The sequence below is a fragment of the Artibeus jamaicensis genome, unplaced genomic scaffold (assembly GCF_021234435.1).
Source record: "Artibeus jamaicensis isolate MK-2021 breed Jamaican fruit bat unplaced genomic scaffold, CSHL_Jam_final contig_1016, whole genome shotgun sequence".
In the NCBI taxonomy this organism is placed as follows: Eukaryota; Metazoa; Chordata; class Mammalia; order Chiroptera; family Phyllostomidae; genus Artibeus; species Artibeus jamaicensis.
Window position 1 is genome coordinate 1,555,478 of NW_026521195.1, and position 72,089 is coordinate 1,627,566.

Sequence of the window (72,089 nt, forward strand, 5' to 3'; positions counted from 1 at the left end):
CGGGTGGTACTAGCAGAGCCCAGCACAGGTGCAGGTGAAGGGAGGGATGAGAAGAGAGGATGGTTGAGTTTCTAAGCAGGTGCTGGGCGTGTGCCTGGCTTTGTGGGCACTTCCAGCCGCAGTGTGAGTGTGCTCTGCCAGCCATTTCATGGAGAGAGTCCAGTTCAGGGGGCACAGGACCTCCCCCAGGGCCGCAGCCCAGATTCACACCCTCGTGGGCATTGCTGTGAAAGACTATATGGACATTTCAAGTACTTTGAGTTATTTTTGGTGGCTGGACTGTGTTTTATGAAATGGGGTGCCATCCTCATCATCTCAAGACCAGAGAAGATTTCTCAGTCACTCTTGTGTCCCCAGATTCTAGGTCACTCTGGAGCACCCCCACCCCGTGCTTTCAGAACTCTGTCTGGAGATACTGCTGCCATCGCACGAGGGGCCTCAGCTCTCTCCTGCCCCAGGAGGGCCTCTTTGAGGGCCTGCAGATTTAATTTTCACATGGAATTTTCCATCTCCGCTCTGCAGCTTGGCTCCTCTGAGTATTGAATTCTCTCCAGTTCAATTCAACTAAAAACTTGATTGCAGTGCCTCTTCCCTTTTCTTCCGAGCCAAATGGCCGCTAAGAGAACCATCGCACGGAGAAGATTTTGCTGAAGGTAGGGGGGGTGGAGGTGGTTGGGGACGTCAGGTCAAAGGCAGCCGACACCACACAGCTTAATACTGGCCACCACGGCTCAGAAGTTGGTCAGCTACCCCCGCAGCCGAGAATTTCTCCTGACTATATTTCTACTCCAGCCCTCTCACCAGAGGTAGAGTCTGTTCTTCCTTATCTTTCTCTTGAACACATATGCGTGGAGACACACGCACACCCTTCAGAAACAGAGACCCACAGGAGTGAAGCACGGCTGCTCGGAGTGAGTCGTGCCCACGTGGGTCTCTGTCATTCTGTCGGATCCTCTGTGCTTTATCATGCCTCTCTGATGAATATTTATTTCTTTGCAGGAAAAGGAGAAAAAAGGAAGCCTTATTTTTAGTTTAGAAAGAAATAATGTAAAAGGTTCTCCTCTCCAGGGACCTGAGCCGGGAACACTCTTACCTCGCTGTTCACGGCGGCCCTCCTAACCTCAAAGCAGCCCTCGTTTTAATCTCCTGTCTTTTAACGTTTGAGCAGAGTCCTCTAGTGGGGGGTCTGCTAAAAGAATTCGGGAATGGATTTTTATATGTGAAAGCGCACCTAGTTCTAGCACAGAGTCACGCCCGATCGGCTGGTAATTGCTGCAGACTTCAGAGAAGGCACGACTTCCCCACACCGGAAGATGAAGGACTTGCCAAGCGTGAAGCCGGTTTCCGCACTGATTAGTGTGGAGAAGTGCCAGCCCCCGGGGAGATGCTCAGTAGAAAGTGACTGCACTGGTTGGTCCCTGTTGGGCTGTTAAGGTCTGATGCTTGAGTCACATGCCCTGGTCACTCCACAGGGGGGGCAACAGATGCCTGGACTAGGGACCAGAAGTTCAGGGGGACCTGGAGCAAACATCTCAGCCTCCTTTGCAGCAAAGGACCCAGGCCTTTCTTGCATGTTTCCTATGACTTGGTTTCTAGCACGTACCTCATGCTTGGTTCTGCCTTTGAAACCTGTTCTTCCCTTTTAGGTTCTGGGTGTGAATTCTCACCCAGAACTGGGGAGGCAACGCTGGCCAACTGGACAGACACCCAGGGGGCAGAGACACTGTGGGTCACCGTTGGCCCCATGGCCACACAAATGGGGGGTCCAACCCCCGAGAGCCCGGTTGTACTCACGTGTGAAATCACAATGTGACTACTGTGGACACTGTGGCCACACATATAATAAAAAGTGGATGGCACTTAGCATCATTCAATGAGGTTTCCCTCAAGGACTTGGATACAAAATTAAATGTTCAGTTTTTCTGACTTTGGACTGATTTGATGTGTCTGTCGCCCAGCCCTGGGTGTGGCCAGATACACACGCTGAAGTCCTGCCTGCTGGTTTCTGCCGTCACCAGCTGTGCAGACCCCAGTGGGGGACCGGTGCTCAGCACTGCTCGTCTTTCCACGTTGACCATGGGGCATTGAGAACACCAAGGGACATTTGAAGCATATTGTGCTGGGGTCTAGGAATAAAAGGATTTTTCTCCCTCTTTTTCTTGCAAGATGAAATTTAATAAGAAATGCCATTGATTCTTTGTGTAAAGTAAAAAATGATTTTAATTATTATAAAATGAAAGTGTAACCTCCCACGTCTTCCAGCCATTGAATTATCTGCTCATAGGCAAAGCCACATAGAAAGTCTTATCCTAGTCAGCAAGTATCATGGTGAGAATATTATTATTTCTTAATGCACTGGTCTGGGCATTAGTTAATTTTGTCAGAAAATCATTATGAGAAAAATATCTTCTTTATAACATCAGGCCGGCTATTACACAATGTGCTTTATTGTCCGCCTTTTCTTAGCCATGCTGGGAAGGCCTCCAAACATTTTTGTTTTCAAGTATAAATTGTGATATGTGAACTGTATATACTATGGTGATATGCTGTATGTATATTTACTTTTAATACTTTTCTCTGGTAGCAGCAGTGTTTTTAAAGTTCATTCAACCAAACCAGCTTCAAATCTCAGCTGGGAAAACAACTTCAAGACAGAGTAGGGGCTGGATTGCCTCGAGGGGTCCCTGGTGACCACCAGACAGCATGCGTTCTCCCAGAAACACCGTGGAAATACTCCAGGTCAAGGCATCTGCACTGGCACACCGGGGAGGTTTTCGCTGCATCCTTCATTACTGTTTGGCTTCCCACATTGTCGGCTGTGGTGTTCCTTCTCTGGGCACAGAATGAAACATTAGAGAAGTTCACTTACAATGACTCAGTTGGTCCTGTTGTAGAAAGAGTAACAGGTTATTACCTGAATGAATAGTAGACTAAGAAAAGGCTTGCAGACGTCTTTCAGGATACACGGCCCCTCCCCGTCCTCAGTCAGTGCGCACCTGCCTCCTGTACAGGTGACAGCATGCACGCCGGAAGCTGGGACCCACACGACTGTAGGCCTCAAGCCCAGTTCTTTGGGATGCTGTGCTGTGCCAACCAGTGATTTTTCAAAGGTAGCAGGGAATTTCACAGCAATATTATTTCAACCTTCAGTGTGGAGACCAGGCTCAGTGTCAGATTTGTTTTAGGCGTGGTATACATTTTCACTCATTTGCATCCCTCCCCACTAAGACATGGAATAACATCCAAAGCACTGAGGGCTGATGTGTCTGGTGTGCATAGATGGAACTGCGTAGGTAAACGTCCCTGAAGTGTGTGGACTGTATGAATCACAAAAAACACTCTATATCAGTACAATATGGGCATTTTTCTACATTTCATGGATGCCGGCACTTAGCTGAGAGGTTAAATGCCCATTAAAGCACCTTTGCCTGGGCTGTAATGGCTTTGGGTTGAGCCCACGTAAGGTTCCCACGTGAATGTTCCCAAAGCTCTGCCAACTTCAGCACGGTGCCCACTCAGCACAGCGCAAGGTCTGCACAGGCTGGTCCGGAATGGGGTCTTACTGCCTGTCACCTGGCAGGCTTCGCCAATAGAAACACATCCTTTATGGGGAGTGCACATGAATTCTATAGCAGCTGAACTGCAGGATGAGAAGAGGCAGAGCGCTTTGAACAAGGACAAGCAACAGAAAGCGCAGGGGACACAGAGGGTTACGATGAGTAGAAGGAGGAACAGGTGGGCCCGGTGACAGTGAATCTGGCAAGGCTCAGTCTTTACCTGTGGAAGGATGGAAATGGCATCAACATAAATGGAAGAAAGAGGCTGCCTGCGAAGAGACCAAGGCCCTGGGGGTGGATGCAGGAATGAGGACTTGCTTATCCACAGGGAACCTTTCTGAACAGGAGGAAGGGGTCATGTGCAGGGAAGAGGGCCCAGGGCCTGGGGCCACGCAGCTTCTCCCATGGGTGGGGGCCCTGAGTATGGCCCAGGGAATAGATTTTGACCAGTGTGGAGGAGACTGCCTGTCCTAACTGATCTTTCTGAAGACACATCGGATTTTAGGGGCTCCCATTCTTTTACACAAATACTCTGTGCAGCACGGACTGACCTGAGCTGAAGTCATTGTCCACGGGGAGAAGCCAATAGCACCTGGTGCGAACACAATGCCTCCAGAGACAAGCTCAAGTGTCTCCTATGAAGAAAAATGTGTTCTGAGTGCCGTGATGAAGGACCACAGGCATTGAAGGTGGCTGTGATTCATGGTTGCCTTTGCCATTTTACTTCAGAAGACTTTTCACGCCTCCACACTTGATGTTTCTGTGCTCAGGAAACAAGTTTCATAAAAAAATGTATCTGCGAAACATAAATAAAAAATCCCACCCTGACATGGATCAGAGAAGGGGTCTAAAAACTGTGAGTCACACCACTAGGAGGCAAGCTGCATCCACTTCCTGAGCAGGAAGGTCTCCGGACCACCAAAGGTTGAGGCACCAGAGAAAACACTGTATTCTTCCCCCAGTCACACAGGAATGCACCTCTATTTTTGCTTCAAATTAGATCTGTTCCCAGGAACAACGGCACAAATCCCATTGATTTTTCTAAGGAACAACTGCCCATTGACTCACTAAAAAGCAATGCTCCAGGCTCACATTGCACCTCTGGCCATCGAACACCAGGCTCCTGAAAGGCACACCTGGGCCCAGTCCTCTCACCTGTGTGCCTGGTGAACTGTTAGGGAGAGAGGAATGGGCTCAATGGCAAGCAAATACCATGGAGAATGCTTGCAGGGAACTGGACCCCAGTGGGTGGGAGTTCAGGTGATAACCGTGGTGCTAAGTCATTTCTTCTCTGCATTTCAGCGACTCTCAAGGTCCTTTGAAGTAGCAGACAGGACTCAGCCCTCCAAGGGTGGCTGGCAGGGTGGGGTGTGGGGGTGGGGGGGACAGGGACTGGCAGGCTGGGCTCTGAAGGGAGTCTGGGTCCCCACCTCCTCTGTGGAAATGATCATACATCCACTCAAGCAAAGACTGAGTTTCTAATTAAAGAAAGTTTTATATTCTTTTTCCAAATGGAGAAGCTTGAGTGGATCAAAAGCATTAGATGCAGGGCAAGTACTGTTCAGGCACAGAGAGAAGGGTGCAAGAGGGTCCTTTCTCAGGAGCCACTGGAATAGTGGGGGATTGGAACCCTGGGGATTGAATTTGTGGGGATTGGATCCATGGGGAGTTATAACCATGGAGGATTTGTAAGTGTGGGCGATTGGGACTGTGGGGATTGGGACCCACCCCACCAATCTTTTGATGCTGTTTCTGTACGTGCTGACTCTAATATGTAGCTGGTGGATGAACAGCATGTTTGCCCAAGAATCCCAGGAACTAACTTCAGAAGACACAGACTCTGATCTTCAGGCCTCCCAGCTCCGGGAGATTCGCTGACCTCCAGCCATGGAGCCGGGATGACGTGGAGCCAGGTGACTACACCAGGATGACGCACACCTCACCGTCACCTGCCTTATTGGAATGCATGGTGCTCGTGGGCACGTAGAGAACGTTGCAACTCCCTCCTCTGATCTCTCTGTCCTGTCCCCTCTCCCTCCTTTTAAAACCGCTGCCTCCACTGAGAGGGGGAGACGGGCTTTGTGACATGAGTTCCCCATCTTCCAGAAGGTGGGCTCTGACATGTGAGTCCCCCCTTTTCCCGAGGAGATAGGCTTTATGAAAAGAGTCCCCCATCTTCCAGGAAGCCAGCACCTGCAAATAAACCACTTTCCTTTCCATCAGCACCTGCCTCTCGAGCACTAGTTTTCCAAGCAGCAGGCAGCCAGGCCTGCGTTCGGCTGCTCTGGGACCCCCACAGGGTCTCCCTCAGTAGGAGGCAGGCCTGTGGGGGGCTCTGGAGAAAGGAGGACCTCTAACCTCTGAGGGCATGGTGTGAGAGTCCAGGCAGGGGGTATGGTTCAATCCCCATAAGATCTCTGGGGCATGGGTGCTACGTTCAGCACAGTCTGTGGGCGAGGGCCTGCTCCTCTGCCGGTACTAACTGGGCACACGCAAGGCTAGGCAGTAAGATAACTTTATTTTCTAAAAACTTGGGGTGTGTCTTATTCTCCCCAAGATGCAATGAGGATTTCAAAATAGCTTCTTTGTGCAAGAGCCGGATGAAAGCAGCAGTTTGCCAGAATTTGAAATTTTCTCACAGCAGCGAGCAGCAAGCACGCACCCGGCCTTTTGTGGATGCGAAGGTATCTTTAAAACAGCGCTGGAGTGTTCTCTAAGCAGCATTAGAAGAAGAAAAAGAATTGGAGCCAAAAGTGACCTAATATCCTGAGACCGATTCTTCCTTCTTCATGCTCCATGGTTAGCATCTTCCACTGTTTACATTCTTGAAAAATAATGACCCCGCTGAAAAAAACAAACTTCATGGAAGTGCCCTGTCTCACCTCTGAGAGCTCCCACCAGTGTCTTGGAAATAATGTTTTTTGCTTGTTTGGTTTGTTTTGTTTTGTGTCCCGGGGGGCTGAGAGATAGGAAGGCAGAGAGGAGACAGAACAGCAGGCTCCCTCGCTGCCTGGCTGGATGCTGGGGACCAAAGGGGTTCAAATCCAGAAGCCATGGATTCATCCTTTCTTCAGATCCTTATCAAAAAACTCCATGAATGGCCTGCTTCATCTGAACTTGCTCAGTTACATTCTGAAAAAGAAGGCCCCACTTAAGTGGTTTTAATCAGTTTTTTGTTAAAAAGCATAAATAATGTAAATAGTTACTCTCTTGGATTTCAGTTTTGATTACTGTCGGTAGGAAGGCGTCCGGTGCTTTAATGGCTGCCTGTGAGTGTCCAGTGAGCACTATGGGACTGCTTTAAAAAGTTTCTGGTCTGTCACACCCCAGGACCCACGGAAAGCCACCTCATCCTCGTAATGGTGAGCCGAGGTGTTTTAATCTACACTGGCCTCAGGAGGGGGAGTGGAAGAACCTAGGTGTCTATTCTCTTTTATTCTTTGACCTTGAAGAGTACCCCACCCCTGTGTGAAAATTCCTGCTTCCTGTGGATGCTTGAAGTACTGGCCATGGGCATCGGGCTGTGAAGGCGGCAGCCCACTGTCTCATGTGAGGGACAGCCAGCTCTCCAGTTGCTCATCTGAGCTCTTCCCTGATGACTCTGCACCAGACATGGGTCAGAGCATCAGAATCAAGCTTTCTAACTCCAATTTGGAGCAGGTTCTTGAAGGTGCAAGCTACAGCATTCTAAACAGATGAACAACCATCCAAGGATGTCCTGGCACCCTGTACCTGCCACCTGCCCACCACAGTGGCCTTGGTCTTTCTCCATCTAAAACACTCAACTCCAGAGACATGCCCAGAGCCCAGCCATATCTCCTGCTACACGATCCCTTTCCAGATACCTGTGCATACATCCTGGAAGTAAATACGTTCTCAACTTGCAAGAGTGAAGTTCAGAAAGCCATAGCTAGGCAACCAGTCTGCCTTTCACTGTCTCAGGCATCCAGGAATCTGGTGGACGTCAGGTAGGGGCAGTGTGCTGAGTCCTGTGGTCCCCCGGTCTTCCAGAGATCAAAGGCATCTCTCTCAAAGGTGCACACATACTACTTCTCTGAAGATGGAGCCAGAGACATTTCCCAAAGACAGCAGAGCTTATGAGAAAGGAAGGGAGATAAATTTCTCTCTTTTCTCAAAAAGCACCAACAAGCCATGTTTTTCTTGCTCGCCTTCCGCTGTTGGACATCCGTAGCTCATTAGTTGTCCACACCTGTCATTCAGGTCAATTAACCGAAAGAATTAAAGTACATCTTAAAGATAAAAACACCTTTTTTCTCCCTTATTTTTTTAAACCAGCATCATACTAAGCTGCTTTCAACTACAAAGTTGTATCGTATTGTTTAACAATCTTTGCCTTGATTGTATCACTATAACCTTGATTTCCTTAGAATCACTAGCTAGTGTGTTCTGAGACGGAATAAAAGGCAGCTGGGAGCTTCGCTCCCTCCCCCTCCCGTCTCTCTGTACTTCCCGAATTTTCCCCAGACCACCTCCCAGGACCCTCTCAGTCCTCATCTCCTGACATAGTCACAATGCTGTCTTCAGCCCAAACCAGAGACCACGGCAGAGAACAATGACACTATATTCAATGTGACTTACAGATTCAGTCCTAAACATTAGGACCCTCCCTTGCATGGTCTCCCAGAGAGAGGCACTTGTGGCCCACCTGACTCTCCTCCCATTTCCTTATTATATTGCTTCACCTTTTGTTTGAAGTGCTAGCACTTCTGGAACTTCTGAAGCACGTTTTGCTAGTGCTTTCATTGGCTACTAAATACTAGAATTGTTCATTTTATTGCTGAGATTAAAATCAAGCAAAGCTTCATCTGGGAAAGTGTTAAATCCAGCGTGGTCAAATCAGATTTTCCTGTTTTCAGAGTCTTTTAAAAGTAGCATCTGCAGGATCTCCTGATAATGTCAGAAGGACTGGTTAGTCTTGGAAGTGGGCATAAGCATGGGATTGTAAGACTGTCAATCATGGATCCTGTTTTTAAAAAATATGCACTATATGTGTGGATACACACATGTAGTATACATACATGCATGCTTATATGCACACACATATACCATGTATAATATAGTGTACTATTTTATAGATGTCCATTTCACATATACTGCTTATCTCCATGGGTAAAAACAAAGTAATTCCTCTATACCCAGACCTTTCACGTGTGAACCTCCCTGGCTCAGCTCTCTGGGCCCTGAGTTACTCTTTAGCCTGAAGGCAAATGTGGGGACACTGAGTCTTGAATGCCCAGGAAAATCACACCCCCTACCTGGGCCAGAGCAGATACCAGAGGCCTTGACACCAGCTTCCAGGTGGTTTGGAGCTTCTCCTGTGGGTTCTAGGGGGTAAGGGCGACTTTTGGGGGAGAAGACACAGGGTCGACCTCTGTCCTAGCAGCAGTGTGGAGGCCAGCATGGGCTCCCTAAGAGCTCGGTGCCCAGACACCCACTGGTTCTGCCCTTACTACATGTGAGACCCTGCAGCAACCCAACAGGTCTCCAGTAGCTTACAGATTGGGGTCCTACTGACTTGGGGTCACCTGCTTTGCTTCTTCAATGTGCCAAAGTGCACTGTCCTGAGATGGTATAATAGTGACAGTTCCCAAAGCATTTGTGCACAGAAGTCTACATTGTTGAGTATCTCATAAGACTGGTATTCACTCAGTCACTCAGTCATCAATCCATTACTTGTTGATTCATTCCAGAGCTACTCATTGAGCACAATTTTATGACAAACCCTCTGATAAGGCACTGGGGGTGTAAGGGAACACACGCATTTGGTAAGTAGAACAGAAACACAGAAAGGTTGAGAAGAAGCCCGCTGGCTGTTACTCACCTCTTGAAAAACTACATCATAAGGTCTTTGGGAAGGAAATAAATTACTAAGAAGTATTAGAAGTATTAGTTAAGATTGAACTTGTGATAAAGGGATAGAGAAGCTGATGGGGTCAAACCATGAGATCAAGGACTCAGGGGAATGCTGGCCTTGGAAGCAATAGAGACACTTACTTGGGACAGTCACTGAGCCCATGAAAATGCAGTGGTGTTTAGAGGGAGAAGGGCAAGGTATATGCAGGTGATCGAGCATTTTTCTCATGAAGGAAAAGGTCGAAATCTCTTTGTTCACTGAGAACACGGGGCTCCCTGCACTGGAAAATAAGACAAGTCATCATCCTCAGCTCAGGCAAAGACTGTTTGAGAATATTTTTATTTTAATTCAAATTTTTGAGAGCTATAAGACAATTTTAAGGAAAAAATTGTGCTTTAGGAACTTAATAATTTTCCTTTTTTCTACCTAAATCTCATTTGTCTTGTAGCCATAGATGCAATAGCAACATTTAAAACTAGACATGATTGCCAGTTTAGACAAACCATCAATGAATCCTCATTTAGAGAGTTTTCTAAATTAATATATATTTAGAGAGCAAGGTAGGTTAATGGATATCTTCTACTGAAATGTGAGGGAACACAGGGACACTTTTTTTGAAGTTCTTTTCTGATGTGCCTATAACTGGCCTAGTGCCAGCTCAAGCAACCAGCTCAACCAGCTCAAGTGTAGCATCTCTGAGTAGAGACAGAAAGGACTTTGCATGAATAGTAACTTACCAAAATGTTTACCTGAGCACCTTTGATTTCCAAGGCACTGTGCTCATTCTTGAGGAGGTGAAAAAAACTATGACATTTGTCCTCAAGAGGAACGGGTCCCCCCATAAGCCTGAGGTTGAGGAATGACCCACTTGATATGGTATAAAAAGATGACCTCCAAAATGTTTTAGTAGAATAGGAGAAAAATAAGCCACATGACCCAGATGTTAAGGATATTAAACACTTCAAGACGTGAGCCAGTGTCCACGTGAAATTGCCAACTTGTTGAGCAGCTTTGGGAGTGCTTAAGAACTTGGCTAGTGCAAGTTCATAGAGGTTAGGTTCTTCCCTCCCCTTCCATCCTCTACCCCGCTCTCTCTCCCCATCTCCCCCTTCCTTCTCTACATATCAAGAGGACAGAGATTGGAGGACTTGATTAATATGTTGCCATGTGCCTGACTTTGTGTTTGGATGGAGAAGGTTCTCGAGGGCTGCTGCTTTTTTGAAGCAGCTGGCCAGGGACTGGGGTGGTGGGCCTGTCCTTTAGAAATTAGATGTTTGGTGACAGGAAAGACCATGCCCTTTGGGGTGAGAGAGATCTAAATTAGAAGTCTAGCTCTTTGGTTTACGAGTGGTGTCACGCTGGGAAGGTCTCTCATTGTGAAGCAGAGAGGACGGCCCTTGTGGGAAGCGGAAGGAGAGTCCTCCCCACACAGCGAGAGCTCAGTGTGCTGGTTTTTCCCTGTCCCCTGCTGCAGCCACTGGCCCCTCTCGCTGTTCAGCACTTGAACTGTGTGTGGCTGGTATCACCCATTAAAATAATGATGTTTGAATATACTGGGTTCAGTTATACATATTATTGAAACTCATTTCTCCTCATTCTCTTTTCATGTGGATACTAGAGAATTACAAGCATTAACTGTGTGGTTCTTATTGCGTGTTTATTGAGTCACACTATTTTAGACATGCTCCTTGTTTGAAAGGGGCTGATGATGGGTGAGCTGTGAGGATGAGGACAGACTGGGGAATAAGCTGAGAGAATGTTCTGGAGGAGCCGACGCAGAAAGAAGGTTGCAGAGAAAGAATGGGCCGAGACGGTGGGGAGCCAGACATATGGGGCAATTGCAGAAAAATGCCAACATGTAACTCCATTGACTGCGGGTGACAGAAAGGCAGGACTCCGTGTTTGGAGAGAGCAGGCTGTTTTCTGCCCTCACTGAGACAGGGGGACAGAGCAAGCGGTGTGTTTTCAACATGTGGGGCTCAGAGGTGTATTTGTAAATACATAAATAAAGTTGTAGTGTTCTCAAATTTGCAATGAGCAGTCAACAAGTCCTAGAGACCTGATGTACAATACAGTGAATGTCGACAACAATATCATGTTATAGGCATCAAACTTGTTAAGAAACTAGAGCATATTTATTCCAACCATCAAAAATAAGTAATACTCATGGGACCCGATAAAGGCGCTAAGTATCACTGTGATGATGGTGATACTACAATATGTAAATGTATCTAATTACATTGCACACCTTAAATGTACACTGTATGTCAAATATACTGCAATAAAAACGTAAGATTCCTGACTAGGCTGGATCTGGTTTCCCTTGAGAATGGGCAAGTTAGCAGAAGGTAGGACCCACCAGACAGGACTGGAGGGGGTGGTGGGAGCATCCCTCACACAGGTGCCTGGGGCCGCCCCTGAAACCCCAGCGGTGGGTTTCTGTGGAGCTTCCCTCTTTGCCACCACCACCACCTCGTGAAGCCTTCGTCAGCTTGGGGAAGAGGCCAAGTGCAGTTTTCTCTCTCGGCTGCACAGTAAAACACTTTTTAGGGGCTCTACAGAACTGCAAAAAAAATGGATTATAGAAAAATGTAGTGAAAATATCTAATTATGGTGAAATTTAAAAAGTCCAACCTGAAGTCCAGAGGGAGAGGGAAACAGAGGAGAGGAAAGGGTGCGTTGTTGATGGAATGCAGTTCAGTTAAGAAGCTCAGCCGGAATGTTTACTTCCATGGCTTTTAACATTTTATTGCCATTTTTTTCTTCTTGCAGCTTGAAGTCAGCCTTGTTCTTGCAAGAGCAGATGGAGGCTGTGCCTCGCTGAGCTCTCATTGCTGCTCACGTGGAACCCACTCAGACTCTCGCTCGGAAGCCGGGCCCACCTCCCGCCTCATTGCTCTCGGCCGGGGTCTGCCCTGTGAATGAGGTGATTGCATGCCTCTCCTCACCTCTGTTGTGTGGCTCTGCTGCAGCAGCCTTCCCACTTGTATTTTTCTGGGCTTGAATTTAGGTGTGAGGCTGTGTCTGTGACAACACCCTGTAATCTAAGAGCAGCACCCGGAATAGAACTGAAAGACACATTTCAGTGCAGCCCAGCAGTCCCAGAAGTCATCAAAGTGCATAGTGACAGAGCATGTGTGGGCACTGGGAGAGGGGATGGGATGCAGGGGAAACACAGACAGGCTGGTTATTTCCAGGAGAATTAAGCTCTGTTTGTCCACTAGCAGACCACTGTTTGTCCAGAGAACTAGGTGGCTCTGGTTTGCTTGCTCTCTGCCAGTTTGCTGACTTTCTGTAGGATCATCTGGGTTAAGCATCATGACCTTGTGATGACTTCACCAGCTTCTCTGTGTAGAAGATGGTGAGTTAGGACTGGAGTTTCAGCTTCTCGGAGATGACCCAGCTGTCCCGCCGACCATGTGTGGCATTAATTTTCTGTGACTGTGGACAGATATGAACACTGCCAAACCTTGGCTGCAACAGTGTGGGCTCAGGAAGCAAAAAACACTAGGTGGAAGTCACACTGGGGCCACTGGCTGGCACTCATCCTGAGAGCTCCTTAGTGTCTCTCAACAGGCTGTCTTCAAATATAACATCAGACCTACACTCCTGGGATATTGTGAGCATGGAATGAAAATGCCTTTGCGAAGCACAATGCCCAGGGCTTCGTAGAGAAGCCACCTGGTGAATCCCAGGTGATTTTCCTTAACTCGTTGCTCTACTCATCATTGGTCACATCCTCGGTGTAGTCGCATGCCATTAGGGATTGGTGCGCACCATTTGCAAGCTTCATGTGTGAAAAAAGACTTTTCAGTGAAGAGTAAATGTGTTACTTTGAATTTATTCATACACTATTCTAACCAAGAGAGCTACTTGGACTAAGTAAGAATGTGTGTACCAGCTTCGGAGTAACCTCGTAAACTAGGCAATGAAGTCAGCTGGACCTCCAGGCCCATTCAAGGACCTGCTGCCTCTAGGTCCCAGAGTCTCCTCAGTCCTTTGAGCCTTGAACACAGTGGTGGAATGGAGAAAATGATTGGGGCCAATCCCTTGGCTCATCTCATTGAAAGGAACTGAGGGTAACAACAATGTGTCTCTCAACAGACTCCATGCCACTTACACGCAGTTGAATTTTTGGCAAGGAACTTATTGTTCTAATTTGTCACTTTAGAACAGGATAATAGTTACTGTCTCACAGTCAATTTGAGAATTATTGATAATACTTGTACAATGTGTAGCATAATGCTTATGTAGTCTTCTTTCAATGGACATGAACTATTATTAATATTCTTCTTATTGCTGTTATTTTTGTTATTATTACGTTTTTAATTCCAAGGCTCCTGAATCTACCCTTACCTTTGTGATCCTGGTTTTTTACCCTTCCTCTCAATTCTGTTTGTGCTTGATAGTCTGCTAAAGATTCCCTTGTCCCATTACATTAGCCAGAACCATTCTTCTCCCAGTTACTCTAACCAGATGTGGGGCTGTAATTGGGGAGCAAACCCCAATGTGACCCTGCTTTCCTGCGATGCTGCCAATGTCATCTAACAGCTTCTGGACTGATTTGAGAAACATCTTTAAAATGTTCTCAAAGGCAATTTTCCTGTGATTCTTTCATTTGTTTTTATTTAGTCTTCCATTCTGAGACACTTAAACAGAAGGAAAAGAAGTACTGGGGCTAGAAAGCAGAGTCATGAAACATTCTAGAGAAATTCACTGGGGTGATCGCTTTCCAATCTGGAAAAATTGACTTGCAAACATACTTCTAGGACATGTACTTATTGTCTGCTTTCTCCTGCTTCTCACACAGAGCCTTATTTAATAAAATAACTCTTCATCCACTAAGCCAGAGCTTACTTTCAAATCAGCTGTGGGTTTAATAAGAATTATTGAGTTGTTTTGCCACAGACAGATTTCAAGTTGTACGTGGCCTCTGTTGTGTTTTTGCTTGAATTTATCTCGGGCATTTTTGTGTCGCCATTTCCCACTATAGAAAAAGTACTGTCAATCAAGGCCTAGTCGAGAGGTTGGTAATGCTTCTGAGAACACCAGGGATGGCAGTGTTCAGTGATTTTCTTGTTTTATCCTTTTCTCTCCTTAGAACTATTACATTTTGAATTACTTATGCAAGTAAATCGTGAAAACTTCCTTTTACTTAGCTGAAAATGTGTTTAGTTAGCATGTTAAGTCCATTTACTTTTTCACTAGAAATACAAATCCCAGAGGTGTAGCTGAAGCTCTCCAGTGGGCCTGGGTGCAAGAGCCGAGGAAATACTCAGTCTGAAAACATAAACATGACTTCTCGGGGGGCATTACATTATCTACATTATTACATTCTTTGGTACTTCAGTGCTGAGACCCTATTCCTGACTGTGTAGAACTGAAACACATAGTCCGATCTTTATACTGATCTATGAACAAAGTATTTTCATGTTGTATTCAGTGACTTCATTGCATAGCAGTTTCTGTGAGGTATGACCCAGACTTATTTGTTATGCTGCATCATTACTGAAACATCTCTGAGGGATGACTTTTTGTTTTTATTTAGTAGTGCATTTTAATTTTGAAAATCATGTGACTGGTTCTTAATTGCAGAGATACAGCTTGATAAATGACCAGTGGATGGAGAAGCAAAAAACAGACATGTATGTTTACATAACTGTAACAGAAACACCACTTAACTTCTTTCTATGCCTCATGTCTACTTCTTTATGCAATATTTTTTTAAAGTTTTATTGAATTTATTAGAATGACACTGGACAATAAAATTCTATAGGTTTCAGGTGTACAATTCTGTAATACATCATCTATTAGGAAGGTAGGTCTCACGGTAAATGTTCTGGCACATAAATGAAACAAGCACACCATACAGACTCAAGGAAGCTCCGGGAGGCATTGAGTGTCTGTTATCTTGATTGTGGAGATGGTGTCCGGGCATTTGCACGTATCCAAATTCATCAAATTGTACACATTAAGTATGTGCAGTTCTTTGTATATTAATTAGGTTGTGAACTATAGAGAGAACTCCTCTCCATCTCAGAAAAATTTTCTCCTACAATGTTTCCTCTTACCTGTAAGCTTTTGCTTTTGTATTTAAGTCTTTAATATAGCTAAAGTCTACTTTTATATCTATCATTAAGGTAGAAACCCACTTTTATTTTTCTCCATTCAATAAGCCAGTTTTCTGAACATTATCTCAAACTACTCATATCTTTTCCACTTAATTATGGTGACATTTTAATCAAATGATAAATTTTTGTATACAAATCCTTCTACATTTGGTATCTCTGTCCAGACCCACTGGCCTATAGACTCTTCTTAAGGGCCAATAAACATTGGTATTTTCCCAGGCTTTGTAATACATCTTAATATTTAGAAGTGGAAGCCCTTCCACTTTGTTCCTTATTTGCAATTGAGTTGGAGAGTCTCCAGTAACATGATGTTCTATTTAAAGGCAGCCCCTTTCCTTGCATATCTTTATACATACAGATAGTAGCATTATATTTGCACATATTTTAACCAAATTCAGGTCACACTGTAAATTATTTTGAGCCTATTTCTCTCACTGATCATTTCTCTATTTCATTTGGTATTCTTGCACATGACTTCTAATCATTCTCTTGAATTTCATCATAGTTTATATGTACCATATTTTAAAAACCAATTTCTTATTGGCAGCCATTTAGATTGTTTCCAATTTTTCACTATTATAAATTATGCTGCAAGGAACAGCATTGCACATGCATCTTTTTAAACATCTGTGATTGATTCCTTAGGACAAACTGCTAGAAATAAAACTCCTTCATCAAAATGCGTGCGGTTATTTTATTTTATTATTTTTTGAGGTTTTCTCTTCCTGCTGCCTAATTTTCCCTCCAGGCGGTTTGTACTAAGTAGACTTTTATGGCAAGGCTATGGGAGTGCCCTTGTGCTCCACAATACTGGGAATAAATGCAATACTTATAAGAATTTCCATGTATGTAAAAAAAGTAGTGTAACTGTTGCTCGTAGATGTTCAAGATTTTAAGTATATTTATTGGACATGTAAATTTATGTGTGCATAAATTTATGCACCCTTCCTCAGAGACACCCATTTTTTCTTATTTTTAAGGGCTTTTATTCGTAATGTTTAAGGGGTGCTGAGATGCTGAGATCACATGGAACCCTATGTTGCTAATGTGTTTTCTAGTTTGTTCCTGGAGCAGTGTGTTCCTGGGAGTTCACTTCCAGTCACTCACATTCCAGATCTTGACTTCCTGCCTTCACTTCCTGCCTTTCACTTTGCCACTGAACCCTCTGGGGCCCATGCACATGGCGCCTTGGTGAATGACCCAACAATTAGTGCTGGAAGGAGCAAATCTTTATTTACAACATTGCAACCTTGCGGGGGAGGGGGCCGGGCTCAGAGCACCTCAGCTTGGACCTCTCCTTTCCCATGGGACCCAGCACTTCCCATGCTCCCCACCAGACTGCAAGCCAAAAGCATCCCCCAAATTCTCCATGTCCTTATCTCTACAGGAACTGAAATGCTTTTCATCAGCCTCCGTGTAATAGTGAAGAAAAGCATGTACCTGTATTACTCCGAAACACAGGGAAATCATGGGGAAATCGCGGTGAAACTCAGGACAGGCATGGGTCTTTAAAAGTCAAAGTACAATCCAGTTGCAGCAGGACAGGAGGTGGCAAGGAAGTCCTTTGCAGCTCTGGGGTCAGCTACACCAGGCCCGATCACTGCAGCAGCGTCTCCCTCCTTATTAGTCCAGGCCACACGGCCTCTCTCCTCACTATAAACCACTTGTAGCTGCTTGCCTACCTTTCCCTTCTCACTTCTCGCTCTCATTTAAATGACCTGCATTTAAATTCTGCCTCCTCCCACAATGAGCTGCATCACCAAAGTAACGCTCGTCTCCCTTGCCCCAGGAGCAAGCACAGCTTTTTAAGGTCACTATTAGGCTAGCCAAGGTGTCATAGTAAAGCAAAGTACCTCTCAATAGCCTGTCTCCTTTTCTCCATCTCCTAAGCCAGGTCTGTGAGGTCAACTTCAGGGACTCTCATTCCCCGCCCCCCCCTCACTCTCTAGCTATTTACTTTCGGGGTTCTCACTTCCAGTCCTGGTGTGACCACAAGGAAAAGGAAAGGGTTTTTTTTTTTTTTTTGGATTCTTCCTCTTGGAAAGCTGTTTTCTTCTTTAGTCCCTTCTAACCCCCAACACCGCGGGCCGCAGCTATTTCTAACGCTTCTCTCTCTGCACAGTCTGTCTCACAGCTCTCGCTTCCAGCGCCCTGAGCCTTCTCCTTTTAGGTCGTTATTTCCGTGCTTGCTCGAGAGCGGGAATCCCACCTGCACCGGCTTGGCCTCACACCTGGTGGGGGGGGGGCTCCTCGTAACCCATGGCTTTCGTCCAGCGGGTGTAGCTGGGTTGAGATGGGGCCGTTGCACCCAGGACCCTGGGTGGCAGTCGCCGCACAGGTGAAATGCGAGGGACACGCCAGACATGAGAGGACTGCTGAGCTGCGACCTTGGAGCAACTTCCGACCACCCAGTGGTTTGGGAAGCTGCCAGCTTCCAGTGCAGAGCATGAGACACCCCGTGAGACCCACGGGCCTGGCCTGGTGGCCTTGGACAGCAGGTCCCAGCCTGGGAAACTTTGTAAATCTCCGCGGCCCATCCCTGTCCGTCGTTTTGCTACTTTGAGCTCAGTATGCGTCTTTATAGGTGGGGTTTTCCTCTCTAAAAGGAAAATGGATTTATTGCATTACTTAGGATTATAAATAAAATGTAAAAACATTAAATATTAGAAGTTAAAACAATCTCCATCCAGATATTGACATTTTAATAAACTTCTCAGATGTTTTCCCTCCCAACATACGGCACTATATTATTATATGTGATGATTTTTAATCGTTTTTTTCCCCTCTCAACTAAATCTTCAGGATGTCTCCATGTGGACAAATAAATCTGTATCATCATCACTGATGGATGGAGGTTTTTCTTTTGGGTGGATGTGCTATAATTTATGACCATAATTTATTTCCATTGATGGAGAGTAGTTTCCAGTATTCACAATCATAGCACAGCTTCAGTAAACTTTTTTTCCATATGTATCTATGCATGTGTGTTCAATCACTGCTCCTGTGGAGAAAAATTCCCTAAAGTGACTTGACTAGGTCAAAAGCTACACACACACGCGTGTGAGGCTCTGTGTAATGTATATGTGTGTATAAGAATATATATGTGTGTATTGTATATTGCGTGTATTATATATATAATTTTTGATATTTGCTGTGAATTGGCTTCCAGAAAGACATACACATTTATGCTTATTATGCTTACTAGAATTCTTTTAAGAAAGTACAACCCGAACTTTGTTGTATAATTGCCTCTTATAAAACAAATATATTGTCACAAAGCTACCTTAAAATATGTGCCCAGCAACTCAACCCAAAATCACTAAAGACTTCAAACCCATGAGTTTGAAATCATTTCCTGTGTCGGAGATGCCTTCAGCAGCGTGACAGGATACAGCAAAAGAAATTAGGTCCGGGTTTTTTTTTTGAATAAGTTTCTAGATCCTTAAAGAAGCTCTTAGCTTCTTTAAATGTTTAGGCACAGGGATTTGTCTCCACATTAATATATAACATTCCCTTGAATTCTGTTCACTAGGATGTTCCCTCTCAACCTGGCACCTTCTCATTGGCATGTGTGTAGAAATTACGCCAACAAAAGACTGAAATTCAGGCAAAGTGGCAGAAAAAACGCCCAGGGGCACTGGTTTTTCTTGCTACAATCATGTGCCTTATTTTCCCTTATTCATTCAGGGCTTTGTTTGCTATGTGCCAAATACAAAGAATATTCCTTACCTGTCAGGAAGAAGGGCATTCTGGACATGGCGCCATGTAAAATCACATCTTGTGGAATCAACACTAATTAACAGAATCTTTTAGTTTTTAAGCCACTTGATTAGTGGAAGGGTTTAAAGGTCTGAGAACTGCAGATGAGCAACCCTGTCACAGTTCCTGGAGGTAAACGGTCCAATTAGTGAGCCAACATTTGGCTGCCACGGTTAAGGATGCTGCTGACCTTTGCTGGTACCATCATTTCCCACCCCTTCCTGACTTTGCAAAACACCTTTTCTCCTGCTGCCTTGAGCTGTGTGCTGAGCATCTGCTATATCTGCTTCTCTTTGTGGTCTTACCCTTTTTTAAGTGAAGCAAGTCAAGAGAATTTAGCCTTTTTTTGTGCCCTGGTTGGTAAAGGTGAAGGAAGAGGGAGTGTGAGTGCAGGAGCGAGAAGGCAGGAAAGAATCAGCCTCTGTGAAATGTTACTTAAAATGCTGCAGAGTTGGGATCTGTGGAAGAGTCCTTAAATCAGCCATAATGAAAATGAAAATATTATAGATTCTGGATTTTTTTCTATTGTTTTTCTGTGATGCAGCTGTTTAAAGACAATGATTGCTCATTAGTTGATGACAACTTAATATGTTAAACAGATACTTTGTGTCAAAATAAAAATGGAAGGATTGATCAGCTGTTATATAAATGGAAATGAATAATAGATCTCAAACAGACTTCAACCTCAAAAACTTTCCCTGCCAATTGTTGGGTCAGTTCTATGTCCTGCCTAAAGGTCAGGCTGCGCAGAGAGGCAGGGATGAGGCTCCTTAGTGCTCAGCATGGTGTCTGTGCAGGCCAGTCGGCCTGTCTTCCCTTCCTCAGAGTGTGCACTCTCTGATATCTGGCATCTTCTACTCACTGGCAGCAGGACACTTGTGCAGGTGGCGAACATGTTCTTGGGGCGTATCCCTGCTTCTCATACCATTCTGCTTTTTTACATTTTGCATAATCACTTCAGCAGCTGATGAAAGTCCCAGCTCTTCTTGCATAAGTATATGAATATGCAAAACATTTGTACAAAATTGCTGGGGATTCAAAGACCCCCACAGCTCATTCATAAACCCCCACATAAGACTTCTGGTTGCAGAGTGAGTGCAATTTCTGGAAGGAAATAACATGCTATGTATACCTGTTTTAGCTCACTTTGGCTGACAGGCACATGTCAGCTTCAGGATTAATAAAATGTATTCTCCCTCAACTCTCCACATTGATAAAGTTAATGATATATTTTCTATTCCAGTAAAATATTCTCAGGGATCTCTGGGGTATACAGTGGGTGCGAATAATGTCAGTTACTGAGTCAATTTGTCCTCCCTCCCTAATTTCCTCCTTCAAAATGAGGTTGCTGCAGAAACTCAGGCACTAACATCCTGTTTCAATTTCTGAAGTTCTAAGGTTCTGCTATCAGGCTAATCTCCATACGATTCTGATTGGATGCAGACATTTTGCAATTTATTTTTTTCATTTATTTAAGTCAACAAATAGTTATGAGCAGCTCTTCCATTCCGTTCTGATACTAAGTACAGGGGATAGAAGAGTACCCAGGAGAGAAATAGTTCTCATCTTCTGGAAGGTTGGCATCTGTAATGACCACTGGTTTGAGATTTGTAGGATCAAAAAATGACTTTTTTATTGGCTTATTGACCAATGGTCCATTCTGACTTTGAGAATACAAGTCTTTAGCAGGAATTCTTTACTTTATCATGACAGGTTGCAAGCATCCTTCTAATCTAGACATTGCACTGATCCTACATGAATCTATGCCTTGTAGTAATAGCACCCTGATGATATGTGCTGATTGACTAGAAATAAACCATTTACTCCCCTGGCACTTTCATTTGACCCAACAACTCAGCATAATGGTCAGTTTCTAAGATTTAATTCTGTATTATCGTCAGAGCTGAGGGCATGAAAAAAAAAAGAAATAGAACTGGCTTAGAAATCAGCAGAACTGGCTTTGAGGCTGGTGCAATGATCTTACCTTATACCAGAGTCAATGTAATGAAAAGGTGATATGATGTGGTAACTTGGGAAAACATTGCTGGGTGTTCCTAGCCGTGGCTCTGGGTATTTAACTGAAATCAGGAAACTTCTGGGTTCTGGTCCTATATGGAAGGTGCCTGGAAGCCATTTTCTCAATATTCACAATAAGAAAAAAGCTGAACAAACTGAAAGTTAACATCTTCTTTTAGCTCCATGACAGAATCGAGGTCACAGAGAAAACTGTTGCCCAGAAACTAGGAGGCAGATCGGAGGATTCAGAAAATCACTGCCTATAGGGAGGATGTGCTGGAAGCAGAGATCCCAGGTAGAACCAGAATGGGCAGGAATAATGGGCTGGAAGATCAGTGTGGACCAGGTTTAGAGCTGAAATCTCCAAAGTTTCCCAGTCTTGGGCCTTCCATTTCCACGAGTTTACCAGCCTTACAGCAGGTTCTTGCAACACTGATCAGAAAAAGATGCCCCGAAGCTTAGGCAGGAGCTGTGGGAAAGCAGCCATTTTTAAATCCACTCAGACCTTCTGTTCTCTTTAACATGGGCAGCTCTTATGAGACACTGACTTACCAGGACCTAAACTACAGGGTTTGCCAAAACAGAGATCACATAAAGTGTGCTTTCAGACTTCAGTGGTATTAAACTGGAAATTAATCACAATATATGGGTGGAAAATCTCCAAATTTTGGGACATAAAAAAAAGCACACTTCTAGGTAACATATAGATCAAAGAAGAAGTCCCAAGACAAGTTAAAAATACTTTAAAAATACATGAAAACAAAAATACAGCCTATCAAAATGTGTGAGATATGTAGAGAAAGTGATTTGGGGGATGTTTACACATTGAACACATGTGTTAGAAAAGAAAAAAGTCTAAAATCCATAATCTAAGCTTCCACCTTAGGAAACTAGAAAAAAGAAAATCAAATTTAATCTTAAGTAGATAAAAGAAAACAGTATTAGAGCAGAAATCAATGAAATTGAAAATAGGAACACAGTAGAGGAAATTAACCTAACCAAAGCAGCTTCTTTGAAAAAATCAATGCATCTGATAAAATTCTATCCACGGTAACAAAGAAAAAAATAGAAAAACAAATTATTAAAGAAATTGAATAAAAAATTAATAATCTTGTCAAACAGAAAGAACTAGGCGCAAATGTTTTTTTTTTGGTGAAGTCTTATCAAACTATTATGGGAGAAATGGTACCCACTCCCCATAATCTATAGAGAAAGTAGAAGCAGAAGGAATGCTTCCTAACTTATTCTCAAGCCAGCATTACATGAATACCCAAACCAAAGACATTGCAAGAAAGGAAAACTATAGCTCAGCATCTCTCATAAATGTAGATGTAGAAATCCCCATCAAAATAATAGTAAATTGAATACAAAAATGTTTAGAAAAATAAATTATTATAATTTATTACATCAATAAAGCACAGAAGGACAAATCATTATCAATAGCTGGAGAAGATTTTTGACAAAATCAAATACCATTTAATGAAAAAAAGTTCTCTGCAAACTAGGAATACAAAGAAACTTCCTTATCTTCATAAAGAACATCTACAAACATGTTCAGCTAACATCTGAACTAATGGTGAGAAACTACATGCTTTTTCTCCTAAGATAGAAACTAGTGAATGATGCCCCCTCTGACCAGTCTTATTCAACATGATAGGACTGGACCGTGTAGCAAATGCAATAAGCCAAGAGAAGGAAATATAAATCATGCAGATTGGGGAGGAAGAAAGAAAACTTTTTGTTAGCACATAATTGAATATAAAATTAAAAAATAAGTAAAAAATTTAAATTTATAAAACTTTTACTACATAATAAAATGACCAATTACATATAAAAATACACAAAACCAAGGACCTAAAACATTTTCAACATGCTTATTTTTAAAATCTATTTCTGTTTGGACCAACTGTTATTTTCCTAAAAATCTGTAAAGGAGACATTTTAGGTTTTTTTTTTTTTTTTTTTTTACAAATAATTGGAATGCTACTGAGGAGTATGTGTATGTTCATACATGTAGGTTTAATTTTATTCAATAGAGCAAGTCTTTTGTTAGAATAGGTAAAATATTCAGGGAAAGATCCTTTCTGCAATCCCCAACATGTAGAAAGCAAAAGAAATCCTTTGTAATATGTTAGAAATGTAATAAACGTTACTTTAAGTGGCTTTTGGATGGATCTAACAGACTAATTTGAGTTTCTTTAAGCAAGACAAGAAAGGCTATTGCAGAACAGAACACATATGGTATAAACACCATTGTGGAAGGGCAGAGGAGGGTGGTGTATTGCCTCCCTACTGGTGTGTGTATAGACACACATGTGCATATACATGTATGCATGTGCATGTGTGTGGGTGCACACATTTACACATGTCCATTGTGAGTGTGTATTAGCTGTAGATAAGAATTAACTGGTCATTGTATGCTTACTGAGTGTAGAAGGCCTCAGCTTGGCTTTTCCATGTGGGAATGGAGGTGGGTGTTTGAGTTTCAAGACAGACAGAATGATTTATTTGAGTTAACTTTTTTTTTCCATTGTACTTGGCTCAGCCAATTTACAGCATTATTCTAAGCACCTAGGTCTAGTTGGTCCATGTAAAAATGGATTTCATTCTGAAAATTATAAAATCCACTTTTGCTGAGAGTATGGTTTTCTACTGGCTGAGATTTATGATGATGCTTTAAAGCTGATATCAATTTATTTTGAGTTTTCAGCAAATTCTTCTCATATTGCCAGGGAAACCCAAGTTGGAATGCACATGTGGAAATATCAAGATGAGGCTTTGAGATGCATTGGTTTTTGGGAAACTGAAAACAGTAAATAGTTAATTGAGTAGAAAATAGGCTTGGCAATGTTTTATTAGCTGGAGATAGAAGATAGACTGGACTATGGAACCAGTCTCCATGTATAGGAGAATTTACATTGTTCAAAACTCAAATCAGTGGCCAGTGACTGTTCTAGGTCAGTGATGAATCTGGCCTGGGTCCTTGGAAGACGTGCTGAGCTCATGTCCTGCGATGGCCACTGTGGACACTGCATGGGCAGACCTTCCTCTTTCTTGTGACCACCACCCATTCTCTGAAGTGAAAAAAAACTCGCAATGGCTCAACCTTGCAGCAGTATGTCAAGTTTGTTGCCCTACTGGGGTGTCTGCCAGTTGTGAAGAGGTCTTACTCTGGCCAATAAAATAGAGATTTCTCTCCTGGGAAGCAGATGAATCTCTCATTGCCTCAGACAAATTTGGTTTATAAAATCTTCTGGAGTTTCCTTATGGAAAATAAAACAGGAAATTACAAATAAACAGAATTCCTACACCATAAAAAGGTAAGAAGAAAGGAGACAGAAAAGTTTTCAGTAAAACACATCAATAGTGACAATGATGACAGCAATAGCCAACAATTACATAGTGATTACAATGTGCCAGGGAAGGTTCTAAGCATTTTAAACATAAAAGTCATTTCTTCACAAAATCCTGGGAGACTGGCAGTAAGAGCATGTCCATTTGACAGAAGAAGCCGAGTTATGGGGAGGGTCCATGACTGGACCGGCAGAGCACATCCAGCAACGGGCAAGAGCGAGCAGTTGGGCTTTATTATGCTGCCCTCCTCGCAGTGATTCTGCAGCCTTTCTGCAGGTCTGTGCCTCTGGTGTCTGGTTTACACTCACATAGTAGCACGCTAATGAAAATGTATATGTATGCATGTGTGCGCACACACACATAAATCTTCCCACATGAGCACACCCATGCATTCATGCAGTTTCATGAGATGCAGTTGTTCATAAGAGCAAGAACTGGGAGTTGGATCTGAGATGAACTCATCACTCCGTGTTTATCCGCTGGGTGGCGTGGGCTTGTGACTTAGACCCTGCACCTCTGCTTCTCTTACAGAGAAATGGGTTCAATAAAGGTTTTTTTGAGGGAATAAAGAATAGTAGCTGGAACAAAAAAGGCATTTAAAAAACTTGACAACTTTATTATATTGCTATTAATGGCATTTTTTTTGTAACTGAATACTTGTTCTTGGTTTTTCAGAGCTGGGGCCTTCAATCTGCTTTTCTGCCAAAACTGTCCCCGATATTCCTTCGTCCTTTTCTCTACTGGATGACTCACCATATTTGCAGTTGTCTGTCAGACCTCAGTATTTGCGATGCTTCTTCAGTTTTCTCTAGTTACCCGCCTGAACTCTATTTATAACACATGACACCAGCAAGGCACTCAACTCACTGCCGCATTCTCTGATGCTGTGTTGATTGTCCTTAAATCTTGCCAACATGGACTTGGTTGACCCCTGGGCCTGGCTGCTCAAGTGCGGGTGGGGGGCTTTGGGGGTTTATGTGACAAGAACCAGGCCAACCTCAAGACAAACCTTTTGGAGGAAGCTTTGCTTCAGGCCACGGCGTTTGGAGTTTTAATACTGATTCCACAGTTTGTTGGTCCTATTATGAGAATCAGACCCATTTCCTTTCTGGATATTTTACATTGCAACCTGACCACTGGAGAACAAAGCAAACCTGACTAGAATAAACATGGGCCTCTTTTTCCTTAATTATTTTGGAAAATTGCTTTTTTATTTTCCAATTAGAGAATGACATTTGATTCCCTGTTAACTGTTTTTATCTGATGTTTTGGCAGTCCCACAGTGGGATAGGGCTGCGGCCCGCAAGGAGGCTAGGTCTGTCATGTCCCCGCCGTATCCACTTTCTCCAAAGCATTTCAGAACTACGCTTCCTAACCACAGTGCTCTTCTCTACGTGGGCACTCGTCTCACAGCATAATTCTTACTAAACTCAGTATGGGAGGAACAGAACAGCATCTCAAAAGCCTTCCATGCTTTCTCTTTGCTGAGCCAATCCTACGTTAGATTCCTACTTACGGTCCGTCTGTGTCAGCTCCCCATTCATCCTTCCATTCATATCTTCCTGTCCACATGAGTCTGTCCTCCAGCTTCTGGTGCCTTATTTTTTCTACTATAGTGAGGTGTTTCCAGAGGGAGGGCAGGGTTGCACTTGACTTTTGGCTTTTTTCTTTTTTAGACATGGCGCCAGCACTGTGTTTTATAGAGTAGGGCTTTAAGTTGCCTTTTAAAAAATTGTTTGGAATAAAAGTAAACAAGCATAGAAAACGGTCATGTAGCCTGTGCTGTGTAGTTTTGTACCTGTCCTTTCCTGTAATTTTGTGCCGGATTTTCCTACAACAAAAAAACCTCCTCACCCAGCGATGTAGAAGCAGCAGAGTCGCCTCCAGAGAAACCAGAGGCACCTGGTGAACCAGGACAATGACAGCTGAGGGGGAAGGTGGGAGTGAAATTCCGAAATATCCTGGCAAGAATCATGATAATAGGGATGCCCAAGACACTTAAGGAAGAAATATTAGTGGAAAAAACAAGGCCAAAAATGTTACATTTAGGCATGTTTGATGCCAATCATGTGTGTTAAATAATAAAGCTCATTTCTTTGTTTTCTGTGTTTTTATTTTAAAGACTTTATTTATTGATTTTTTTTTGAGAGAGAGGAAGGGAAGGAGAAAGAGGAGGGGATCATCAATGTGACCCCCTGCTGGGGACCTGGCCTGCCACCCGGGTATGTGCCCTGACTGGGAATCGAACTGGTGACCCTTTGGTTCACCAGCCGGCGTTCAATCTACTGAGCCACACCAGCCGGGGCTGAAATTGGTTTAAAGACCATTTTTTTTGAGGACTAATTTTATGTTTATGAGGACAACACTCATCCCTGAGAGGCACAGGCCGCGCTGGTGCAGCCCGGAGGCGGGGCTCGCTCTGCGCATCTCAGGCAGAAAGGCTAGGAAGGCGGGATGGTGGCAGGAACTCCGGCATCTCGCTACATGCTCCACGCGAGGTAAATGGCAAAATAGAGATATAGGGGTTTCTTCTTAGACCTTATGTTGGGTGGTTTTAAAGACGAGAGTGGTAAGGTTGGTGATGCATTTTAAAATTGGCACCCTGGCCATCGTATGAGGGCTAGAAACAAGAATAAATAGAGAGGTACTTTCATTTATGAAAACAAATTGCAGTGGGAGCCAGAATTAGATGTCCACCTACAACAAAAATGAAAGAGGTACTATTTTTTTTTACCTCACTTTATATTCATGATAGCTCTATGGGGTCATTTTTTATTATAGCAGATGCCAATCTTAAGCCACACGCTTAGGTAGGTAAGAAATGTTACTTTAGGTATCCTGTCCTTATCACGAGTATTGGAGGTGTAATCCCAGTTAGCCAGGCAGATTCACGCAATGGCTCCTTCCCAGCCTCCGCCGCAGCTGGCAGCCAGTGTGCTGAACGTCGGCAGAGTTGACGCTGGGTCGCCGGGGGTCACCGGCTTTATCATCTCTTTTCTCAGCAGAAATCCTCTAAGGCATCCTGCTCCCTGTCCGTCCCTGCGAGGGGATTTACACAGGTCACATCCAATCCTTCATCTCTAATACCTGGGCCTCAGCTTTAAAAACTTCAAAGCCAAATATTTGCCTATTTTTTTTTTTTTTGCTTTGCTGCTCATGTTATAAAAACATTTCCTTGAAGCCAGGGAGGCCCCTGGGCCCAGCCGTTGCTCAGAGAAAGGCCAGAGAGTAACAGGCAGCACTGCAGAAAAACATTTTAGTTGACATTCCAGAATTTCACACGGGCACATTTTTGCACCCATGTTTGCACATGAGGAGACAAAGATAACCATATTATTTATCAAGTGGGGGAGTCATGAGAAAGTGTGAGAGGACAGATTTGGGGGGACACTTATATTTAAATTTAACTTTAGAAAAATGTGGTTGGGGGAAAAGTCATCTGTCTTGAGTAAGAAGCTAATATTAATACAAAATCAGATTGAAAAAATGCGCAAACAAGGGATCCAACCACAGTAATTGCCTGTTCAGAGTCTGATCTGAGCGGTGAAAAACTGCTCAAGTTCATTTTTATATCTCCATGTTTATCGCTGTGTTTACTTTGCCTGGTTGGAACAATGCTGCGGGCTCTTTTAACGTGACTTCAAGTGACATTTAATTTGTTGGGGAAAGGCTTGAATTGCATTTGGATATTTTTAAAATCATCACTTCTATGGCATTTCGGTGTAGATATACAAATCAAAACTAGAAATTAGTGGCATATTGTTTATACAAATCTTAAAACAAAAGATACTTACATTTCAGTAAATATCTTTATTGGAAAGCAATGCTGGATGGTTTCTTGATGTTTTACACAGTTAGGGAGATCATTATGGAGGCAATAATGGGGATATCCGAAGTTGGGGCTTAGGGCCATGGTCCTGTCATGTGACCATAGCTCACTGAACATGCCACTGAGATAAAGTTAACTCATACCCTCAAGCCTTAGTTTTTAAATTTCTGTTGCACAGATTGCCAAGTAGCATGTAAGATGCAAAGTAATCTGCTGAGGATCTGTGTTCATTCTCCTGGACTACATTTCTGTAATTATAGCTATTAAATTACACTCATAAAAGGTGGGAGAATGTAACTAGCCTCCATTCATTGGCAAGCTTGCTATCAGTGGTTAAAAATAACATCCAAAGGGAATAATTTAAGTGGATTCTGGGCTGTTTGCCGGTAAATTTATATGGCTGATGTCACCTTGAAGAGTCTTCCTTTCCCAAACAAGTTAAATTGCATTGCTGTGTGTGAAATATACACTTACGGAACCCTCTGTTCACATGTGACACATTGCAGACCTTGGGGGAATAGTGTGGGTGTCATACAGATCTTGCTTTTAAGAGGCATAGTGTCAAGTAGGAGATATTTGAAGACCATGGCAAGTTGTACATTAGCCTGAGGCAAACAATGGTTTGCCAATACTGACCCTGTCTTTATTTCATACCGCGATTGCCAATTTTATGTGTCCATTGACTGGGCCACAAGATGCCTGGATAGCTGGTCAAAGATTATTCTAGGTCAGAGATTTTTAATTGCTTTGCAGCAAAAAAAAATTTAAACAATGCCCTGACTGTTTGGTCAGGGGCATTGACCTCTTTCCCCTTAGACTGTCTGGTTAAAAAAATGGACACCAGCCAACACAATAGTTATCCAGTGTGAATCAATCAAAATTATACCTATTTTTCTGTCAGATTAGCAAAAAATATAATATGTATTTCAGCAAGCTGCAGATTAGTAATTAGTTTATGTGTTCTGTGAGATGAAAAAGATCGAAAATTGCTGTTCTTGGTGTTTCAGTGAAGGTGTTTTTGGATGAGATGAACACATTTAAATCACCAGTTTGAGTAAAACAGATTCCCCTCCCTCATGTGGGTGGGCCTCATCCAATCAGGTGAAGGCCCAAATAGAACCGAATATCACAGCCTCCTGCCTGATCGCTATTATCTCCCAGCCCATTTCTACTCTCCCTGCCTTAGGAAACTTGACCTCTCCTCGTGCTCTCATAGGACTTATCATTGTAAAACTAATAGTCCTTCTCACCTTGACATTTTACCTGGATGCTTACAAGTCCACCCCTCCCCTAAAATGTGGGGGAGGCTGAGAGTGGTGTCTTCATGGGTGGAACTTTTACCCTCATCTGTGCCTGTCCTTGGGGAGACTGGCTGGTGACTGCAGGACAGCTTGAAGGAGGATGTTATGAGTGTCATCACATGGGAACGAAAGGGCAGCTCAAGGCGGACCCCTAGTGACCTTTGAGTGTGGCGCCTGTGGTTTGGCATGTCTGGTGCTGAAGGACAGCAACACAGTTGAGGCTTTAGAGCCACATGTGTTGTGAAGTGTTAACGCAAAAAACAAGAGGTTCATACCCTTTGTTTTGTATGCAGTAAATATATGTAATCCACGTTGCTGTTCAGATTGAAAGATATGAAAAGCAATATTAAAAAGAACGAGAAACTTGAAAAAGTTGTAGCCAATTGGCATGGATTTCTAATTGCTTAATTTCACAGTTTACTGCATTGGGTTCCAAGAAATGGACGGCTCTGGGGCCCTGTCCCCGAAGACACTGGACCTCTAAAACACGATGGCGAGGAGCCTCACCACTGTCCCTGCCTAGCGGGTCGAGCTTGTGCCTGAATGGTTCTGTGCGGACCGACCGCGTGTAACACTCACTGCCCCGGCCAGTGCCCAGTTTCTGCCCATGTTGGGGTTGCTGTCCACACTGGACTCCCAGTTATTTCTTAGCACGCAGCCACCTCTGTAGCTCTCTGCGGCTTTATTTCACACAGGGAGCCTCCAGGAATACACTGTTCCCTACAAGGACAAATGTAGCACTGCTGGTCCGTGTCACTTGTCTTTGGTTCCAAACTTAATCTTAGTTGCACATCCTGGAAAATCGCCGCATAATGAACTCACAGATTTTGCTGAAAACTCCTGCATATTTCCAGGTTGGGTTTCATTTCCTTAAAAGACCCAATTATTCTTAAAGAGCCCAACACACTGTCTTTAATTTTTCCCCTAAAATTTTGTGTACCGCATCTGTCATTCTTCAAAGAAAGTAAAAGCTGCTCCAGATTCCTCGGCAGGGATTGTAATTAGCACGCGAGTGTGAAAACGCCACTTCCCCGGCTTTCAGCTCCGAACTCTGCCGCAGGCCCCGTCTCCGTGGGCGGCCGCGTCAGTGTTCACTGCCAGCATGTGCTTTTACCTGACGTACTTCATCATTTTTTGATGTACTCTAAATACAACTTGTCAGTGCCGTGCATACTGAAGGGGAAAAGCAGTTCACTTACACCTATCCTTGTACCCTTTGAAACACTGCTTTTTATTTGTTTTTAAACTACAAGGCAAGTCATGAGTAATTACCCCCAAATTACAAATGAGAATTAGGGACCCACACCATGTCACCCAGAAGACAGGAGACAGAACTGTAATTGAAACTGTGACTCCCACGCAGTGTTGTTCATAAACCACTCTCTGATGATCTGCTCTCATGGGAGATAGAAAATTTGATTGAAAAAAAAAATCGAATTCTTGACTTTAAGTATTTGTTGATTGAAACTACTAAATATTCTTCTACCACAAATGTCTTTAAGAAAAAACAAATTGGAGGTTTAAAAATTCTTTTTAAACAGTCCCAGCACAGAATATTTTATTTCCCTGATATGATCTTCTTGCCAAAGATGTTACTGGTGGAGGGCTGGGCCATGTCCAAGGGGCACTGCACAGGAAGTGGAAGGCGACCTTGCTCACACTCAGGTACATCTGCGGACATGTGGGTGCTCCCGACCCAGAGGCCCTCCCTCCCCTTTCTGGAGAAGGCAGCTCCTCACCTGCAGGACTCTCAGTGTCCAGACCCTGTATCAGGGTGAGTGAAAACGTGCCTTTTCCTATACGTCCACATCATGGCCCTTTAATCCTGTGGAGACCCCTCCCAAGGCCCACCAGCCTTTCCTCTGGACCCCCAGCAGGCGGACCTCCTCTCTGGGAAGCTGTACCCAACAACCTCAGCATGGTGACCATCCCTGGATGAATACAGGCTAATGATAGGAGGTGGTGGCCCCTGTAGTACCCCTGCAGAATCAGCTGACATGACCTGTCGAGGGCAAAGGTGGTTTCCTCCCCGCTGCCATGGTTCCAAAGCATGGTGGCCGGACCTGTCCTGACTTTGGCGCTATGGGTGGGTCCTTCTTCCCTACTTCCCTTGCACAGATTTGACTCAAAGAATGTGTATCACCTACTCAGTGGTTAACACTGGTGCAGACAGCAAAGCCACCACCTTCCCAGCATATTCGACAGTACACATCTCCCTCTGTGGGCATTGCTGACTGCTGATGTGAGAGTTTCTGCCGAGAAACAGCACCATGCTCCCACTCTGAAACCCGGGAATCTAGGATTTTGCGTGGAAGGGAAACATGACCCAGAGCAGCGTAGCCTCAGGGGTGCAGCTAAGGTCTGGCTACCCCCACCCTTTTTAGTAGAACGAGATATCCCCAGTGAGAGCATGTTACAGCCCTTCAATTCTGGACTGTGGCAGAAAGCCCCAGGGTCTCTGTTTCTTGAGGGTGTGAGCGTGGAGCTCACCGCTCTGCTCCCAAACATGGGGTGCCAGAGAGGTTAATAGAATATTTTCTTTTAAAAAATTGAGGCTGCAACTGCTGACCCCTCACAAGATTTGTTTTCTTACCCCAAACCTCGGCGGCTTACAGGTTTGCAGTCCTGAAAAGAATGATTTCCAAAAAGGTATCAGCCATTATTTTGCATCAACTGTTTGCTTTGAAGGAACACAGAAGACCAGTTGTGGGGCAGGGTTTGCACTCGGTGGTGGGCGGCCCAGGCGCTCGGCTCTGGAGTCCCTGGGCGGTGAGCCATGGCCTCTGTGCTTATTTCTCCTTCACTCAGGCTTCTACCACCCACAGGGTCTCCTTTCCCAATGCGCATTTCGAACCACGTCTGTTCTGAGCATGAGACTAGGGGTCCGTCGGCTGGGTTCTGCCCGGTCATTGCCTGTGGGAAACATCCCTTCAAGCTCGTGTACAGCCCTCGCCTTCCCTTCTTCACCGGTGCCTCTTCCTGTTTCTCCAGCCTGGAGAGGTGCCCTGCCAGACCCCGAGTTTTCCGCCTGCTTCCACGTCCTGACAGGTGCGTGAGTGTCTCTTAGTGTGCAGTCTCTCCTCTCTCGCTTCATCACACACACACGTGGCGCTAGTTCAGGTCTTTGTTTACGCCTCCTCCCAATATTTCTGTTCCACTGCCTTTCAACCTCTTCTCCATGGTGCCTGATTTTCCTAAAAGGCAGAAAAAAAATTGATCTTATTCTTTGCTTAAAAACTCACCATATCTCCCCCATTGTATTTTTTTCTTTTCAAACACTGTTTTGTTTTTTAGCATGGCAAATTGCACACAGCATTAAACTTATGATCTCAACTCTTTTCCAGTGCACAGTTCAGTAGTATGATGGACGTTCATACCGTGCGACTCTCTCCACCACCGTCCGTCTCCAGAACTCCTTTAAGCCGGAATCTGCGCCCTGAAACCACACCTGCAGCATCCGGGTCTTCCTCGGTTACGCAGGTGCCGCACTGTGTGACGAATGTTTCAAATGCCTGTGCCGTCTAGACTCTTTCTAAGCCATTTCCAGCTCCAGTGCTAAGCTGGTCACATAATGGGAAAATATGTTTTCTTAATTAAATTATAGGACGTGATATTTTTCGTCGTTGGCTGCTGAAATCTCCAGTGGGTGAGGACTTCAAAGCAAGAATGGTGTTCATTTAAGCAGAGTTCTATGATCTGTCTCTTTCACACACATGCACACACAACACAATGGAGGTGCTAAATGGAAGTTTGATGCATCAAATATGGGCTCGCAGGGCTGCCCCCCTTCTCTCCAGGCATCTTTGGCAGTGTGCATATTGTCTCTTGTTTTTTTCTTCTTTCCTGATGCAGGGCCAGTAGTCTTCCCTTGGTCACTGGCTTGAAGGGGCCCAGGTTTAGCTCTGACAATCTGGAGTTCTTATTGATGATTTTAGCTGTTTGTTGCTCAGCGATTAAAAAGGGCTGTCCCTTTATAGGAGAGCTGAGAGTTCCAGATGACTGGGGCTATGGGCACCTAGTTTTTCCCATTTAAAAAGGCTGTGAAATGGAACATTAAGCTTGATGGAGACCACATGGCAGTACCATCTCTCACCCTCTGAAACCTGTGTTCATAGCCATTGTGAAGTCTGGCCTGCTCTGTGTTCGGTGAGCTGCAGAAGGACACCACTGAGGAGGGAACAGCACCAAGGCCGTGGCATATATTCCATGCCAGGGACAAGTGGCAGGGGACATAAGAAAGCACATAAGCGTGCATGACAATCTCACTTCACTGGCTGGTGTGACAAGCCCAGCACGCTCTCCAGCCCTGCCCACTGGGACGGGTTGAGGGAAATGAGATTGGGGGTCTGCGGGACTGTATTTTTCATGTCCTTAATGTTGATGCACACATGGCGACTTTCTCTCACTCCTTGGGGATCACACTCCAAAAGACACCCATGACAGTTGTGGGCACCATGCTAGGGACCTTTGCTGATTTGATGCTTGTGACTTCATGGGGTTGGAACCCAGCGTGTCTCCGCAGTTAGATTTGAAGCAGGAGACAGACAGGGAGAGCCCTGAGACCACACTGCCCTTACCGGCCAGCGTCCTGGCAACCGGGACACGCCTCTTAGCACTTAGGTAGAATGGATAGCAAACCAAGGCAAGGAACGGGAGGAAGACATGGCTCACCCACTAACTCAGCAGTCCTGAGGCTGGTCTGACAGTGTTGCCAGGTGTTCCAACACCACAAGAGACACTATGTTAGCACAGGAGGAGGGAAGGCCTTGAAATTCTACACAGTGTTTCCCTCTCTGGGAAAAAAAGCCTTGAAACTGTGCTTTCATCGCAGGGCCTGAAATGCAGGAGAGGGTGCACAGTGTCCAAAGAAGCACCCCCTAAATAAGTTTGGGTGACTACCCCAACCTTAATTAACTGTCACGTATCTGTCTTATAAAAGACGAACAAATGGAGTGGGAACAAGATAAGGGTTCGGGCTAACAGACCCCCACACTTACCTAAGTCTGGGTCGTCATGTCTTCCCAGGAAAGCTGGCACTACTTTTACTTGCCAGTCAATATGTAACTTTTTTTACTCCCATCTCGCCAACTACACAAGTCCTCAGAGCAAAGGGCTCAATCTCTTGGCTCTCTGGCTGCCCGGGGGTTTTGCCACCCTGGTCTTCAGCTGCCCTTCCCTTTGCCACCCTGCTTTGCCCTGAACCTCTGCGTTTCACCCTCTACCCCCCAACCTTAGCTTGGCCAGTTCTCTTCCACGGGAATTGATCACTAATAAACTGAATGCCTGCTAATAGATCTGCTGATCTGTAATTCTTTACACGTGTCAGTAAGAAGAATCAGGTCTCTCCTGTTAACAGGTTGGGCTTTCCTCTGCTGTTCTCCACATTTCCCTGACAGGGTGCTTCCCCTTCTTTGTTATGTGGGGGGCTGCTGTTTTAGTTTCTGGGAGACAATGATTTGTCCCCTGTCTGAGGTACTTCTGCCTTAGTTTTTCATGCAGTGTGACAATTCTGACTCAGAAGCCCAAAGTTAAAATCGCCCACGTGTGTTGTGTTATGACACTCGGAAGCTCTTTTTTCAGCTGTCTGTTGTGGCATAACAATGTCACTCCCAGTGGATTGAAACAACTGCAATTTATTACTGGTCACAATTCTGTGAGTTGGCTCAATCCAGCTGAACCATTGGCTGGGGTTGCTCATCCTCCGTCATAACCTGGAGACTCCACGAGTCTGGGGCTTTCCAAAAGCCTTCACTCATGTGCCTAAAAGCTGCCTGAGATCCCTCCCTCCAGCAGTCTCGACCGGCTTCCTTTGAGGATGGAGACTGGGACCCCAGAGAGAAAGGCGAAAGCTCCCAGGGCTCTTAAGAACAAGACTCAAGAGTGGCATAGTACCAAGCTGGAAGGAAGTCCATCCAGATTTAAAGAAAAGGGGGAGCAGTGTGAACATACTGGCAGCAGTGGGTTGGGGGCTGTTGGAGGTCATCTCTAAATGCCCTCCCTCACATTTCTGTTCAAATCAGAGACTTCTCCAGAACAGCTTTCCTTAGTCCTGTGGGCCCCCAGCCCCAGGGTGAGGGTTGGGAGGGAGGGTACCAGGGCTGGGTGTGCATGATAACACCATCTAAAGCTCACACGAAAGGGGATCGGGACAGGAAGGGAGCCCACAGCCCTGTGGTACACCCCATCCAATGAGCCTCTAGCTGGATGCTCCTTTTGGAAAATACAAAACAGCAGCTGCAAATAATTTTCTGTGATGTTTTTTGGAAGAGAATCTAGTTCCCCTTTAAAGAAATTTTCAATCCCAAACCAGTGGTTTTACTTTTACAAAGAAGATGACGGGAAGCAAATAGAGGGTGGGAATGTGGTCAGGTAAAGAGAAGGCCCCTATTCACCCCTGACCTGGCTGCTCCAGCCACCAGAGATGCAGTCTGCACGGGGCACACAGCTTCTTCTGGCCTCCATCCCACGTAGAGCACCCAGGGATTTGACTTACATTCTATAAACCCATCAAAAACCAACTCTGTTTCAAGATTTCATCATAATATCGTAGTCCATTGACTGGACACCATTGTCCAAAGTTTTCATCCAGATGCGCTTGGCCTTGGGCAGAGATGCGTGGAGGGTGACTGACTGAGTGTTTCATGTTCCCTGCAAATACTTTACCATTATATAGACGTGAATTTGGTGTGTGCTCAGGCATCATAAGGAGCTGTCAATTCCAGTTTTTGAAAAATGAACAAAACCTGTAAGGAATTCGAGTCTAGATAATGTGGTTTGGCACTGCACCTCGATGAATAATTCAGCTAATTGGCACCACAGTCATTTGTACATTAGGAGAGCACATGCTTTGAAAGTATTTCTGTAACTTGGCCATATTGCACGTTAAATGCATTCTGAAAATGGAAAGCCATGTGTGAATGCAAGTCCACGTTCAAAAGAGTGAGTGAATCGCAATGGTAGGGCCTGTAGTCTCTGCCTCTTGGCAGACCAGTTTTACACAGCGGTGGCTAGAAAACAGCATCTCCTTTCAGAGGCTTCGAGAACAAAAAATTCTCATTTCCAGTTTATGTATTTCAAAAAGAATAAGTTTTTTGCTTGTAGAGTAAGATTGTGATTTTTTGTTTCTTCCTTAATCATCCATGCACTTGTATTTAAAATGTTTAGAATTGGTGAAACAAACCTCATTTAATCATTTATGCTGGTTGAGGCATTCTATCATTCAGGAGTGAGCAAGTGTGAACCAGAGAAGGAGGTAGTAAAGAAAGAAGAGAATTTTTTAGTGCCATCCTGGAGGACAGGGATTTGATTTCTATTTATTGGTTTCTGGGTCCTAGAATTAGTCGCACTTCTATGACTAATGGTTTCATATAATATATGATTGCCTATTAGAGAACAGGACTTATAGGCAATCATATATTATATGAAATATGTAATGTGTCATTTATTTATTTGTGGAAATTGATTCACGCAGTTTTGGCAGCTGAGCCGTCCCACCGCCGGCCATCTGCCTGATGGGGCTGAAGGGAGCTGCCTCCCACGTGGGATGTAGGTCTGTACCCATTACTCTGTGCAGACCTCTCTGTGCTCCCCCGTGGACCTCTGCCTTTGCTCGTGCCCATCCTCTTGTCCATCCCTGTGACGCTCAGGACAAGCACATGGTAGACTCAGTTCTACCATGGAAATCAGGCCTGTTCCCAAATGGCAAGGGGAGAGAGGCCAGGACAGAATTCCTCGGACCCCTCCATCCCTCACTTTCCTCACTCTGCTGAAGGGCCAGCTGGGGTGTCCTCCAAAGCATGAACCACATTTCCATTTAAATGTAAATTACAGGCATAAATAAAGATAATTTCTACATTGCCCTCCCTCTGGATTATCCACACCATAGCTCCATTCAATTAACAAAAGTAATTTAGAGGTGACAGCCATGTGGAGAATGTAATGATGGGTAATTTTGATTTTGGTGATTTTCCTAAAATGTTAAAGACTTTGGAGACTTTTAATGGTGGTCGTGAAAAACATGCCCAACCAAAAATTATTGTAATTTTTTTGAGAAATGATACCATTAGCTCACCCGAATGCTCTATTTAAAAATAAGGGATGAAAATTGAGAAAAAAATCTGGGAAGGTGACCCTGAACTTGAACCTGGATTCAGTGTGATGATGCTCTTGCTGTAAAAATCTGATAGTGTATTAATGTCCCCATGTATATAGTATCTCAAATTGCACCTTTCAGTTATAATGGCTATTCCAATAACATAATAGCCACTCACCTATAATTATAAGTTTTCAAAGCCTGAAACAATTCCAATAGTTTTTTTCTGCACTTTCCATGTACAATGGTTTTATGCAGCTACAGATTTCAAAAGGCTTATTTAAATTTTGTTTCCATACATTATCTCATGTAGCAATTGAAATGAGTCTTGGGTGCACGCAGAAACCCCTGACAGTACCAAGGGTGTTTATTCGATAAAACGTCAGCCTTGAGGAGGTCGGTGACTGGTACCCGCCATCCCCAATGCCCACCTACACACACCTGAGCCCTATTTGTCTTTTTAAAATAGATTTAACCTAACTCCCAATAGCTTCCAAGTGTTCTTCTATTTTTCGTAATGAACTCTTATGGAGGCCAAACCTTCTCTCTGCCCCACGGCTGGCTCCCCCGAAGGGGTTGCTCCTGCATTTACGTGATGAGCTCACGCACAGAGCTTTGTGCTCACCTCTCCACTGTGCTCAGAGTCTCCAAGCTCCCAGAAGACCCACCTGAAAGAGGATGCAAAGTAGTTTTGGCCAATGCCACCCCTTCTCCCTCCCACAATCCCATTCCTACTCCTATCCCTGCAGCAGGAAGGCAGCAGCAGACCTCATGAAATCCTGGAGAGAGAAGTGGGAAGGGGCCTCCACAGGCTCCAGAAACTCTCCTCAGGGGGTCTGGTCTCCTGGGGCTCAAGAAGATTGCGCATCTCTGGGTGCTGTCACAGGACCTGTGTCATTAGTCCCGGGTCAGGTCTGGGGCCGGAAGTAGGTAGTGAGGGCTTTTCAGGTGCTTAAAGAAGATGCAGGTGGATGAAATGCAGGATAAGCTCTAACCTGTGGCAAGAGCTTGAGACAATAAGGATTGCTTTCTTATCCTTTCTGGCACTGTATAACACACGCACATGCTCACACATGCACACATGTGACACTCACATGCACATATGCACACACGGATGCTGAATATTCCACAGAACCACATGCAAACAGAACCAAACTCAGGGTCGTTCTGTTCTGATTACCACCCAGGTGCCAGGGGCAGCAGCAGTTTCCCAGGTAAGCAAGGTGGAGATGGGAAGCCAGGCTTTGTCACACAAGCACATCCGATGCGGAGGAGGTTCGGAGGAGCAGCTCAGGGGTGAGTTATGACTGTGGTTTTTAAGCTGAGTGGACAGTAGTGTCTGCTCTGGGGCTTGCGATAATGGAGACGGCTGGGGCTTCCAAGACTTTCTGACTTTGACAGCCTGCATGGGGTCGTCCAGAATTTGCAAGTCTAGCAAGCTTCGGAATGACAGCCTGGTAGACTCACGCTGAGGAGCATTGACTGGTGTAGCCACTGTCCACCCCTTTGGTGATCTTAGCTGCACAGCCCAGGGCAGGCAGGATGCAAAGAGTCTCCTTGGAGAGTTAGCCATGATTCCGAACAGAAAAGTCTGGTGCCCGGTGTCCTAAGGAGCATGATAAGCCCCAGGATGGCCTGCGAGGGACGACGAGATGGTGGAGACGGGACAGGTCTACCAACAAGAGAGAAGGAGCAAAACCTACCACCTGTTTCCCAGGGAACTAAAGTGGGTGCCCATGACTGGCGCAGTGTATGGGGATGACGAGTTCCCTGAGAAGGGTGGCTCTTGTGAGCACGGTCCTCTCCTGGGCCGTGCGTGGGGCTGTAAGAGGGCGTCTTCAGCCGAGGCTGCAGGGATGTGGCCAAACGGTCTCAGGATGGCACACAACAGAGAATATTTTCTGTTTCCATCAGACCGCACCTGCTCGGCTTGGCAGAGGCCCTCTGTCTCCCTGCTGCTGCCTTGTGATAAATGTACCATACCCTGTAGCATTAGGGGTCACAATGAGAAGAGTGGAGAGAGAAGGAAAGTGTGTGGCATAGTATTTTGTGAATGGAACAAAGTTGTTGTTGGAAATAGTATTAGTAGGAGCTTAAAGATTATGTTCTGCTGCGGACTGGGGAGGATCACACAAAGGGAATAAATATAGTTTTATGTTCGTGTGCAATTGATTTGACATTGTCAAGGGGTAGAAACACTAAGAAGAACTCACCAATTGGCCATCGATTCACATTTTTCATGCACTCAATAAATCCCCAGCTAGCAGCCAATCTGGGTGCTAAGCTATAGCAATGGGCTTTGGCAAATCCTAGCAGAAGGGTAATACATTAAAAGGTATCGAGTGGCTTAGACAATTTCCAGAGGAGCTTCAAGTTCATGCTCGAAGACCATGCCAGAACCCAAAGTCTGAAATCACATTACAAATCGGTAATCATGAGTATTTCACTCCCTGCTCTATGTGGCCTCAAATCTATTGCTGGCCCGACCAGCAGGCACCCCAAGTCCTGGGCCCTTCTTGGTAGATGTTGCTTCTAGAGTTACCCCAACTGCAGCCCCTGGGAGAGGGAGGCCGTCACTCCCCTGGGGTAGTCTGTGTGATTTCTGCGACTTTGGATGACTGGCTTTCTATTCCCAGGCAGTGTGGGGGTGTGAGTGATGAACCCAGGCCATTTGTCTTTGCCTTGTGGAGGGGACTCTCGTGTGTTGTGAACTTCTGAAGTGAAGGCAATCCCTGCATCCACCTGAGATTCAGAAGCTGGGAAGTTCCCCCATTCCAGTGGTCCCAGGATGGTGGCCAGAGAGAAGGCTAATGTCCTTCAGACCATGGAGGGGACAGGTGGGTCAACAGGTCAGGTCGCAACTGTACCTTAAGAGTGGCTGCTGGAGTTGGGGCTGCTGGAGTGTGGCTTGCTCCCGAGATCGGGGCGAGTCACTGCTTCTGTCCCTCCCTGCGTTCTTTGCTAATTTTAGAAGCGAAATCAGAGCTAAGGTCTTCCTCTCCATAAATACCCCCCTTCTCATGAGTGCTCATCTCCATAGTGGGGTTTGAGTGTGGACCGCGGTGTCAGATCTGGGTGCAGGTTCTGCCCTGAGACAGCGGGAATACAGCTACTGTAGTCAGCAATGATTTCATTTTCAGGGCGCCCCTTGGCTGTGCCTCAGGTTCCCCACGGTAAAAAGAGACCCCGTCACCCACTGTGCAGTGCAAGGGGCGGGTCTCCTGTTCACACTCAGCATCTTCTCTCATTTAAGGGGACCTGTGGTGGCAGACCTCTCCTGACCCAGCAGCATTTGTACTGAAGAACCATTACATGTCACGTTGAGGCCAACCGCACAGGGACGCCTCCCGTGCAGGGCAGTGGTGACAGAACAAAGAGGCATTGCAGCCCTGTGGGCTCTTTTATTTATTTAAAATTATTTTTGTTACTTGATGAACACACTGGAAGGAACTTTGAGGCACCAACTCTGATCTAATTGGCTGGATACGTCAGAGCCCAGGGTGACCAGGGACTTGGTGCCATTTCTTTGTCACTGGAAAAAGTAGGAAGTGCTCAATGCTCCTCTGTCCCCAATATCCCTTCCTAAAAACCAGTCATGCCGTTCACTCCAGAGGGAATAACACATTTGTTTAGGTATTATGTGAGCCTCTTTCAACACCTCCCTGAAAAAATATTTAAGATGTAGTAACATTTTCCCAAACCACAGTTAAATTATCCTATTCCCCTCTGGTGTTACTGCTTGCTTCCCACCCCCCCTCCCCAAACAGTATAGATAGAGCTGTTTCCATGTTAGTGCCTAATTCTACTGCATGTCTCAAATGCCTAAACCATTTTCCCTGTGTACTTCTAACATGATTCATTAACTGGCCCCACAGGGAGGCACTGAGTGCCTTTTCAGCTCTTCCCCAAGCCTTGGGAACTCCTGGTGAGGCGAGATCACTCTAAGTAGGTGTCAGAGACTGGGGGCTCCACCTGCCCCCACCTGTCAGAGGCTAGGCCTTGCAGCGGCCCCAGGAGGCTCCCCGAGCCTCCATTGCCCCTCTGGGGACAGAAGGTAAACACTCACAGGTATGTGGGAGGCTTCAAGTGCCATCATGTTCAGGGAGGAACTTTGAAAAATGAAATGCATGGTGTTACTACATCTGTGCTGATCACAGCAACTATATTCAATAATAATTTCATTTTTCTTTCCAAACTCCTCACTTGACTGCAGGCGAGAGTGTGTTGAGAATAAATTGAGTGGCTTCCAAAGGCTGGAAGACAGTTGGAGCTCACCCCGCTGGTGGGCAGGTTGCTAAGTGCCCTTGGCCATGAGAGGTTCTCAGGGCCTGTCCGCCTCTCCTGGGGCAGCGCAGCCAGGGCCGGGTGCAGTGGGGAGGCTGGCTTTCCTTCCCAGTGAATCGATACTGAGAGGTGATTTTTCAAAGGGCTCTGCTCATTTGCAGTCTATTTGCGTTTTGAGTGTTATTTCAGCTTCTCTCCCAGGGAGCAAACATCACCAGAGGGAAGCCCGTATCTTCTCATATCTACACGGAAGAAAAGGACAGTTTAGCACACTCAGTAAGAGATGGAAAGATTCAAGGGTTTGGGAGTTTTTATGTTTTCTTCCCCCCAAAATTGAAGAAAAAATAAAGCCGAAGGGCAGAAATGTTGGGATAGCAGGGAAAAGTCTTTCTCAATTTAGTACGAATCCGACACGATAGACCCTCAAGACAGAAAGCCCTGTCTCTGCGATGGCCGTCCTGCCTAGTTCCTCATGGTCTCCACACGTTTCTCAAGAACAGAGATTTTAATTCCCCAATCCACAGGACACATTTCAGGTGAAACCCCCATAATCAGCCTCCATATATCCGGGGAGAAAGAAAGCCAAGCTAACATACTACAATTTGTAGGGTGCCACCTACATCTGAGACTTTTTATGTCGCAGACATGATGACCAAGGCTTGAATTTTCATGGAGGAGGAAGGAAGCAAAGGTCAATGGATTTCTCCTGTGGAACTAGGTGATATTTGCATAAAACTCCTTTTGTTTTCTACCATGAGTCCACAAGACGGGCATCGTTAGGAGCATTTACAAGCAAACAGGTGAGCTTCCCTGTGATCTGGCCAAGTGTCTGAGAGTGAAGGGCCAGAAAGTGGACAGCAGGCATGAAATCAGTTGTCTGTGGGCATGGAGCACATTGTCCTGCTCCCGGGGCCACCTGGAGGCCATGGCAACTAGAGGAAGGGCCACTGACACCCACCCAGTGTCCCGACATCCTGGTTTATCTTTAGACTGGTAAGAAGATTTGATAAGATTTGTGGGATCATAACTGGTGCTGGTTGACACAGGACTAAATCTCATTTGCATGCATAAAGCCACACACCGTCGAGGCACCCGCCGGACTCTCGGAGAAGGACATGCACTCTGTGTGTAACACTGCAGCTTCTTGGTGCACTGTTGGTAGCTAGAGTCTTACTCTGAGGAAGGGTACTTCAGTTTTAAACAGCAATGTAGCCACCTCTCTAATACTTTAGAATTTTAACAGTAAACAAAACGGACATTGTTTGGAGTGCCAGGAATTTTCACATATAGTCACCAAAACCCTGTGCTTGTAATTCCATTGCTTGCCTTCATACCGACCGATTTCCGGTAATTCCAAAACTGGGGCCCAATGGGGCTAAGTAATTTTTCAATGTCTCCAGCCTGAATAAAGTGCATCCAAGGTGAGGATTTAGCCTTCTCAGTTTCAAGCTCATTGGTAGCGTACTCCTGGTCTTTCTCAAGTGGCTGGAAGGAATGCCGTCATTTATCTGTTAAAATCCCATTATTACTTTTAATGGGTTCATTGAGGTATAATTCACTCACCATATTATTCTCCCACTGTGTACAGTTCAGCAATTTTTAGTATATGTGCAACCATAAATCACAGTCAGTCTTGGAACATGTTCATCTCTCAAAAAAGCCCCCAAATTTTTATGTTTTTACATACTCTGAGAAAAATGAATACAAGACATTTTCTCAAGTTTGTATACAACACAAGTTTTATTATTTTTTTTGCTTCTGAATGAATGGCTAGTGATTAGATTAAAGATGATAGCATCTATTGGATGCTGGGCTGGAGCAGCGGATGGTTAGGTTCACAGTGTGCGGCAGGGTGCACTCCAGGCTCTCTGTTCTGCTGTCATTCCTACCAGTTAGCTCTGCCGTTTCTTCTCTTTGCATCTGACTTTCCTCCCTCACAGACTGACTTCCTGATCCTTGAAGGGGATCAGATGAGAGACCAGGGACTGAATGGTGATGCCACAGCTGTCCAAACTCTCACAGTTCAGAGTTTTGAAGTTCCAGGTTAACAGACCTGCTTTCTAAACCACCCTTTGTGTATGAGATCATCAGGTATCACCATGTTACAACAGAGGACCCTCCAACCCAGTGGGATAAATGGCTTTCCCCAAGGCCTCGTAAGCAGACAGCAGTAAAGACGGAGTTGGGAGTTCCCCAGGACTGTGTCACCATGACGTCCGATAAAACAAGGGTTTGTAGATGTTGACACTGACCAAGAGGCAACAGAGCAGGCATTTTGCAATGATTTCCTTGTTTATCTGTGGCCATAATAGGGATGTAACATGTAGGTGCTGGGAAACAAGAGCCACATTATTTCTCAGGCTCATACTCAAGTTGCCTGTGGATGCCCAGAACAATAACTGTATGGCAGTTCTACTCTTAAATTTTGGGGGGATGTTCATACTGTTTTCCACAATGGTTGCACCAATCTGTGTTCCCACCAACGGTGAGTGAGGGTTCCCTTCCCCCCCATCCTCACCAGCTCTTGTTGTTTGTGGATTTATTGATGATAGCCACAGCGACAGGTGTGCAGTGATATCTCATTGTGGTTTTAATTTGCATCTCTCTGATGATTAGTGACATTGAATGTCTTTTCATATGTCTGTTGGCCAACTGTATGTCCTCTGTGGAGAAGTGTCTATTCATGTTCTTTGTCTGTTTTTTAATTTAATTTGATTTTTAGGTTTTAACTTGTATGAGTTCCTTATATTTTTGGATATTTGTTTTCTACCATGAATCCACGAGAAGGGCATCGTTAGGAGCATTTACAAGCAAACAGGTGAGCCTCCGTGTGATCCGGCCGCGTGTCTGAGAGTGAAGGGCCAGGAAGTGGAGAGCAGGCATGAAATCAGTTGTCTGTGGGCACGGAGCACATTGTCCTGCTCCCGGGGCCGCCTGGAGGTGATGTATAAATGATACAACCCCTTATTGGATGTATCATTTATAAATAACTTTTTACATTAATTAGGTTGTCTTCTCATTTTGTCGATAGTTTCTTGTGCTGTGCAAAACTTCTTAGTTTATTCACTGGAGTTTTAAGCAGCAATTTAAACAAATAGACAGCAATGTTGAAAATATTTATGATTTCATGTTAAATGAACAAGTAGATTTTATACAGCAAAACATTAAAATGAATGCCTATTATTAAAGCAGAATTATAAATTCACCCAGGAAATTTCAAATCTGCTATATGTCATACATCCTTAAAGTAGTTAAGATACTGGCTCTGACAATCATGTTTATTGCAAAATTGTTTTATTTCTTTTTTGCTAATTAAGACAGAAACTTGGTAAGTTAATATACTTCCTAATCTTGGACCAGTTATGGTCCTCTGTAAATAAGCAGATATTCAGAGTTTAAGAATATCTGCTATTTTTTATTTATCAGATGGCCAGCAATTTCTTTAAGTACCTCCCAAGGTGGGGAAACACAAGGACATATGTCCACAAAGTCCTTTGAGAAGAGATGAATTTATCTAAATGTAGATGAATTCTGGTAAGCTCTTGGCTTGCCTTTTCAGCTTTGAGAAGGGCTTTAAAAGTCCCATAAGAGATCTTTTATAAACATTTCAGCTAGGCAAACTTCAAAAATGATTTATGTGATCAGTTTGCATTATTCCCACATTTATGTAAATCATCAGGCAAAATTTAATGAGGCCAGATTTATTTTACAAACACACCTGAACTTACTTTGATTATCTTTGATCAAAAATTGAAGATGACTGTGTGTGTGTGCAGCCAAGGTGAAGGGTGACGTGTATGTTTTTCTAATAGCTTTCTCACTGTGCTCTTAATGATGTGTGAATTTTACTGGCTTATGCCCCATAAGTACCATCCTCATATCACTGTAAAGCAATCAGAATTCAGTAAATGACTTGTAGTAGGCACTGAGTACAATTGTAAAATGTCAGGGCTCAAGGAAACAACATCAGGTGCTGACTTAGAAAAGGATCACTGTCACTTTCTAACAAAAACATTTGTTCAGCATCACAAGTGTGGAAGGCATTAGATGCCCTTGCATTAGTTTGTTTCTTGCTCGAATGAAAATAAGAATTGCCTTAGTGCTCATCTGGAGGGTCGCAAAGTGATGGGATTCTTAATTTTGTGCCTTTTCACAAAGTGATAGGATTCTTAATTTTGTGCCTGGGCTCAGGGCCATACAGGATAAGGCAAAATTCCCAGTCTGCTTTGCATTTGACCAGGTTCAAGTCCACAAGACAGGACAAAAAAACACACACAGCTACCAGGTCACGTCCTTGAGTGACAGCCACTCCCTTTCTTCATTTCTTTCTATGTTCCAGAACTTGCATGTGGACACACTGGTTTCTCTTCAAATATGACCAAAAAGAGAGCATTCTTCCAGGGCAGGCCCAGCAAACTTATCCTATAAAAAACCAGACAAGAAGTACTCTAGGCTTTGGAAACTAATATAACTAACATAAGATCCTGTACCAGCTATACTTAATTTAAAAAAATAGCTGGGCACTAGTGAGTGATGAGAACAGATTTTACTGGTAATATAATATTGTGATAAGGAGGAGATTCATGTGGATTAAGGTCTGTCTACAAAAAGAAGCTTTGGGTCTCATGTTGTCCTTGCATTCATGTGCGATACCATTGCCATAATCAAGGAAGAAGATTTATCCATCACCTTCAAAAGCTTCCCATGTTCCTTTGTTTTCTCCTTCCTTTTGGTGGTAAGAACACTTAAGGTGACATGTACCCTTTTAACGAAATGTTAAGTGCACGATACAGTCTCATTGACTGTGGGCATGATGCTGTAGAGCAGATCTCCAGATGGGACCCCTCCTGCACAACTGAAACTTCAGACCAATTGAACAGCTCCCCTCCCCCTGACTCCTGACCCCTCCCGATAGCCGCTCTTCTATTCTCGGCTTCCATGAGTTTGACTATTTTGGGTACAATATATAAGTGGGATCATGCAGTATTTGTCCTGCTGTGACTGGCTTATTTCATGGAGCCTATTATTCTCCAGGTTCCTCCATGTTGCGATAAAATGATGGGGTTTCCTTCTTTTTAAAGGATGGGTCCTATTTAGTTATATAGTCAGTGCACATTGGGATGATTTTCATAACTTGACTCTCGTGAACCATGCTGCTACGCAGTGGATGGGAGCACAGGCATCTCCTGGAGATCCTGAATTCGAAGCTTTTACATGTATACGCAGAAGTAGGGTTATTGTGTCATCTGACTGTTCAAATTTAAATTTTTTAGAAACCTCCATGTTTTGCACAGTGGCTGCACTCTTTTACATTTCCACCAACAATGTAGAAGGTTCTGGTTTCTCCACATCCTCACCAACACTTGTAATATTTTGCAGGGTTATTTGATGCTAAGACGCCCAACTGTCGTGAGATGTTATCTGAATGTATTTTGATTTGCATTTCCCTGATGGATTGTGATGTTGAACATTTTTTTCATGTATCTGTTGGCCATTTGCATGTCTTCTTTGGGAAAAAATTTGTTTAAGTTCTTTGTGCATTTTTGAAAACAGGTTATATTTTTGGTTTGTTTTTAAAATGAGTTGTAGGGCTTATATATTTTGGGTTTAATCCCTTATTGAATGTGTGGTCTAACAATTAACTTCACACCAAGGACCAAGGACCAATTAACTTGGACCAAGGGTGCACAGACACCCAGTAGTCCTGGGTGTGTCTGTGAGGGTGTTTCTGTGAGGGCGAGATTAGCATTTGAGTCTGTGGACTCAGTCAAATAAACTGCCCTCTGCTGTGTGGGTGGACCACATTCCATCCATTGAGGGAGGGAATAGGACCAAAATGTGTAGCAAGACAAATTTGCCCCTTTTGTTTCCTACCAGCCTGCTGAGCCGGGACATGGGTCCTCTTCTGTCCTTGGACTTGGAGTAACCCCAGTAGCCTTTGCATTAGGACTGAAAGGCCTCTGCCATTTTTTCTGGGCCTCCAACTCTCAGATGGGAAGTTGCAAGGCTGAGACTTGGCCTCCGAAACTGTGCGAGCCAATCCCTTTCAATCAGTTCTCACAATAGTACATATTCTGTGGGCCCTCAAACAGTACACATTTAAATTTACGGGGCTGCTCATACGTGCATTTTTTCAATAAACACTGTTAATGTGTTTTCTTTTCCTTAAAGTTTTCTTAAAAACTATTTCTGTTCTCTGGCTCACTTTTTTTTTTTTTTGTAAGAATACAACATGTAATACACATAATATACAAAACATGTGTTAATTAACTGCTTTTGTTATTGGTAAGGCTTCCTTCAGTCAACAGTGGGCCATTAGAAGTTTTTGGTGAGTCCAGAGTTTCTACGGCATGGGGGTCAGCACCCTGAACCTCCATGTTGGCCCCGTGTAGACCCTATTGGTTCTATTTCTCTGGAGAACCCTGACAGTTACATATGGTTTGCAAATATTTTCTCTCATTTCATAGATTGCCTTTTCATTCTGTTCCTGGTTTCTTTTGCTGTTCAGAGCAATTTAGTTTGATTTAATCCCATTTGTTTATGATACATAGACCAATGGAACAGAATAGAGAAGCCGGAAATAAATCCACACAGATATGCTCAACTCCTCTTCAACAGAGGTGCCGAAAATACTCCATGGGGAAAAACAGTCTCTTCAGCCAATGGTGTTGGGAAAACTTGATATTCACATGCAAAAGAATGAAATTGGACCCCTACTTTATGCCATACAGAAAAATAATTTCAAAAGTGGCAAAAAGATGTAAATTCAAGACCTAAAACTATAGAATTCTTAGAAGAGAACTTAGGAGGAAAACTTGACATTAGTCTTGGCAATCATTTCTTGGGTATGAAACAACAAATGCAAAAAAACAGTCAAGTGGGGTGGCATCAAATCTGTCTTTGAAACAATCTGCATTGTTTTATTCTCCATGGTCTAAGCATGGGGAGGGGGGCCTGTGGGGGCTGGTGCTGAGCCCTGAGTTGGTACCTGTGTGGCTCACGGGTGCTCTGATGCCACTTCCACATGGTGACTTCTGCAGGAGGGCATGGCGAGCTCTGATTCCTCTTCCCGGGGCTGTGGAAAGGGGGGAAATAAATCAAACAGAGACACCGAGGGAGGAACTAACAGTTCTCTGCACCTGTTGGTTTTCTAAGTCAGGTCCCCAATATTCCGTTTTCCCTTCCCCTTTCTCTTTACATCGTAAGTGTTATTATGTGATGTTGATTTTTGGTTTCATTGCAATCTTATGCCTTGAATTGCCCTAAATCTGTTTAAAATGGTAGAAGTATAGACACATCAAGAAACAGAGAGCAATGCTGAGAGAGGAAGAGAAAAAGAGGACGTTTGCCTTTGCAGGGCTTATATTTTAGTCATTTTATATTTAAACCATAATATAGTCATTTTAGAATATGTATTTGAGTAAGTAATTTCAATGCAAAGGAGAATGAAATAGAAAAAAGAGAAGAGAGTAAAACAATGAAACCTTAACATTTTTCTCGGTGGTGTAGTACTGAAAAGAAATGAAATGCATTGCTGGATTGGTTTCCTTGGTGTTTTGTATTAAAACAGGAGAAGTGGAACCAGGATTATTATCGCTATTCCAATAACTATAAGATTTTTATTGGTAAGACTGACACTATTTTGTCCTTAGTTTCACCTTTTATATACATGCATTGGGACATTTCTTCCATTACATTTCAAATGTGTTTAAACAGCTGGGATTTTAAAAACATATTTATACGAACATATATTTTAAATGCAAAATTTGTAACAGAGAAAGCTAAAAAAGGTCAAACATTTCTCAAGTCATGGTGTTCTTTTCCTAGGCAGTTTGTCTATTTTCTGAAGAAATTATCAGACACAAAGCTGATTTTTAAAACTTAGAATGATGAAATGTATCCAATGTCTAAAAACCTGCATGAAGTGAGGCTATTCCAGTTACAAGGGTGGATTGGTGGTGGATTCTGTGACATTATCTGGTAACACAAAATAGAAGGGGACCGGCAATAATAACATATGCTTTACTCATCTTTCCTTTTTCTTTCTCACCACTCATGTAAAATCTCTCAATGAGCTGCTTTTCCCAGAGCGCTTCTTTCACAAAACACTAACCTCACAAGCTCTCCTGCAGACAACAGACTCCGTGTTTGCAAGTGAATAGGGCTGGGAACCACCTTCCTCTTTGGGCATTTATAACATGTACCTGCACAGTGTGTATGATTTATACCTAACTTACTGACAATATCCGCCTGCCTAAAGATCACAGATTGGAGCCAATCAGTTTCAAGTACATGCTCTCAAATAACGGTAGTTCTGGGTGCTCCCAATCCTGGTAAACACTGGCACTTGAATGTCTTCTTTTCTGGTGTCTTTTCCAAACTTTAAAATAGAGTTGCTCCTGTGAGTGCCCATCACTCCTTGTCTTCAAAGAGCTTAAGCTTCATATCCTCATTGGCTCTGGTGGGTGAAGGCTTTCAGCTTCTTGCCCTCAGGGGCTCAGTATCCTGCTGGAGGAGAGTGAGAATTTGGGTCAGCAGGCTGTCTTCCCTGAGTTACATCATCCTCTCATTGAAAAATGTAAAGCCAGGTTGATGAAGTAGTGAAGCCCTCTCCACTTGGAGGAGAGCCTGCTCACACCGGTTGTAGAGACAGGAGAACCATGCTTGAACGTTCCCGTATTTCCATTTTGTGCTCTTTGTAGTTATTGATTTGCTCATTAACTCTACATTACAGGCTACTTGACTTCATTTCTCACAAATCCCTGACCTCACACGCCTCCTCCAAGACCCTGAGAGGTGACTTTCCCCACTGCGAGAGGAAGGAGCGCAGCTTTCAGTGCCTGGCCGACTTGAGAGGAGGAGTCTTTCAGAAGTTTGGTAAAGAAAATGTGAGACACCTGTTAAATGATCATCCTTCTGGCAATAGCTTTCTTCTCCCCTAAGTAGAAAAGTAAAAAAAAAAAATTACCTCCACAAACTGCAAATTATAAATAATTTCCATATCAGAGTTGTATATATTAAAAATGATAAATTATTCTGGTGATAGTTTTGGGGTTGACATGAGAAGCCTTTTAGTTGAAGATTTAAAATTTTCGTCACTGGGATCAGACAAACATGAGTTTGAATATCAATTTTTTAACCTTCTAGTTGCATGTCATAGAGAGTTAGAATTGTTTACATTCGGCTCCTTATCTTAAACATGAGCAACTATCTCCTGAGGCCCATAATTGACTGACTGCATGTTTGTGCATTACTCATCAGAGGCAGTGCATAGCAGTCTTGAAGTGTGCACTGGTCATTACTGCACCGTTATTTATTCACGCTTGTAGTGGCTATTTTGGTGAAATTGAGGCAATTGAGTATTGAATTCCTGTCTGGATACTATCACACAGTGCACGGCTCCTCCATTATTTTGTAAATTTTTCCCCAGAAATATTTGGAACAAAGATTGGTGCAGTTACTATGAATTTGCTGGAACATCAAATGCGGCAGTTTTCTGTTTCAGCAGAAATGTGCAGTTAGTTGGGCCTGAAGAAAGGGAAGAATCAATCCAGCTTCTGAATCTTCCATTTTATTGGAGAAAATAAAATTCGAATCAGTGTGTTCAATGAAGGATGAAACCGTAATTTATTTGCTGGCAAAAGAAATTGCACCTTATTTTTAGGCATATCAAATCAATTAAATAAACATGGCCTGTTTTTATGATATCAAATATATATTAGGTTTTCTTACAGAACAAACTTCTGTCAGCAAGTGATGATAGCTCACCTTTATCAACTTCCTTTTTCTATCATTAGCAATCCGTAAACAGTGTCCCTTCGCCATGGCAGAGCAAGGAGGGGGGTTTCACTTTTAGGGGACATTTCTGGGTCTCATGTAAGAAACAAATCCAACAATACAGAGAACCATGCAGTAGTGTTTCTTGAGTTCTACCCCATAGCGAAGTTACTGTGCTCATCGTGCCTATGCCTCCTCACCCTCCCTGGAATATTCTGAGAAGCCACAGCAGCAAAACACACTTGAGGTCTGAGCACATTTTACAGGAAAACTCGAGCCCTGAAGCAGTCTGTGGGACTTAATTCTCTGGAAGATGAGGTCACCGTGACACTGGGGTTGCTTGAAGCTGGGGAGAGGCAGGGTCCCCGGTCCCACAGCACCACAACTGCCCAACATTCAGCGGTGGCCTCATTCCTCTAAGATGCAAAAGCAAAACCCCAGGCCCTGGGGGTCTAGTTCCAATGGCTCATCCATATTGCTGTGCACGGAATATTAGAAAGTGATTAACAACCCTCCGTGTTTTCATCTCGAGGTTGTTATTTTCTCTCCTCTTGGGGACAGAGCCTGGGCAGCTGTACCATTACTTTATGAAGTGGTGGTGCCATATCTGGAGATTTTGTCGCCCTCATCTGCTTTATTTCAGCCAAATAATAAATGCATGGGGAAGATTTCACAAGACAAAAGAAGCAAATAACACAACAATGCAAACCCTAGGGCATGAAGCAAATCTCTGCTTCTCAAAACTTCATTACAAATAGCAACGACTAGTGAAGGCTTCATGCACATACATGAGTCACGTTTTTTTTCTGGGGCACACACACACCTGTCTCTGTACACGCTTTGTCTCCATCATGCGTGTGTGTAGTTTGGTGTGGGACAGATGAGTTCAGAGATCTGACACTGTGCAGACACTGGTGTCACAGTCCTTCTTTCTAGTACCCGGCAGATGTAAGGGTCCCCACATGAAGCAATGGGCCCTGACAGGGTGGGGTCCGAGCCTCAGGAGACATGATGGTATCTTTTTTATTTTTTTAGAAATGTGGCTCTGTGAATGTAACCCTGAAACATTCAAAATGTTTTTGGGAAATAAACATTTAGAAGAGTTTGAAGTAAGATTGTTATTTGTACAAACTTTAAAAAGAATTTGAGATGATTTCTCAATGCATGTACATGTATGTTCATACTTATTATCACCAGTATTAGGAAATCCTTTTGCTCAATTCTCCTTCCTTTCCCTGTTATGTTTTATTGTCTAAGAAGGAGAACATAGAGGACAGCAGCCCAGGAGAGGGAGGGGTCTGAGGAGCCTGAAGCAGCTGGTTCAAAGTTGTCTCCATGCCTTTGCAGATGGTTAGATGGTCCCCAGGCCCTTGGAGTCATGGCACAAATTAAAAAGACATATTTTACAGCTGGGCGCTTTGGTCTATTGTCACAGGACAGGGTAAAGAAATAGGTCAGGTAGTTCAACAAAAGTGTATTTGCTTCTCTATTTTTTTAAAAAAGGATATTTATTCAGATTTCTTTACTCATAGATGCTTAGGGAAGAGAGACATAGCAAGGATTTAAAAAAAATTCTTCCTGATATAACCTTCTTTATTTTTGTTATTTTCATCAACATTAATTTTGAAAAAATTCAAACATACATAAACTTGAAGAGAGTAGTAAAATGACCATCTGTTCCCATCTAGGTTTAACAACCATGAACATGTTGCAATACTTTCTCTGTACGTGTATGACTATCAACCTATCTCTACCTTCTCTCAGCCAAATGTTTCTAAACCAAAGAAACAATTAGGTGCCACCCATTATATTGTGTTTGTGAATCTATCTCTTTAACTTCATTTGTTCTAGAGCAGCCCCCTGACTTTGTAAGCCCAAGGCATTGAATGCAAAGGGCATTGAATGTGTCAACCAACCCCCTCTCTGGAGGTATCTGAGGCCCTCTTGGTGCCCCTACCTTGTTCCTCCACCCCTTGATTTTCTCTCACTGTTGGGCAGGGAGCTCTAAAGGTTTGATGAGATTTGATTTATATTTTTTCCAGTAATACTTACAGGAAGTGCTGTGCACGTTATATCACATATAGTTTAAGAACCGATGAGTCAAATCCTTCATGTTTCAGATGGGTGAAGTAAGACTCAGAAAACACATTAGTGACTTATTTGAAGTCACACCCTTGGTGGTGACTTTCTAAAAATAGTGAAGTGACAAGTCAGCATAAGCACTTCCTTCTCCAGATGAGTGCTCAAGAAAAGTAGTCAGCAGAGCCACTGGTCCTCCCTCCATTGGAGTTGCAGAAGCTTCTTTGTCTTCTGTGGCCAGTTCTGTCATTCTCCCTCTGCCTAGGACATCCAGCATTAGAAGGTCAAAGGCCATCTTAAACTTTCCATGTCAGCTTCCCATGTCTATAGCTCTTAAAGGTAGAACAGGTTTCAAACGATGACCAGATTCAGGCTCCTGCATCCTCGGTAGATGAACTCCTACCAACTCCTACGGCCACATTGGTGATTCTTGCATCTTGTACTCATCTATCCCCACCCTTCAGAGGGCTTGTTGAAGTGCAGGTGTGGGACCTATTCCCAGAGCCTCTGACTCAGCAGGTGTGGGAAGGGGCCTAGGAATTTACAGGCACAAGTTCTCAAGTGAGGTGGAGAGTGCTCGTCCGGGGACCCCACTGTGAGACACTAGGCTAAAGACGACCCAGTCCCTTGTCAGAATTCTGCAGAGTCATCCTTTAAGCCCATGTCATTTGTTAACACACCTTGAATAAAACTAGAAATACAGGGAGCTTTGGAAATGGAGTTCTAAGACCTACACTTGAACTTAGAAATTTCCACTTGATATTTAACTGTTGGGCAATTTCCCTCCTTGGTTCATGTCTCCATCTATTACATGAAAGTGCTTCTACTAGATTATCTCACAGTTCAGCTAGGTAATGCATGTAAAAGTTTTCTAAACTCTAAACAGCTAAATTCTTTAACACACCAGTGAGGGACTGACTTCCAGATCTCAGAGCCCTTTGGACACAAGCACTTGACCAGAGGGAAAAGGTGGACCTGCTGTGGAGGAGGCACCTGGGTGGGACCTTGTCACATGGGAGAGACTTAATAATAATTACCTCCCAGGTAAGACTCAGGAGGTCCCAGGAGAAGACTCAGAGACAATCAGTTAGTGTCAAAGGCGAGTTCAGGAGGAAGCAAGAACCAATTTTACTTACTTCTCCAGCTTAATGGTATAAAGCATCAGTTAAAACTTGGAAAAAGAAAGAAACAGAAATATATCACCCCTAGTTTAGACTGTGAGATATAAACTTTTGAATACCAAAATTACTCCCTGGATGTAAAGTAAGTGCTACTAAAGAATGCATGAATTCTAGTAAGTGATGCATTGTGGGTATGGTGGTCTCTCCTGGGAGGATGGAAAGCACGGCAAGGGCGGCTTCTGAGGTGGGCAGACCCCTTCACATGTTCCTTCACCAGCCGTACAGGGCAGGAAAGGTATAGCACCCTTGCTAGCCTTAGTTTTCACGGCTCAAAACCCTTCATGAGGATTCATGCTGCTAAATGACCTTTTTGAGAGAGAGTGTAGCATTTGATTTTTATGTTTTGTATTCTATGATGTTAGAAGAAGGAGTGAAACTGCCTTTTGTAGAATTGATAATGTTTATTATGTGAAATATATCAATCTAAGGACTGATTATATTCATGGATTTTGAAACAACTGTAGTGTTCAATAAACATTCAGAATTATTTATAGCACCCTCTTCACATGCAATTTTTATGTTATTATGATTGATGTTATTTGTTTTCTCATTGAGGGGGTTTTTGGCTTTACCCTCAACAACTCTCCCCAGACTGAGTAGGCATGAAATACAGCAGTACCTGTTTCCTTTAACTACAATATCACCTATGGTCTGAATGTGCCTTTGTGTATCTCACTGGGATGGAATGCTGGGGGCACATGGAAGCCTCTAAGGGTCTTGGCAAGACTGCCGGTCTCAGAACATGGCCCCTCCTTGGCCTTGACTGCCTACCCACTCTTCTGTTTACCCAGACCTGGGCATGGGCTCCAGGCAGCCCCACAAAATTTGTGACGAGGGGTTGCTCACTTGTATGCCCTGCCTTGCTGTCTGTGTTTTGTCAAACAGATTAGATTCTGAAATGCAGTCATGGCTAATGGCAGAGGTAAGAACTATAACGGTGAGAGGTGAGTGAGATGAAAAAGACTTTGCAATAAAAATAAGGGACTCTTAAAAGTACAGAAATTGCTAATGCAAGATCAGACACCTGGACTATTAAATATGAACATCAAACTGTCAATAAAGTGAAGCGAGTTTTAGGCAGAGACTCTCCTGTTTGCATCACTGGGCTCCTCTGATCACTCCTGTCAGGTGCCGAGGTGTCAGCCTTTCAACATATTCAAGGGTTTCAGAAACTCAGCATTGGTGGAGAGCAACCGGCCTTACCTGTCAGCTGTCCTCTTTGTTTTGGGGTGTTCTTGAGTGACTTGGCAAGCATTTCCCTCCAGGAGAAGTGACTCAGAGAAGAATCCATCCGCTGGGCAAGGAGACCTGAACCGAGTACGTGGTTCATGGCACCTGTACCCGGTCTTGCTTTCTGACCATCATTTGAAAAGATGGGAAACAAAAGGAAGCAAGAAGCTCATTTAAAGCAAAGGAGAAAGAGTGAGTGACTCAGGCATTTTCTCTTGAAATTTGCCACTCGGTGGACAGCTGGAGGAGGGAGTTCCTTAGGGGGAGACCACTTACGGAAGGAGACTTATTGGCTCAGACTCTGCGGCACATGTTGGGGATGATGAAGACCTAAGGAGGAAAAAATTGACTGCAGGAGCAGAGAGAACTCATGTCTGATAAGGAACGGAGTGCCCAAAATGAAGAACATGAAAAACATCAGAGAGCAGGGATGATATGATGAGTTCTTAAAAATTTGGGCTAATGGCATTTGGAATTTAAGTCAGTTGATACTAAAAAGTGAAGTTCGTTTATGACTAATTGAAAGATTAAAAGTGCAATATGTGGAATGTTTAGAGGGTCCCATCAGCAGGCTCTCGGTGGTGGGCATGGAGCACATTGAGGTTGAGGGGTACAGAGATGTGGGGGGCAGCCAGATGCCACAGGCAGAAGCCTCGCCCACAGCTTCAGCAGCCAGGTTCCTACCCAACTCCCTACCCCATTTCCTGAAGCAGTGGCTCTGCAGAATGTTAAAATAAAGAAAAACATCTGAGTTTGCAGGTGTTTGCCTCGTGTTCTATAGAGCTGTGACCAAGGGTGTGTGCGTGGGCATATGTGTTTCTCGTTTGGAACAGGAAGGAAGACCGTTCTCAGTGATGGCCTTGCTTAGGAAATATCTTGAAGTTCACCTCAGAAGCATCTCTCTTAGTGACAGCTGCATGATAATGATCTTGACCTTTTGAATGACTCCTTACTCAGCTAATTTTTCTTCTTTTATCAAACTCAGTAGTTTGGCCAATATGTCACTGATAACATTCTTGGGTGTTACTGTTTCATAATTAAGGTAATTTCTCTATGGTGAGATCCTTAATTAAATCATCTGAAGAACCATCGTTGAGCACTCACCATGTTCCGCATTGCTTCTTCCCAATTATCTGCATTTAAGCCTGGGGTTTGTGGGAGCTGTGGAGCTTTAGAGGGGTACGTGCTGACCCCTTCACCCCCAACTCCAGGCTATGTCAACCAATGAGCAGCTCCACTTGGAAGGACTAAGGGGAAATGGTTTTATGAGCTAAGTTTCAATTAAAGTCTGTGTTAGTAAAATAATGAAGCTCTGGAGAGACTTCCTCCATTGAATTATTTCTCAGGAATACATACCCAGGGGTTGGATTAATGGGTCAAAGATTAATAACTTTCTCGTAGCTCTTGAAATGTATTCCCATTATGTTTTCCAAAATTGAACCAATTTGCAATATTCTTGGGAAGGAATTAGTGTGATTCTGTTTCGTTTTTGATTAAATCCTAAAATGTATTTAGATTTATGTTAATTTAATAGGTGTAAAATTGAATTGTATTATTCTTTAGATTTCTGTGGTTTTTAGTACAAAATGTTCTTGGACATTTTCCATATGTTTCTTTATTGTTTCTATTTTCTAATTTGTGATGGTTTCATTCATAATAATGACCCATCCATCTATTAGAATGTTAACAATTTTCTTACAATTTTAGGGTCATTACCATTCTTGTGAAAAAGATACTTGCTAATTGTAAAAACAATGAATATGTATAAAGACGCATAAAGAAAAGGTATGATGCCATCATTACCCAGAGGCCTGGTATGAAGTGGACTAAGAACACAGATACATCTACTTCCTCTCTCACAATTGTCACCTAGGGAGGGTGGCTTCAAGTAGGGCAGAATGACTCAGTTGGCCTGCATTCTAGGAGACTAATCTTAAGTCTGTGGTGATAATTCATCTTGTATATCGGGTTGGCCACAAAGTTCATTTGTTTTTTCCTTTGTTCATTTAAGACAGCTCAAGTAACGCTTAGCTGTCTTTAACCTCATTCAAAACAATTTTGTTGTATTGTAGCTATCATATCAGCATTCATTTTAAAAAGCATCAAAACTGGTGAATTTTTGTATGAGCATTTTAATGTTGGAGATGGAAGAAGTTAAGCAACATTTTTGGTATATTAGGTTTTATTTTTCCAAGAAAGGTAAAAATGCAACTGAAATGCAAAAAAATTCGTGCAGTGCATGGAGAAGGTTCTGTGAGTGATTGATGGTGTCAGAAGTGCTTTGGGAATTTTGTACTGGAGAATTCTCACTGGATGATGCTCTGTTGTTGGGTGGACAAGTTGAAACTGATAGTGATCAAATTGAGACATTAATTGAGAAAAATCAATGTTCTACCATGGGGAATGTAACTGACATAATCAAAATATCCAAATCAATAAAGTTATTGGTGATAATGAAACATGCATCTTTTATTTTATGGAAAAGAACTTAAGTGGACTTTTGGCCAATGCAATATTTTGCCAGTGATTGTTCATTTTCTTTTTGCCTTATTTATACAAAGTTTACTTTTCTATACAGAATCACCTTTTTTTGCTGTAAAGTTTATCATTGCCAGCACAAATGGATGGGAAAGTATGATTGTTTAAATTCTGTGGCATTTATCACCCATCTGCTCCACCGATGTCAGACCTGGACATTTGAGGAAGGGACTGTGACTGGAAGGGGCATTGCCACATCCAGGAATATGCTTTCCAATGTGGGGCGACCCTACCATGTCCTCTTCTCCTACTGTGTCCTCTTTTCCTTCAGAGTGTCTTTGAAGGCCTGTCCTGTCAGCCTAAACCCTCAAACAAAGACTAGCAGAGTAGCATCCTGGCTAATCAGTGATGTACAGGTAGCATGAGGAGAGATACAGGTTTTGCTTCTATAAGTCATTGATGGTTTAAGGGTTGTTTATTTCCACCATGTAGCTTAATCTAAGCTGTTTGATAAAGTCACATGCCTTCTGAAAGACATTGTACCATCATGTTAAATATCTTTTTAAAGTTGCTTAGTGTTTATGTCCTGGCTGGAAAGTGTTGCATTCTGTTATCTTATTGATAGTTGCTTATACAAAGGAAGCTGATTTCTTCTTCTCCTCCTCCTCCTTCCACTTCTTCTCCATTATTATCTTCTTCTTCCCCGTTATTATTATTATTTTCCAACCAAATAGCTGTACTGTGAGTAGCACATGTCTGTTCTCCATTTCTCCCATAGTGTTCTTCCTGGGGGACCATTGTTCTCTCTCTGCCCAAGACTTCACAAAGTGAGCCTTGGGTCCAGAACCCCATTTTGAGCAAGAGCACTATACCACATATCTTAGCAGTGATTCTCCTAACTTCATCAATGAATCTGTTAAGAAAAGGAATTCTTCATTTTACCCCCAATATTATTTTCTTTCTATGTCCTCTATCCTAAATCACAGTAATACCAGCACCCAGCCCCCTAAACTCCACTGCGGGAGTCTTGCTTTGACTCACCCTCTGCGTTCAGTTGGTGGGTGTCCCTTATTTTACCATCCACAGCCTGGTCAACATGTCACCTTTTGACATCTGCATTGTGTCTGTGTTGCTTAAATAGCTGTGACAGTCTTAATAAACTCCAACCCTTTCCCTACATCACTACCCAAGCTGATTTCTCTATAGTCCTATTTTGATTACTTTTAATAATGTTCCATGATTTCCCAGAATTTCCAAGGTGCAGTCACATTGTATTTTGTATTAGTTGACAAGAGCATTTTAGCTCTATCATGGCATCATTCATCATTTGATGGAGGTCCAACACACTTGAACAATAAAAACCAACGGAGCAGAGTAAACACGCTCATGAGCATTCCATCCTCTTGGGCGTTGGTCCCGTCAGTGGGAATGTGTCATGGCAGGGAGTGAAATCAGGGTTTCTCATGGCTGCCCATGATGCACGGTGCCTTTCATGAGTTGCTACACCAAGTCCTCAGCTGCAAGAATCGGGAACCTCGAAACTCTCACACCCGCCCTAGACTCCCATGGCTTTGCTAGCTGTATCTCAAGAGTAGAGCAGGTCCTCAAATAATGTCCTTTCATTCAAAGTTGTTTTGTTATAATGTTGAGATAATGAGGGAACTTAATTCTTGTTTATGTAAGTTAGTTTACAGTAAATTGGTTGTATTGTAAATTGTTCTGCTCCCATTCACAGGACCTACCAACAATGTGAAGTGAGGACTGACTGCACCATAAGCGACCTCTCATTGTCTATATCCACACAGGTCCTAACAGCTGTCCCCCCTCTGTGGGGACCACACAGGTCCTAATGCTGTCGGCAGACTTGAGGGACTGGTTGCAGCAGATGATACCTAAGGCCTTTCTCAATGTAACTAAGGTTTGCTTAGTCTGCCTTGTTTCCAGCCACTCTGCATTTCTGTCCAGAAATAGTAACATTGTCTTCCTTCATTCTGTTCCACCTGTGCTGTGCTGGGGACCATCCAACCCTGGAAGCTCTGTTTGGGCACACTGGTGGCATAACCAGATAGCCTGTGTAAGTTTGAAGTGACATCCCTTCTTTGGTTTAAAAGGCAAAGCTGCACTCACTTGCTCCAGGCTCTGGAGTCAAAGTCAGAGACAAGCACATGCACTGGAGGATTGGAGGCTGGGGACCCCTGAACGAAGCAGCCCTGTCTCCTTGATACCACACTTGGCTGGTACTTACTGCTGTTTCTGAGTGAGAGTGTCAGCACTGGAAAGGGTGTTTGTCTTGTTGGCTGAGTAACTGCATCAGCTGCTTTTCATTGGTTAAAAAGTTCAGCAACTGAAGCTCAGATGACAGGCAGGTAAAATGAATTCTCCTCAGATTTCTAAAGGTCTAATTAGATGGGTATTTTCAGATGTTGTTAGAATCCAAGAACCCTGACCTTTCCTACTCAGAACGTAAATCAATTGTTTCAGAAACAGTAGTGGGTGTTTGATAGATGATTGGCTATTCTCACTTGACAAGTATACATAATAGAAAAAAGGATAACATTTTGTTAACTCACAACAAAGTGTAATTCCTATGACTGTCTCTGAGTGTTTTTCTACAAAGCTGTTTGGGGACCTGGTTATAGATATATTTTAGAAACTGTTTGGGTAATGAATTCGCACTTTTGTGGAGCACTTTGCAGGTGAGCGGTACTCACCAGGGACAGCATGATTTCCATGAAACTGGTTGGTGACTCAGTGGCCTTTAGATGACTAGTGCTTGACACTGAAGGTTGTGTACTCGCTCCAATCTCCCTCTGATTGGCTTCCCTCTGGTTCAGTGTGTGGTTTGGTTAAGGTAACTCATTTTTCATGAGCTTGCATTTAAGGTTTTGGCACTATAATTGCCAACACACAACGTTGCTTCATCACCGTATCCCAGGTATTCCACGTCATGGCCCATGTGTGCCCCACATAGTCAGGACCCGGCTACTCTGACCATTGCTCTCTCTGTCCTTGCTAAGCGCTGCCCCACTGGGCTTCTTAGCCCCATAACGCCATCAATTGCTGTTTCTTCTCCCTGAAACCTGCTTGCCATTCTTATCCTACAACTATCTTATCCAAAGACCTCCTGTACACACCACAGACAAAGAGAAGCATCTGGCCTTTGTCCACTTTGTGGCCATCCCTGCCTTCCTCCTTCATGCCCTCTGCCAGCTCAACCTGTGCTGCATTAGCCGAGTATCCTGCCTGGGAAATCCTCTCAGATGTGTCTGTGCCCTGAGACTCTTTTGCCCCTTTACATAGTTTTACTTTTCTTCTCACTACTTCTGCCATCTAACAACATAGTTTATTTTTTGATCAGTTTCCTACATTACAAGGTAGTATTCTTGAGGACAATTGCTTTGTCATTCGGGGTCATTGTTGAATCCCAGGGCCTGTGTTGGTATCTGGTCCTGGTGGTGATAACTCAATGCACACTTGTTGAATCAAACAAGCAATCGATGGACTGTATAATTTTTCCAGACAGTTTGTGCCGTGGTTGGGGTCAGGGCCTGGAGACAGACTGTGTTGAAGTGCTAGGTGGACTTCTTAGTACTTATGTAGGCTTGGACATGCCATTCACCCCCTGGGACTCATCTGTTTAGTGAGGAGAGTGATAGTGTTTTTTGGTCACAAAGTTGTAGATGTTGAAATAATTAACATAGAGAAAGAGTTTAGAAAATCAGCAAACTCTTTAGAAATTAAGTTTATAGTAAATATTAGCTGTTATAATTATTCTCACAGTGCTTTATAGTTCTCAGAATATGTCCCTTATCATATTGTTAAATACCTGTAACACTTCTAGGAAGCAGAAAGGCATTTCAAAAGGGAACAGAGTGAGGAGAGGGGTTGGGCATCGAGCCATCATTCTGAGTCAAGTTCAGGCAGTGTGAGGCTGACACCCAGAGTCCTCTAACCTGGAATCTAGTTGTCTTTCCAGTAAAAAAGTTTCTCAAAATGATATTTCTGTCTCTAGTGAATTTTCACATCACCTTACCCATCCTGAATCAATGTCAATTTTTTTGGCTGCCCTTGGGGTCCTGAATTAGTTAACCTTTCTGGATTTTAGTACTCACATTAATTTTTTCTTATATATAGTGTTCCTACTAGTTTTAATAAGAATGAAGATGAGGAGGAGGATGGGGATACTGATAACAATATTTAGGTAGCATTTTATCACATGCCCATACTGTTCTCTGTGCTTTACAAATTAGTTGTCCCTCAAAACAGCCCTGCAAGGGAGGTACTATGTTAATCCTGATTATACAGGTGAGCAACCTGAGGCATGGAGAGCTGAGCAAGATTCCCACCCGTTCCAACTGCAGGAGACACAGTGGGTGTGGTTTTCTGCACAGCCAGCCTTTGTAGGAGAGAGCAAGGCACACACCCGTTTCCCCAACCCCCTCTCCCTTCAAAGGAACCCTCCTCTGTGCTCATCGATGGGAGGCTCTGGTGTGTGCTGTTGCTGTTCTGAGAACCTCATCTGTGCCAGGATGTAAGTGGGTGCAGTGAGTGTTATCATCCATCCAGAAAGTGTTTTTTTTAAACCAGGAAGGCAGCTGGGGTGAGTTTTCTGGCCTGAAGAGTCTGGCTCTCTATCCAAAGACGGACATTTATCCAGCTTGTGTCCTCAAGCTGCCTTTCATATTTAAAAAAGTCAAGATAAATCAAAAGGAGGATATAACTTAAGAATCGACTCACTACAAGAAAGACTTGACTCAAGCATCCCCACAAGACTAATATGACTCAAGATTATGAAGTCTGTATCATACTGAAACACCTCAACCTTCCCATTTGCTATGGGACAAAGTCAAATAACAGTAGTTTCCTGACAAAATGGTCCAACACACACAAGCCAAAATAACCACTACCCTAGAGACAAGCCACCTTCTGTGAAAATGTAAAGTTTGACCTTTCTTTTTCCCACATTTCAAATGCATGAACCTTTTGAACTTAAAGAAAAGAAACTTGAAATGTTCAAGAGGTTTCAGCTGAATGAATAACCTTGAACTGCAAGTTCAGATGTATTGATTTATTCTGCCCTTTCGTTTCAAATGAGTTTAGGCTCCTGGCTCCCTTTGAGGGCCCCCTGGATGGTGCCGTCTTTTTTCTTCTAATGGCTTTGGCCCCGCTGCTCCTCTGGCGAATACTCCAGTCCATCTCGCCAGCAGACTCAAGAAATTGATCCTGAAGTGCTTTCCACCACCGTGCCCGGGGTTGGATTGCTCTGCACTGGAGGGCATAGAGGCCGAATGCACCCCTGGAGTCTGAGTCTGTAGATGGGGGTGAGTTGGTCAGAGCGGGAGGTAGGAAAAATGTTGGGCTCCTATGGCATCCACATGTCATGAGCAAGGAAGAGTCCAAGTCTTTCCCAGACCACTTTAATCTGGGAGTGTATGATTAGAAACTGAACCAGCCTCCTGGGAAAATGGGACAGCTATGGTGGGAACAACTGGGCATTAGGAGGGAAAAGTTCCCTGTCTCTCACTACCTTAGGGGACTCTTGGTAGAGAAGTTACCTGTTTCTAGCAGAAAAACTGAGTAATGAGAGAAACTAGCAAAGGGCTTGGAAATGTTTAGAATTAAACCAGCTGATAGGGGTTTAGGTGAAATAATCCCCAGGCTCCACCTGGACTCTCTACCTGGCTTTCTTGCCAATCTGTGGTCTGGGATAGGAGCCCATCATGAGGCTCTGCTCTGGCAACTGCCTGTAGAGAGCCCTGTTTTCTGGCCACTGGGCTAAGCTCCAGACCTGGTGGGAGCAAGAATACTAGGGGACATGCAAGGACGGTTTTATGGGGTGTGTCTTCACAGCTCAGAGGCTGAGGAAGACCTGCAGCTTGGGGAACTTGGGTGCCTAGACCTTGTCTCCTGGGACACTGTGGCTGGCTCTTGAATGTGGCATGGGACTCCTCAGCCTGATGGAATGACTTAATTTTATCAGCACACTTTTGCAGGAGGCCTGGAAGAAAGTTGGACTAGGCACACAATCAGAGTAAAGCTGAAGTGAACACAGGTAACAATATCTGTGGCCAGTGTGGTTGGAAACTCAGAGGTCAAGCACCACGCTAGAATTTTGATACAGATGACGCACCCAGCAACTGAGGTTGTATCTATCTCTTGATGGAGCAGCTGAGGACCTAGAAACTCAGAGCAGTGGAGCTACAAGGTCAAGGTGATACAGGGATAGCAGAACCAGCCCCTTAGTGAAGTCTACTTGATGCTGAGGATAGCACCCTTCTGCTTATGGTGAACTTCCCAGGCTCCGCTGAGCCTGTCTCAGTGATTCGTGTAGAATTCTAGGGTAGCCGGCCATCAGGCGTGGTGACTGCAATTGCGCCTTCCTGCAAGGCCGACTCCTGAGCTTGTCCCAGGTGGGGGGCTGACTTGGCAGCACTCCATCTGGAATAGTATGGCCTTCAGGTATCACAGTAACAAGATTATTTATTCCCGTATTTGACAAATACTTAGTATTTGCTATCTGTCTCACTGTGGGAAAGTTAACACAAAATCATTATTATATTTAATTCTCAAATTTATAAGGATATTCATGCTATTCCTTGATTGTTTTTTCAAATGCATTTCGGAGAAGTTAATAAATTTCCCTTCAATATTACATGGCAGGGCTAGGCTTAAAATTCATGGTTTTCTATTTTTTCCCCCCATCCTACTTTTCTTCAGTGGTAGGCATAATAGTGCCAAATAAAAGAAAAAGAAAAAAATAATTCAGAAAAATAACAGCATCTTTCAAAGCCCGATTTATGTTTCATTCACACAGTAACAGCCTCAGAAGAAGAAATCGCTGTAATAAATTAAATTTGACCATACTTTCTAGAAACCAGGCAGATTATAATGATATTAATACACTAATAGTACTAGAAAAATGGGGGGACATTTTTGCATAAGATAAGTAGTATCTTGAAGTCCTAGATGGAAATAAATATGCATTGTGTGATATTTAGATGACAGATACAATAGCACTCCCCCGTATTAAAAAGGAGCAGATAATTAGAAGTTCTTACTTGAAATACAGTGATTTTTCCCTTTTGTCCCAGTGCTGCCACAGCTGTGCCCATTACTGCTGAGCATCCCATCTGTTACTGCTCCTCCCAGGAGTTTGTGGGCGGGACAATGCATGCGCTTCTCTTGCATCCTGAAAGAGGTGTGGCTGCCTTCCTAGGGCCTAGAAATGGGCACTCCAGAACTCACTGGTGCCCCCACAACCAGGTGTCTGTCTCCTGATTTTCCATCTGTACAGGTCACAACTGAGCTCTGTCCTTTCTTACAGAGTACCTGGCCTAGCTAGTCTGTTGGTAGATAAATCCCCATGAACCAATGCCTGGACCTATCTTCTCTTTTCCCTCAAACTGAACATGGAGGTGGGGGCTGCTACTGGGCACTGTAATCATGGATGACCAGAGATGCTGAAGATGTAAGAACTGTCAGAGGCAAAAGAAGGAAGATCTGAGGGTATCCATGGAAAAAGAAAAAGCACCCGATTCCTTATGAAGTTCAAGTTTTTGACTACGGTTGGTCCTTTGGCTTAAGGGTGTTTCCCTTTAGTTTGGGTGCCTACTTTCCTGGGGGGTAGTTCAGAGTTCACAAAGTAGTGACAGGCGTGGGGCTGTCTCAGTAGGTGAATGTACAACATTTCAGCCTTCTGCCTCAAGTGGTTCTTAAATAGAGACAGATGCACTGGATGAAGAAAGGAAGACCAAACAATTAAAATTATTTGAGTTTTGAAAAGGTAGACATTTCATGTTGTCTTTCAGATGTTTGCAGTTATAGAATAGTTTTCCAGTGGGAACAATCTGAATGACAAACTATTATTTTTGTCCCAATATACTTTTTTTAACTTTCCAAAAGCAACACATTGGTAGAAATTGCAAATACATGAGATGTTTTGACATAATTCTCCAGGGAAATTCCATTCTCTGGTGACTCAGATGCCACTGGAGAAAAAGAGAATTTGATGCGTATAATGGTCCCATTCTCCAGTTCCACACTGGAAGCTTCTTGTGTGTGAAATCCCTGTCTGATGCACCTCCATGTTCTCATGGGGCTTTGCATACAGGAGGTGCTTAGCAAAGAGAAATAGGGTGATGGGTGTTTCCTGCATTCTTTAATGTCCAAATAAAAGCCAAGGTGATGTGAGCAATCCATGATATATCAAAAGACCAGCACAACTTCAGGAAAAATAAAAGAAATAGTCCCATTTTTATTTACTCCTTATTGTATTTTTTCCACTACCATTTAGTCCCCTTATACTCTCCTCCCCCCTATCAATCAATCACCACACTGTTGTCCATGTCCATGAGTCCTTTTTCCTTATTAAAAAGCTTGTTTTTGAAATGCAGAAATACAAGTTGACAGTATTCATCATTTCTGTTCTGTGTCAAAGTCATTTTGTACATCCTGGAGTAACATTTGTAAAATGGACACCTTGGTTTCTAGCTGACTTAAATATCTGTACCTTGGATCAAGCCACATAGAGAGGCTGACCCAGCATCCTCCCTTTCTATTTAGTGTTCACTGGGGAGAGCTGACCCAGATGGGCGAGTGTATTTATGCCTCATTGATTCAATGTTGAGACAAGGTGGGGTTGTAACAATATATAAAGAAAAGGAAAAAATGTCTGCAGGTAGATTTGAGACATGGAGTTTTGAGAAATAGAAAATTGTCCACTAGGCAGTCAGAAGATTTGGCCCTAATGCTTCAGTGAGCAGGGGGTTTTGCCTAGAGAGATGAAGGAGTGGGTGCATCAGGACGGATTCTGCTGTGGCCCACTATGAGGTGGGAACACCTGAGGGAAATACCCTACCTTGTAGGGGCCATTGGAGTCAGATGTGGCACATTTACGGGGCCCCATGAGCTTCAGAGAGTGGCAGGAACCCCACTTGGTTTTAGTTGATATGCCGAGAGTTCTGTGGTACAGCCTAGCCCTCAATCTGGTCCTCAGGTCCCACATTCTATCAGGACAATGAGACTTGGCACAGAGAGTGGACGGGGAGCTGTGTTCACTGAGAGAGGGCAGTGAGGCCCACAGGACATCCCTGACTAGGGTGGCCAGTGAAAAGGAGGGCATAGTCTAGCATCAAAGGAGCAAGTTCCAATGTTTGATCAGGGCAGGGATGGATCTACTAAAAATCAAAACCCAACTGGTTGATTTGATCCTATTAATAAAACTAAAATAGTGGCTGGGTCAGAAGACTACAGTGAGAAGAGCAACAGAAACAGGATTCCTCCAAATAAAGGTCGTAACTGTTGGCATAGTTTGGGACCAAGAATGGGGGCCAAGATGAACTCCTCTGTGAGATCCAGTTTAGAAGATGCGAGAAGGAAAAGGAGAGGTGGAGGATGGGGAAGGGGAATGGCAAAACTGAGAACAGGGGGCCAGGTGACTGTTGTCCTGAACTCAAAGGGAAAGAAAAACTTAAGAATGAGGAGAATACTTGTCAACCTCAAATACAACATGAACATCAGGGAAAATGAAAAACTGAGAAAAAGCTATCGTATTTTGGAACTAGGACTTTGTAGATCATCTGAGTTTAAAAACCTGTATTCTATTTTTTCTACCTTCCTCCTCTACCCCAAAACACCTGTACACATGTTCAGTCTCTCATTGCACAGTGCCCTCTGTATTTCCAAACACAGTGCACAGCTAATTAGCTTAGAATGCTATGTGGGTCAGTTACCTGTGGAACAAGGAAGCCCATGGATGCCCTGGCTAGCCTTCCTTCCCCACATTCAGCTGCCACCAACCATTCACATGATATTATGACAGCGCTGTTGATGCATATTTAAAGCAGTCTATTGACAATATTTTTCTGTGTGATAATTTATCTCCTCATTTTATTCAAAGGTTCTCTAGCCTAGCTGGTGTCAGAAAATCCCTAGCTCAGGGATTCGTTCCATTTCAAAAGTTCCTGTGCAAGGTGTTTGCTAGTTCTGAGGTTCTTCAGGAAATGAGCTGTGCAAGAAAGCTTGAGAATAGAGCAGAGGAAGAGAATGCATGTTGGGGAGAGATTCTTGAGCGGTTCCAGGTGCTGAGATGAAGAACACCTTCTGTGTGCAGGTAAGTCTAAGCAAGGAGAGAAGTTGGACCATTTTGAGATGGAAGAGAATAAGGTGTGCATGAGAGTGATGATGTGTGTGTGCATGAGTGTGTGTGTGTGTGTGTGTTGGGGGAGGTAAGAAGAAATGAACGTCTGACACAGAAATGCATAAATTACAACAAAAGCACCTCCTCTCGATGGATCAACCACCAAGGGACTCTCTTTCTCCATCAGGCAAACTGCACAAATGCTGGGGGCCCTGGGTCTCGGCCCTGACTGCGTTTCAGCTCCTGCATGGCTCCTCGGCCACTGACCTGGGTGCACAGGCCACCCACCTGTTTGCAGAAGCCCTTCTCCATAGCTCTTTTTTATGTTTGAGAAGAACACTGTGGATCAGCTACTCAGAGTAAAGAGACCGATAGGAGGAGATTAGGGGGGAATCATGTGTGGTTTAAACAGCCCCTGAGTCAAACAGGGAAAGGAAACTTTATTGGGGAGATGCAAATGAAATGACAGTCACTTCTGAGTTGGGAAGGAAGGGGGTCTTGTGGCCACATGTGAGTCTATATCTCTGTGGCCAGGCATTTGAGAGGTCGGTCAAACAGCAGGTGATGAAACCATGCATGTGAAGGCATTATTGAGGGGGGCCTCGTGGAAGAGGTAAGAGTTTTGGCAAGAGGATGGTTCATGGGAGGAACTGGGAGGTATAAGACAGATGTCACAAAGGGAGGGCAGAGGGCTAGCTAGTCTGCAAACGTGGAAGGGTCAGGCTGAGAAGTGATGGACCCAGGAGCAGACACACTGGAAGTAAGAGATGAGCATGCTGGGCATTAAGAGTTTGTGAATGAAGAATGGTCTGGGCTGTGGGATTCCGGGTGGGGGTCAAGTTATGGGCAGTGACTACAGGGCATGTGCTGTGCCCTGAGTCTGGGGACCACGGCACTGGAGGCTCTCTGGGAACCACTCATGATCACGATATTCAGGGGGCGATTTGCACAGATGCTGTCATCTTCCATCATGATTGCAGGAGACAGAGTAGAGAGGGGGCTGAATGAGGGTGTGTGGGTGAGGGGTGAGGGTCTGGATGCATGTCCTTGTGTTGTAGATCTCAGCATGGGAGAGGGGGTTCCACGGGAGAAGTGGAGGCTGGTTGTTTATTGCCTCCAAGAAAGTGAGCAGGTGCCACTGCTGCTCCAGCAACTAGCCTACTCAGAGGAAAGGTGGGCCAGGGCAGTAGAGGCAGAGGGGTGAGCTCTCCTAAGGGTCTGGGGACACAGCACCATGCCTGAGAACCAAGTCCCATGGGCACGTTCATCTTTGAAGGAATTCCTCTCCTCTGCCTTCCCAGTGCAACAGGAGCAGAGATGATTTTTTTTTTTTAAATGCAGCTTTCTTCCCTTTGACTGAGAACACTCTTTGGATTTTCAGGGCAAAACTTGCAGCCCTTCAGGTTTCCAATGATTTCTAAGTGTGAGGTTGTTTCAAAGACAACTGTGGCCACAGTAACAGGTGTCTGCCAGGAGCCTGGACATACCACTTGGGCGCGGACATTTACTCAGGGCTCACCTGGGTCCTCCAGGTGCCATGCTGGGGGGCACGGACAAATGGCTCCTGTTCCTCATTTCTGCTGTGTATAAAAAACACTTGTAAAACCTGCATTATCTATATTTGGATTGTTTTATTTTATTTTTTTAAAGATTTTATTTATTTATCTTTAGAGGAGAAGGGAAGGAGAAAGGGAGAGAAGTATCAATGTATGGTTGTCTCTTTGCGTCCCCTGCTGGGAACTGGCCTGCAACCCAGGCATATGCCCTGACTGGGAATTGAACTGCTGTCTTTTGGTTCATAGGCCCACACTTAATCCACTGAGCTACACCAGCCAGGGCTGGATTGTTTTAAAGTCAATAAATACAGTCAGGGACCTTAAAAGTGTCTAAAGGGAGTAATGAGGATGGAGACTTGTGCTAGTCAGTGACAGCAACTGCATTTTCAGTTCCAAACAGGAGGAAATAAAATGAGGTAGAATTAATGAAAAGGATCCATGGGGTTCACATCCAGAATTCTAATGTTTTTTATGAAAAATATGAGAGGGGATGTGGAAGGAAAAGCACCAATTCTCTGGGAAAGAGCATGTTGCAAAAGGGAAGGACTTAGGCTGAAACTGCTCTTACTTCCCCGATGAAATATGTAGAACGGCAAAAACTCTTTGAAAGATGTGCACCTTTGGCTCTATTTTTTTCTAAATCCAGCTTCAGTTCAGACTAACCCAAAGGATATTCCTACACAGTTTGAAAGCTGGTGAAGAACAAACAAGATATTGAAATGACAAAGAGCACAGTCCAGGTTTCGCAAAGACATTCTAGGAAGCAAGCGGTGCCATTCCGGCAGCTTCCTGTAACCCTCACAGCTGGCACAGGTGGGCTCCGTTCGCTGACATCTGCAACAAGAAATACTTTAGAAAACAAAAACCCGACAGACTGTATTTCTAGCACTATTTTCTAATGATGAAGTGGATTCCAGAGGAAATACAGAGGGATTTAACAACTGAACCTGGCAGCCTTTATAACATGAGGAGGAAGGGGGGGGCCCTGAAAACCCAGAATTTATTTATAAAAAACTGTGTATTGATTCTTACATGTTTAGACTTCAGTCACCTTCAAAGTACTTTCCGGTTGATGTGATACACCTATAGAGACATTTTTTCCACTCCTCCAAACAGTTTTTGAACTCATCTATTTTGATGCCTTTCAGAGCTTTGGCTGTTTTTTGTGTCACCTCTTCCACATCAGCAAAATGTTTCCCCTTGAGGATTTTTTCTCATCTGGGGAAACAAACAAAAAAAGTCACTTGGGGTGGAGGTGAGATTGGGTGAACAAGGAGGATGAGACATGTTTCACATCATTTTTGGTCAAAAACTTCAGACCACTCAGCACAACGTGGGCAGGTGTGTTTGTAAGTCACCCATTAAGAAATGGGCTAAAACCCATCGAAAGACACATAAAAAAACATTCACTGAAACTGAACACAGCCTGTCACAACAACGCCAGCTAGTACA

The 72,089-nt window shown here is 43.9% G+C and overlaps 1 long non-coding RNA gene across 1 annotated transcript; it reads left to right on the plus strand.

Moving 5' to 3' along the window:
- The first annotated feature begins 12,210 nt into the window (after nt 1–12,210).
- Nucleotides 12,211–26,792, plus strand: LOC128626785 (uncharacterized). Its single transcript, XR_008390842.1, has 2 exons — nt 12,211–12,358; nt 25,368–26,792. It is a non-coding gene; the product is annotated as an uncharacterized LOC128626785 (long non-coding RNA).
- Nucleotides 26,793–72,089: the final 45,297 nt, after the last annotated feature.